This window comes from Pteropus medius, unplaced genomic scaffold (assembly GCF_902729225.1).
Source record: "Pteropus medius unplaced genomic scaffold, Ma_sr-lr_union100, whole genome shotgun sequence".
Lineage (NCBI taxonomy): Eukaryota > Metazoa > Chordata > Mammalia > Chiroptera > Pteropodidae > Pteropus > Pteropus medius.
The window spans coordinates 1,799,062-1,871,150 of record NW_024355523.1 but is presented as its reverse complement, the minus strand read 5'-3'; the positions used below and the strand labels follow the sequence as shown (position 1 = coordinate 1,871,150).

The following is a 72,089-nucleotide window of genomic DNA, read 5'->3' as shown; positions in this document are numbered from 1 at the left end:
TCTGGAGATGAACTGATGGGTGGAGGAAAAGAAACATCTTTGGTGAGAATGTTGGTGGATGCCCTAGAAAAAATGATGTGTTTGTTACATCCATCAAACTCCAACCCAGCATTTTAGTTTTCCCACTCTGAAGCCCAATGAACAGTTTGCTAAGCTGGAATTTAATTCTCTCAACGTCACCTGTCAGCCACCAAAGGTAACTCTCCATGAAAGAGCTGGGGAGGGGCTGAGGCAGGAAGGAATGCAGAGGTTTAACAAAACCAACATAGCTAAGGCATGGTGTTTGGCTGCCACCCCACCACTCCACCATTCACAGAGAAGACAGGGATAATTAAGATTTTTTATTCATTTCTGAGAAACAAACAAACAAACAAACAAAACCAATATAAATCATGGTGCTGTGAATCCTCAAACAGAAGACATAAATTGGCTTTAAGTCCGTAAATGGCAGATGCCAGAATCACTCCTGGAGCAGGTGGTACATATGGCTGCCTGCGATTGGGTCTGACACAGTTGAGCAGATTTCTACTAATCTCTTATTCCACACAAAAGGCCACTTGACTGAGCTTAGCTCTTAGAAGACAGTAGATTCATCTTGTCTCAAAAGCTTGTGAAGTTCTGGCCTGGGAATTGGGTCAGGAACATTAGAACATGAAAGTGGATAAGTAGCGTTTATCTCTCTAGAGAGAGCATGATATCAAGAGCCCTACCTGACAGCAAGGGCTGATGGCAGCAACAGCAACCTCAGACTAAAGAGACATTTGGTGATTTCTAGTGATGACTACAGGATAAATTTATAGTCTTCGAGTTCTCATGTATGAGTCCATTATTTGACACTGGCTCATTTATTTTTATACTAATTCCACTGAGAATAAAAGCTGGAGTCAGTCAGATCTTTGTTCAAATCTGCATCCAAATAGGTCTCCATTCACCAGATCTAGGTTAGAGTAAGCCACTTAATTTCTGTAAACGTCAAAACCAAAGTGGTAATAATGATAATAATCACATCCAATATTTGTGGTTAGATAGCATCTTTATGAGTACTCTGCAACTTTTAAGTGGTAAGCACTGTGCTTGGTGTGAGAGATACACAGCAAAGAGAGAAATACCAGCTAAGTTGCTGAATGGTTTTGAAAACATGAGCACTACTCCTGAGATGGTGAGTAACTGACTTTGGCTACAGTGAAGTGTATGTAACAGCTGCAGAATCACAAAATCTTAGCAGGATCCCCAAGATTATGTTACTCAATCACTTACTCAAAGATGAAATTACCTCTGTGATTTCCATGATTGAGGTTAGCATCTGTTTAAACCTTGAAATACAGGGATATTTCAAAAGCCAAAAGATTTAGATTTAATTTTTTGTCCTCGTTCTTACTAATTTTAAAATCTTAGTTCCAAGGTTTAGTCTCCGCCCCAGGTTTCTCACCTATGAAATGGTGGATATAAGAAAAATACCTTTCCTATTTAATTTGCAGGGTTATTATAAACCTCAAACAAGATAGTACACGTAAAACCCCTTTGTAAATTTTAAAACTGAATGCTTTTACTTTACTGTTAGCATCAGAAACAGACCACTGCTGCAGAGAGGGTGATTTATTCACTGTTCTCTTTAAAATAGCATATGCATTTTTATCTCTATAATTCTTTTCTCATCACTGGCTAGAATTATCCTTATTACTGCTGTCTGCTAGTTCAAATCCTTGTTTTCTTATTCTTCCCTAAGTTCTAATTTTTTTCATGAAGTCTGAAAAATCTTGTATAATAAAAAGAATCAGATACCTGGATCTCAATTTCAACTATGACTCGATTAAGTTATTTAACCTTTCTGAGCCTTGGTTTCCTTTCTTGTAAACTGTAGTATATTTCTATTATTATTAAGAGGGATTAAGTGCTGTTAAATGACAATCACTGGCATGTAAATATAACACAGGATGTGTTCTTTCTTTCCTCTTGTCCTTTATCCACATCAAGATTTTCTGTCTTGTGATTTCCTAGAAACTGATTTTAATTAACAGTGGGCCTTTGATATTGAGTTATTTTATGTATCTTTAATATGTCCTAAACTCCTTGAGGGCAGAGACTGTGTCTGATACATCCTTTAACTTTCAGCAGCTCTGAGCATAGTATTGGATCAGTACAAAAATGCCCAGTGAGTCACTGATTCAATGATTCACCACCCATGCTGGTTGTAGACCTACAGCTTGATTAGAGTTAACTGCACAGTGCCACCTTTATTTCTTTATTTCTACTTAGGCCCTCCCTGCACTCAATAAGACTGTAGATCAAATGAGATATCAGGAGCCCTGCAACTTCCACAGTGGTGAACCCCAAATAATGGAGGCGGCCTGACTATCATGATAAGACCATTGCATTTGTTGTCCTTGAGGGTATAGATGTTGTTGGATGAAATAAGAAAAGTGACTGATGCAAGTGGTGAGACCTCCCACCTGAAAAGAATATATCTGGCAGGAGTATACAGAGCACCCTTAGGCTTTCATCATTTTGGCTTGGCAATCATTAGGGTAATATAAATGCAATAATGACTTGTTCTTCTAAAACACAATTCAATCCGCTGAGTTTATCCCATTCCTCAAAAGGCACTTTAATCTTTGTATGAAGGAAGAACCTTTCTCATCAACAAATCACTATCTCAACGACTGTGTTCTTCTGCTCCACAGTAGTGATGTCCATCTTAAATATAAGAGCCTGAAGTACAGAGACCAGCTCTCAGATTCTCTTTGATTATTTATAACTCAAAGGCTTTGCATCATTAGAAGCTTTTTAGGTGCCAAGGGTGGAGTATCCAGTGAATGTTAATTTTAAACAAAATACTTTATTTAAACGGTGATTTTTTTTCCTTAGTACCATATTAGCACCAGTAAAAAAAAAAAAAAAAAAAATTCTGGAGGCGCATCCGTACAGATAATTTCCAGTGACAAGAAACAGATCAAAGACAGAATGAATGTCTTTCTGCCATCTCAGGAGAGATGCTGAAAGTGATTGTGTGGCACTTAGGCTACTGAAAACAGATTAGGAAGTTAAAGGCCTTGGCGCCAAACCTGATTTCATTAACAAGCCTGTGCTTTATTAATCTTGTTGTCTGTTATTCTTTAAGTCAGGAGCCCATGATGGAAGGGTGGGAAAGATAGAGCAGTTAAAAAGAAGGAGCTTTTAAACTTTCTGGAGTCACCATGGAAGCTTCCGCCTTGGCCAAACAGGTGAGACGTTAGTCCACACAGGTGAAGCTATTCCTATTGCACTTTGTCCCCGTATGTCCATCTGAAATATCCCTGAAATATATAACATACATACCAATTGATCGAAATAAAGGATAATTGTATAATACAAGAACAAATATAACACAATGTTAAGTTTGCTTCTAGTATAAATATCTTATCGTCTTGCATCCATCAACTTTATTGAATGCACAGTGGCAGACACTTGGATTCCATAATGATCAATAAGAAAAATGAGAAATCCCTCCCCTGGGCTACTTGGCCTACTGACTATGAATGCATTTCCAAGGACTTCGAATGGAAAAAAGACAAATAACAGAAAATAACACTGGCCCATGGTTTAGAATATGTGCAGGTGATGCAAAATCTCTTAACCAGATTATCCAAAAGATGTCTGGGAAACTTTTGCAAAACATATCAGCCTGGACTCTTCTTTGATTCCATTAGTTTGGCTAGAGTGAGCTAGGATTATATATTTTAAAGATATTCTCCCAAGTGACTTTAAAGTTTACAACAATTTAAGAAATATGAAAGTAATATAACATTTATGCAGTGTATTGCAGGCAGACATTTAACCTCTCTGAGAATTAGTGTCATAATCTATAGAGAATATCCTGTATTGCCATTACCTGACTTCAAGTCTTAGGTTCTCTAGTACACAAAAGTTCTCTTAGTGTACTGGAGAATTTTTCTGGCAATAAAACAGTCTTGTTTAATTTTGTGATTTTTGAATCTGATAAGCCTTGAAAATACCAAGAATGATAAAATCAGTTGTTTAAACTATCAAAAATGGAAGTGTTCTAATGGTTTAACATATTAAATTATCTTTCTCATAATTTAAATTTATAATTTAACAATATCAGATTAAGCTTTCCCATACAGAATAGACACACATCTTTGGCAAGTGACGTAAGGAGCTAGACTCTAACGTGTGCCTTGCCTAAAAATCTGCCATTGACCTCAATTTCTTATCATTAGAAATTCATTCTTTAAGTATATGTATGTAGATTTATTTATTTCACCCAGTTGTGAAGACTGGCAAGTCCTAGAGATATGTAGGGCAGACTGGCAGGTGAAAACTCTCAAGCCAAAGTTGATGTTGCAGTCTTGAGTCACAATTTCTCCTTCTCTGGACACCTGTATTTGCTCTTAAGTCCTTTCAACTGATTAGATAAAGCGTACCCACATTGCGAAGGGTATTCTTTATTTAAAGTCAATTAATTGTGGATGTTAACTATATCTGTTAAGTGTCTTCACAGCAACACCTAGATAAGTGTTGAATTGAATCCTGGGTAGTATAGCATAGCCAAGTTGACCCCAAAATAACCATCATACCAGTTGATAAAATGTAAATGAGGAAATTAAAATAAAGGGGGAAAACGCTGAGCACCAAGATGTCTTATTAACTTTTTGTTATGGGAGATTTCAAACATATACATGAATAAAATAGTGTAATATGATCAACAGTTATCAACTCAGACAATCTTATTTCTTTTATAATCCTAATTATAAGATGTTTTCCCTACCCAATAATTTATTTGAAGTAAATCCTAGATACCATGTTATTTCACTCATAAATATTTAGTATTTATGTTGCAAAGTTAAGGGCTCTACTAAATAATATAACAAATACAATTTTCAAAACTAAAAATAAAACTTTTAATAACTTTTCCACAAAATATCCAAAAACTGAAGGTGGAGACAATGCCTGGGAGAAGGCAGGTTGGAATGTGATGACTTAGTAGAAGCATATTGAATTTAAGGGGTGATTTGTGGGGAGGAAATAGAGACTAGGAACAAAAAAGGGGCTGGTAGGAGAATGCTCTAAACTGTTTATACTCTTTATTTCTATATAAGCTACCTCAGTTAGATATATAATATTCTAAGATACTCAGGAAAACATTATATAACAAATTTCACTTTCATTATCAATTTTTTAAAAGTAAGTAATAAAGATGTTGTTTCTTATCTTCTAGAAGGTCTGTCAAAAATTAATGAAGTTATTTGTTAAGAGCCCACTAGTTTTAAAACTGTATTAAGGAAAAGATAAAGGATTTGTTCATCTCTAAAAAACACATGTAACACAGTTCCTAAAATATAACATGAGATCAGTAAATACTTGCTTTTAAAATATCAAAAGATCAGTTAACATAGACCATAAAGAAGTGTCATTATTGAGAGTTATTTGGCTCCATCTTGAAGTGGAAAGAGAGCTTTGTTAGTTTTCTAGGACAGTGATTTGAAGGCCAGGTCTAGGAGAGAGGAATAAGAGGGAAAATGGGATTATCAGGATCAGCTGCGAGACTTTATCAAAATACACATGTTCTCTCTCCGAATCCATTAATGGATCAGAATTTCCAAGGTGGAGAGGAACAGTTGCATTTTGAAAACGAAGCTACCCAAGTAATTCTAGTAAACTCTTTCTTAGGAAGAAAAAAGTAGACTCTGGACTACTTCAAATTTTACCATGAAAACAGAAGCTTTCTGTTCAGTGTTTTTTTTTTTTCTCATTTTTCTTCTCTAAGACTTCTTTATGACATTAGTCCCTGATCACAATGATCTGAAGTCAGAGGAGAACACTATATTCGCTTCCTTTTTTTTGTTTTAAAGTGTTTCTTAGCCAGTTCCAAAAAAGCACTTATATTTGTTACCTCGTAGGCAGGAGTGGGGAAAGAGAAACAACTTGCATTGTCCTAGTTATCAAGGAATACTCTTATCTCATTTGTTTTTCATTTGGATATTGCAAATATTTGGAGCTGCTCCTAAATTCCTTAATCAAAAGATATGGGATTTGTTAGGTACAGCACTACAGGCTATGTTAATTGAATGGGGAGTAAGGAAAAGTACATTTATATCACTATATCTATATCATGATGTATATCTATACACCAGAAAAGAAAATCTATTATGCAGTTTGAAAATGAAAGTGATTTTACTATTTCTGTGACATGGTCCCATCTACACCTTTATATATGCACAAGGCAGAAGAAGTTACATTGTTAACATTTTAAAGATTATTTTTCTATCTTGATAACAGAGATCAAAATATGATCTTTGCTTAAGTGCAATTATATCATATCTTAGAAATGTAGGAGAAAGGTGATCATTTTAAAAGGGGACCATAAAACAGTAAAAAGAAAATGGTCTTTTATTTCTTAGTTGGGAAATAATTACTGGCTAGCTTTGACATAAAACTCTTTCTTCCCTGAATTATAGAAGCAGAACAAGTGGCTTGGCTACCGTGCAAAGCTAAAATAAGTAGAATAATTATGACCTGAAAATCAAGTGATGCCAAAGTTACCATTGAAACTCATGAAACAGAACCTCCTCTTAGAAGTTGTTGGAATGAAAGAAAGAGGTTAATAGTTGAGAAGTAGTTATCATGTGCTAGGAATTATAGGTATTACAAAAATCCCATTGCCTTTTGTGGAGTGGTACATTAAGGGATTATGCTGAGCAGAGAGAGACCAATAAAAACCTTCTTCTACAAGACAGAAGGGAGGAGTGGCATGGGAAAAGAAAGTGGCTCAAGTTTACACACATACACACACCTCAGGGTATTAGCATGAGGAAATGGATAAACATTCAAAATTCAAAATGGATAAAAAGCAAAGACTCAATATAAGAAACAAAATTATGCAGAAATAAATGCACAAATATTTGTAATTTAGACAACGACTTTGAATACTAATGATGTTTGAAGACACCCTGCATCTATCATTAAAAATAATTTGACCAAGAGAAACAGTTGAATATGTCAGTGCAAATACAAAGTAAGAAGAGTTAAGGAGTGTTGAATCCTGGAAATCTACTAAGCATTTTATATATGCTATCTTTTTCTCACACACAAAAAAAATCCATTGAAATTTTTTCCATTTTATAAAGCGGGAAATTGAAGACTATAATTGTAAAGAAGATCAAATCGAGAATGAGTCGAGTTCTATCAGACCATGGCTTGATTATGTCACATAAGTAATACATATTCATTAGATATCAGTTCCTACGTGAAAGTCACTCATAGGAGAATGAGAAGAGATCTCATTTAGGGAGAGAGTTATAAAGGCTTCAGTCACTTCAACAGGTGTTCTCAAAAATACTGACTGTTCAATAATGACTATTGGGAGAATGCATTCTATATGTTTATTTAACCCTTTAGAAAACATGCATACTGCTTTCCATTGTTTTGTTTAGCTTTTCTCAAACTTTTTGCATTTCTAAAGTCCTAATCATATCTCCTAATTTGTACCTAAATGGCATTTATACCTACTATAATTTTATTTTTTTAAAACATATTTCCTTCTACACACTTTCTTAGATCATCCTCCAAGGTGAAGCCAGGTGGACCACAAACATGGCAATACACTATACCTTTACTGCTATTTACCTCATTTACATATGATTAGAGTTTCTTTAACTTTTGAAAAAAATATTTTTCTTTTTAAAATTCCCTGTCCTATTATAATGTCATTATCCATTACTGATAAGGCAACAGTTCCTTTTCAGAGCAGGAGGATATAATGAATGTTTTACTTTATTTGGTTAATTTCCAATCATATTCTTGGCTGGCTCATCTTGTGGTTTAAACCTTTCACAGTTCTGCCTGTGTTCTCTATTTATTTTCTTTCTCTCCACTCTTGGTTTGATGGAACTGTTTAGCTATCCATAACTTGCTTAACATTTTATGTTTCTACCAGCTAACTTTGATGCTTTTCTTCTATACAATAGAATAATCTGCTTTCTGATCAATATTCGATAGTCAATATATTTTTACCACAGTTTTTAAAAAAAGTTTTACCAGGAATACAATCATTAATTCATCCTTGCCTTCATTTCTGACTCTCTCTAGCTAGCAAGAAATTGCTTCTAGAATATCTGAGTAGTGTGTTTGTTTTCTACATTGTAGAAAGATCTAAGAATTAAAAGAAAAAAATAGAGTACATATGTCTGCATTCATTTTTTATATTAGAAACTTTTTAAGAGAAATTTACCTCTATCTTTAATATTTAGGTGAAGTATCTGCCTACTTTTGTGCCTATAATCAGGCCAGTCTCCTGGAGATGGCAAGGCAGGCAGCCTGTAAAAGTGAGCTTTGGGTGCTGATTCTTGTTCATAGAAAATAGTTGCCTGTCTCCTCCCTCCTTTCTTGCTTTCTTTCTTTTCTCTGACCTGTTGCTTTGCTCTGACTTTGGCCCTTCACCTCCTATTTTGTTTCTAGACTTATCTGGTTCCTGGTATTTTGAATTTGTCTTTTGTTTTTTCTCTCTCAAAAACCTTCTCCCTTCTTATAACTGGGAAAAAAATGACTCCTTTGGCTTTTAACCTTGAACACTGTCTTAGGATAACTTACATCTTTTGCACTTACTGTTCCAGATAAGCACTACAGGTGACCAAAGATTTCTCACTGCGTCCATCCACTTGATCAATGCCTACTCCAGTTTCTTGAAAGAAAACTGAAATGATAGATGAAGAATATTTTATTTTCTCATGTTAGAGATGAGCAAATCAAGGCGGAAGAATATGAAATAATTTGCTTGAAGTCAAATAACATTAGAAACAGATAGCTCTAAGATTCAGTTCTTTCTGATTAACATAGCCATTCTGTATTTAGTTACAACACCTCTAAGAATGGAAGTTTAGGAAATAAATTTTACGTCTACAGTAATCAGATTTATAAGTATGTTAAGAAATGTCTTTTTCACTTAAAGCCTCAATTTAGTCATACTAGATCCAGATTTGATACAGCCCTTTCTAGACATGTTATGTGAGAACTATTGAAGGGCCTTCACTGTAAATCATTATTCAGAAAATCTTTATTAGGCTTCATCTATGTGACATACACTGAGATAGATGCTAGAGATACAACCGTGAACAAGATGTCATCCTTGATTTGAAGAACCTTATACTCTAATTTATAATAAAAACAAAATAAAATAAAATAAAAAGCAGAAGATAAAGAAAAGAAAGGAAAAAAAAAAAGGTTTCTAAATCTACTCCTGAGAGAATATGACAGGAATAATTTATACATAAATGCACAAATAACTTTTGTAAGTCTGGAAATGACCTAAAAATTCTATTGAGTAACTCAGGCATTCTCAAAGTGCCACAGTACAAAAAAGAGATGTCCATTGTGTCTGTGGAATTAAAATTTCATTCATTTGGGATAGGGGTGATTAGGAAAAATATATTTTTAAAGTTTCCTTAGAAGGGAGATAAAGCAAAGAAGGTTAAGAAACACTGGTTTAACTTCTTTGTGATATTTGTCATGAGCAATATCTTATTGGTTTATTGGAATTATAAGAAATCTACAACAAATAAAATGGGATATTTACAATTTAATTAGAAATGAACTATAATATTTTAATAAAAGGCCAATCAGAGATATCAAGTATTTTCTAGGAGGATGGGACTCCTTCTCTAGTTTTTTTTTATTTAGAGCTGTTAATGATTTTATTTTGTTCTCTATGAAAAAACAAAGCAAAAGATGCAGACATAAAACTTGTTTCTTTCTCATTATTTTTTCAGATTTAAAACAGAGTACATTGTATATCTTTGATATTAAAGTAGGAGTTATTCTCCCCATCAGATTCACCAAGTTCAATATGTCTTTATTTTCACTATATTTCCCACTCTCATGTTGTCAATTATCTATTAATACAGTAAGAAATCTAATTTTAATCCTAAATGTTTATTGCTGTTTTTCCATTGTTTCTTTAGAATTTATACTTCTGCTCTGCCATGTCTGATGTATAGTTTCTTCCATTGGAATAGTTTATCTTCAGGCCTTTCTTTGTTAATTTTGTTAATTTTTTTTATAGTTAACCCTGCACTAGATCTTTTTAATTCACTATCAACAATGATTAGTCTATAAAAGAGAAGATATTCCATACTAGAAATAATTTATTATAGTGAGACAGTATTTAAACTAATATTACAAAGTATCCTTTGTACTTTGAACGTAGTCAATAAATAAAGGATTAACTCAAAAAAATCATCAAATCATCAAACTCCTTCCATGTAAAGTGCCTAAGTTAAGCTATCTGAATCTTGGAACATTTTCTGTATTTTCTTTGTAGTAATATTACCAGGGTCTAACAGAGTGTCTGGAAAATCATAAGACATAAATGTGTTGAATGAAAGATTGAATACTTAAAAGTTCATATTTCTTTAATTTCTGGCCAGAATTCTTGAGAGAAAAAATTACAAATTTTTTTCAAATTAACTGAAACTCATTACCTTACATTTATTTTACTGGTTCTATCTGAAAGACTGAAGGATACGAATTTGAAACAGAAAATCACAAAAACTGAAAACTCTTTCTATTTATTTTAAAAACATACAGTTTACAAAGGTTTTGATTTTATAATGCTGTTATCAGAGATAGCAACTTAATTTTAAGAGCTCTTTACTTACATGATTTTTCATTTGAGATTTTGTATTCTGTTTCTTAAAGAAGACTCCTAACTTGTATGTGCTTCAGTCCCCACAAAACCTGGATCAGATCCATGCCTAACAATAGTGACTGCCTCTTAGGTCATTAGTACTTTTTGGCTCAGTCTTGGAGAGATTCTAGCCTACTTGACATAACTGCCAAACTGACCTTTCCTCTTGCTTTTTCCCTCAAAAATTCACCATACACATTTCTGCCAGATCATATTTCCTAATGTCACTTCTCAGAAATATTCAGTTCTTTCCCTAGCTCATAAAATTAAGTGCTCGACCTGACCTTTGATGCCACCCACAAAATGGCCATAACCTCCCCAGCTTCATCTTTCTGCTAATCTACTTTGTATAACCAACTTAACTGGGTCACTCTTCCTACATGTGTGGTTCATGTATCTACAAATCCTTTCTTTTCTCATCCTCTTTTCTGTTTTTGAAATGCCTTCTAAAATGGCTCTACATAGAATTGATGCTATATTCTGGACTGCCTAATAAGGACTGGTGGCAGGGCAGGGATGGGGAGAGCAGGGAGGGATGGAAGGATGTGTAGTCTAGATGTTTCAGGATTCAATGTCATTAATATACTCTAAAGTAACTCTTCAGTAGCTTAGATTGCATTTGCCTTGGAATGCTTCATTTCTCTCATGATTGGCATATTCTCCTCAGATTTATTGATGCTGATCATGCGACAGGGAGTTAAGCAGCACGATGTCTAATAAAGAATGCATCTGTGTTTACGGGCAAATGATCATAAGATGCAAATAACCCAAGAGAAAGACACAGATATTTCTAACTCAAAAATGCAATTGTGAATGCAAGAGATTTATTGATTTTATTTTATTACACTGTATGGATTATTATTGTGTTGTGTAGAAAAGGGAACACAATTGAGAAATTATTGTGAATTGTTGACTGGAGAGGGGAATTTCCTGCTGTTATATACATTTTGGCTAAATGTGAAATTAGAAGAATCACATTGTATGTTTCTCATATGGTGTTTTAAATTCCCAGGGATCACAATATATCAGTTTCCATCAGAGTTAATCTTCCTTTAGGTTACTCCAGAATCAATATACATTAACAAATTGAAAAACAAGTCCTTGTATAAGTAATAATGCCATCACCTTCCCAAATTAGCCTGTAAAAGTCCTTCCATTACCATTATTTTCATCTCAATGTCTTTGTCTTATAGAATTTCTCAAGTCCTCACTTAAATGTTGTCGGTTTCTCCCTTGGTGTCCACTTCTACTATCTCCCTTTTCCTTAAATTTTAATATTTCTATATTATTCCCCATTAGATTAGCTTATAAATTCTTTGAAGGCAGTACTCTAAAGACAGCATTTTTTTTTTTTTTACAATGTATACTCTGAAGATCTTTCATGTGTAGATTAAAAGCTTTTGCTCAGAAACAGAAACCATCAACAAGGTAAAGAGACAATCATTCAAATGGGAAAATATATTTGCCAGCAACGCCTCTGATAAGGGCCTAATATCCAAAATATACAAAGAACTCATATGACTTAACAACAACAAAAAACAAACGATCCTATTAAAATATGGGCAGAGGACTTGAACAGACATTTCTTCTAGAGGACATACAAATGGCCAAAAAAATATATGAAAAGATGCTCAACATCGCTAGCTATTATGGAAATGCAAATTAAAACCATGATGAGATACTATCTCACACCTGTTAGAATAGCTATAATCAACAGGACTAGTAATAACAAATGCTGGAGAGGATTCAGAAGTATAGGAACCCTCATACACTGCTGGTGGAACTGCAAATTTGTACAGCCACTAGAAAAACAGTATGGAGGTTCCTCAAAAAACTAAGAATTGATCTACCATGTGATCCAGCAATTCCTCTGCTGTTATTTACCCCAAAGACTTGAAAACTCATATCCAAAATTATATTTCCACACCAATGTTCATAGTAGCACTATTGACGGTGGCCAGGACAAGGAAGCAACTGAAGTGTCCTATGATAGATGATTGGCTAAAGAAGCTGTGGTACATATATACAATGGAATATTACTCAGCCACAAGAAGAGATGAAATACTGCCCTTTGTGACAACATGAATGGACCTCGAAATAATCATACTAAGCAAAATAAGCCAGACAGAAAAAGTTGAAAATCACGTGATATCACTTATATGTGGGATATAAACCTAAAAGCAACAAATGAACAGGACAAACAGAGACTCATGGACATGGACAATAAACTAGTGGTTATCAGAGAGGAGGGGGTGGAGGAGAGGGGAGGTAGATGGAGGAAAAATTTAAAAAATTTCTTCAGTTAAAAATAAATTAATTAATAATTTTTTTAAAAAGTGTAGAGAGAGATTTACCACCTTTTCTTTTAAAACATGCTTTTGTTATCCATTCATCATTCATTTTGTTGTATTAATTTTGAGCAGTTAAAAGAGTCTTTTACTTCCCAAGACTTCAGGGAAGTAGGTGTATTTTTTATCCTCCATGTCATATTGTTGATTCCTTTGATCATTTTCCATTTGTCAGTGTCCATAATTTCATAACTTCCTTTATGTACTTCTCCAGACTAAGGTATAAGTGTATATATATTTGTACATAATACATTATATATGTAATTTATTATATATAATATATTAAATATATAATGTTTGTATATATTGGGTATTGGGAGGAATTCAAAGATTTTTAATGACTTTTGCTTTTGCATATTACTAAAACGGCATTATTGCTTTCTGTGTTTATGCGCATCTTATTTCTTTTTCTTTAGAGTGTTCAATTTCTCTTTTTTTTATATGAAGCTAAATGTTTTCTCTCATTTCATTTGTCTACCAGTATTTCTAAGTTATTCTGTCTCCCTGTTGTTATTTCACAGTCAACAATGATGTCAGTGAGACAGTTTCCAATCTGTTATCATCTGTGAATATTATTAACGTGGTGTTATTTACACCCTCTTTTAGCTCACTAATGAAGATGCTGGATAGATCAGACCATACATGAACTATCTAGGGATAATATGGTGAAAGTTGCTAATTTTCATTTTCTTTTGTTTTTGGTCCTTGGACTACATTGCAGCCTGTATCTAAACTTCAGAAGTAAATGTCCTTGAGGTAGGTAGGCATGATTCCTTTGTTCTATATGTGTTTTTTCACTTCCATAAACAAATTGCCATATGTACTCAATAGCATTTTTCCTTCATGATCCAGTGATCTTTTTTTTTGACATGGTATTAGTTCGATTTCAGAAGTAACTTGCTTTGTTGCATTAGGTTTGTTTGCACAGCATGTGAATTTCTTTGTCATGGGAAACACAAAGGCTAAATTTTATTGTTTGTGCTTCTGCCCCAAAGATAAATGTTGTTCTCTCAAACCATTGCTCTTTTATACTTCTGTGTCTTTACCATTTTATTCCTTTTACTTCATCTGAACTTCTTTCCTTTTGCACTTACCAATTCCTTTCGACTTAGCTCTCATATCACTTTCCCATTTCCCCCAGATAATTAATTTTTCTCTTTGTATTTGAATTTCTCTGCATTCCAATGATAACTCTATTACCACACTTGTCATGTAATAAAGCACCTCTTTTATTTATATATCTATCATTGCTATGGGCTGAGAACACCTAGAAGGCAGAAATCATGTCATATTCATCTTTATTCCTTGGTGTTTAGCATAAAATTGATGCTCAGTAAATGTTTGCTGACTGAATGAGTGAATTAATGGCCTGTTTATAGGGGCATCAACAAAGGCCTTAATGTAAATAAATCAGCTTTTTATGAATATTTCTATCAGAATGAATTCCTTTTTTAAAAAATTTATTAACACTGTATTAGAAAATGCCAAGTTGCCTTTGTTTCTCTACATAGTTTCAGTGTTTTAATTGTTCGTAAAATGAACAAAAAAGCAAACAATGCATAGTCAATTACTATTATTATTTTAACTACAGAGACACTTAGATAACAGTAACTTTTTTCTTCTTTTAAGAATGAAAAACAAATGTTAAAAAAATGAGCCTTACAGCATATTTTTTTATGCTATCTTCCTTAATATGTCTAATTTCAATAAAATGTTAGACTGATATCCATTATGGTTTAGTTCTTATCATTCAAATCTATAGCTATTGGACTGATATTTAGTTGATGTCTTTAGGATAGTTTTCATCCTGACTTTTCTATAGAGAGTCAATTATGTGTAGTAGATAATATTTGTTAATATGTATTAATGGAGTTAAAGAATTATTTTAACTCAAAGGTAAAAGAAAGAATAATTTTCTTATTAAGTTAACTAAAATGAATGAGATTTTTCTAATGTTATATAATCCTTATGTTTGCTGATTTTTATTTACAGGTTGGCATTGTTTTAAATACCAGGTGCATTCCTATAGGAAAAAAAAATAGGAAATACAAGATTAACATTATTCCTTTAATCCAGATGTCATAAGGATTTACTTAGATTAGAAATTTAGATAATCTTGGCTTGAATCTTCCATTTTAAAGCTCATGAAAAAACATGAATATTTATCACTCATGACAACTTTACTGAGAGATTGAAGGACTGACTGACTATGAGGCACTAGTTAAAAGTTAAGATGTGGCTTGGAAGTAGGCTTTAACACATTCCTTAAATTATATCCTTAAATTATACTCACAACACCACTAAAACATCTGAAATGAACAATCTGTTCATTTCATTTCTACCACCCTCCCTTTCATGCCAGATTATCCTCAAAAAGCCAGGACAGAATCAACGATATTGCACAATATAAACATATTCTTTATAGTTGTGCTGGGTTTCACTATTCTCTTTAACTGATTCTGTCCTCTCCTTGCTATTTGAAACAACAGACTCCTAACTCCTTTGGTTTAAGGATAACCAGGATTTGTACTAATCAGGTATGGCAAAACACATAATCATGGAAATGGCATGAGGGAAGATTTTTATACTTACAGATTCCTAGAAACAGGGAACACAGCACACCATACAGAGCCATATGAAGAAATACCAGTATTAGTCAGGAGGCAGAGGGAGTAAGGCAAATCACTGATATGAGCCTTTATGGTGGTTTCCTTTGGAAGGAAGGAGCAAGGCAGAGTTAGCAGACTTAAAATTGGCTAGTTAGAATAAATTCAGTGGGTCTTGGCTATAGGGGCTGTCCCTAGTTGTCCTATATCTGACCTTGATGTGGTTAGGGCAGATAGATAGTGGTCCAGGGTGTAAAAGCTTTGGGAAAGCCTGATAAAAGAGGTGATTGGGGATATAGACTCTGGATTGATTGGCTTGCATGTGAAAGGTGTGCCTGATAGTGAATTCTTGGTTATTTTGAGAAAATACCACCCCACTACCAGATTACAATGAAAGTAAGTTTATGTTCTGGTAAATATGTATGTATATATAAACCCCCAGTTCATAGCAGAGTGCTCCGGAAACCCTTATGATTTCTTGGGTAATTGGTGTGTCTTTTGTCCTAACCAGGCAACTGTGGATGGGCTCCTGGATGCCTCCTGGATGAGGACTGGTCCCTAGAAAAACCAAGTCATGATTAGAAGCTTAGAATTTTCAGCTACACTTCCCCATTTGCTTGAGAAGGAAGAAGACTAGAAATGGAGTGAATGATCAATCATGCTTATATGATAAAGACTCCATGAAAGTCCCCAAAATTAAGGTTCAGAGAGCTTCCAGTTTGATAAACACATCCATGTACTGGGAGAGCAACACACCCCAATTCTACAAAGATAAAAACTCCTGTGCTTGGGACACTCCCAGACTTCACTCTCTGCTTCTCTTCATCTGGCTATTCATCTATACCCTTTATCATATTATTTAATAAACTGGTAAATGTAAGTAAGTGTTTCTCTGAGTTCTGTGAGATGCTCTATCAAATTAATTGAACCTAACGGAACCTCTGATTTTGTAGCCAAGTCAGACAGAGATTGTGCGTAACCTGGGGATCTACTATTTACAATTGGCATTTGAAGTGGGAGACAGTCTCACAGGACTGAGTCCTTAACCTGTAGCATCTGCAGCCATCTTCATGTAGATAGTTTCATAATTGAGTTAAACTGTGGGAAACCCAGCTAGTGTCAGAGAATTGATGGGTGGGGAAAAGCTCCCACACATCTGGTGTCAGAAGTGTTAGTGTGGTAGTAGTATGAGAATAAAGGGAAAACACAGGAGAATGGACTGGGTTTTTCCCAACTCATAGACACATAATACATGCATGTTATTTACACATATAAACAATTATTAGTTAGTAGTCATAGAGATAGTCAAGAGACTTGTTTTGCAATTTTAATGAAGCCCCAGTTCTCCATCCTTTTATTACTCCAATAACACCTTTGGTGAAAAGTTCACCAGAGGAAAATCAACAATACTCTAAAAATAAGATTTGTCAACAGTAATAGATATCAGACAAAGAATTAGTTGGGTTAACAGTCAGCCATGGAACCATTTGTGAATCAATTTTCAGGTGCCACCCTGAACGATGAGGAGTATTAAGGTCTCTGGTTCCATCTGACTTCTTTAACAAGTTATAGACTACTTAATAACTTCCCAGAAGACATTCTAGCATCAGATGCTAATTCTTTTACCATTTTGGTATATTCCTCCATGAGATCACAATTTACGTGTCTAATATTGGTCAATCTTAAATAAAAGGAAGACAGTCCTTTCCGATCTGGCAATGATATGTGGAACAGTCTTTGTAGAATAAAAAGAAATGGGATATATGTAATAATAGTAATGTGTAATCCACAAATGCAGACTTATTGTGAGATTGCTCTGAGTCTAAAAGAAAGAGAAAATGGTGTCATTAAACCAAAGAATATTTTATAATCAAGTGAAAAAAAATGAATTATCTGTTGCTTGGATGAAATATTCTTAACTCTTGTATCATAGCAAATAAGTAAAGCCTAGCTTTACCTCACCTATTAATTCTATCCTGAATTAACAGCTATCCTATTTGACAATTAAAAAATCATTAAGGTCATTGTTTAAAGCTTCTAATGAATAGAACATATAAGAGCTCCAAAATATTATTTTAAATTTACCTTAGCTGCACAATAACCATATAGCAGATTTTGGAGTAAAAGGCCTATGTTCGATTATAATTTTATTTCAGTTCAGTTCATTTTCCCTGATACCATGCATTTCAAAAAACATAAATACTACAGATCTACTTTTCTAGAGGATTCTAGACATGTGTATTTGATGACTACTCAACCATTTGCCTAATTCACTGTTTATCCTTACATATATATTGAATAGTCAGAAACCTAATCTAACAATCTGATTGTATTTACAGCAATGTGGCACTTAGAAACTTGGATTCACAAAAATCACACCCACATAAGGCAGATGTTTTCTCCTCTGTATTATGTTTCCTCCAGATGATTAGTGATTCACCAAGTGAAGCTTTTCTCATGTAAACCTAAAGGAGAAAAAAAAAGACAAATTATTCTCTTAACATAGTTTAAAAGTTAAATGTCTTTATTAAATCTAAACATAAATAGGTAAAATATTAATATTATTTTATTAAGCATGCATTATAAGGTTTCTGATGTTGTTCTAGATGCTAAAGAGACTGTGAAGAATAAGATAAAATGTGTTCTACCGTCAGAGGCGACACTCTAAAATGGATGGTGACAAATAAACGAAAACATGTAAACAAGTAGTACAACTATATCATGTCAGATTGTGGTAAAAGTTATGAAGGAAATAGGGTGACTTTATAAGTATACTGGAAATTGAGGCCCATGGTGTGGTACTTGACATATGCAGTTAAGGAAAGTGTCTCAGAGGAGGTGAACTTGGAGCAGAGAACAAAGGATGAGAAAGAGTCAGCTGTGTTAAAAGCTGGGGAAAAGCCTTCCAAGTCGATGGAACATTAAGTGTAAAGATCTTAAAGAGGGGAAAGGTTAAGATTTCAATGACAAGAAAGAAAATGAATTTGTCTAGAGTAGATTGAGCAAGAAAAGAGTGCTTCAAGAGGTAGACAAGGACCAGATTGCCAAACATGTCATTAAAAAAAATCAAACTCCTAAGTGCAAATTTAGTGCTCTTCCCAATAGAAATTGCAATGGGTATTAATCATGCATAAGATTGAGTGTATTTCATATTTTGCAATAAGTGGAAATCTTTACCTTGTTCTTTTAATGAACATTTGCTGAATATTTACTATGTGCTAGATACTGTTCTAGATTCCAGGAAAGGAGTAATGAACTAAAGAGAAAGAAGCCTGCCCATTTAGAACTTGCCTTAAATTTCTTTCTTTGCTTATGTGCTTTGATGCCAAAAAAATGATAGCGTGTAGGTGCCAGCTTGCAGCTCTATGTTGCTGTCTGCTCTACCTTTGCTAAAAAAGTCTTATGTAGGTTTCAATAATCTCAGGAATAATCAGTTAATATACTTCTCTCTCATAGGAAAAAATTTCTCTAATGAAGTCAGATCTTGACCTTGTGAGAATACAGTTTCTCACTTCCTGAGGAAAATGAAAAATAATTATAGAATATGAAGCTATTAACTGATCTTACATTTGAAATGGTGTTACTCATTATAGCTATTCCCTCAAACTGGGCTATATCTTTCCTGGAGGGGCAGCCATCCATTAATTCCTTTGTACTATTTACTACAAATATTTAATATATTGTAGGAGGTCTTGAGAAGTGTTCAAAATAAGACTTTTTAATTTTTTTTTTTTAATTTTTAAATTTAAATTTTTATTTTTCTAGTCAACAAAAGAAAAACTTTACTGAGTCTCCTGGGCTAAGGGGTTTGAGATGGTGGCCGCCCTGTGGGCTGAGAAGGTGGTGCAGAGGCCTTATTCGACCTTCTTGGGGAGCAGGTTGTTGGCGTGGCCCCCACTTCTTGCGGCAGTTGACAGCACGAGGGTGCAGGCGGGCCTGACACTTGCAGCAGATTGTCCTGTCGCAGCTGTACTTCTGGGCGAGCTGATGGAGGGAAGGCTCAGTGATGCTGCCCCAAAGATGAAGCACCAAGTACAGGATGGACTCTTTCTAGATATTACAGTCTGAGAGAATGCGTCCATCCTTCAGCTGTTTGCCCGCAAAAATCAGGCTCTTCTGGTCAGATGAAATGCCCTCCTTGTCTTGGATTTTAGCTTTGACATTTTCAGTGTCACTGGGATCGACCTCGAGTGCCATGGTCTTGCCCGTCAAGGTGTCCACAAAGACCTGTATCTCTGAGTCTGCAGGGGAGGCTGCTCCACTACCTTTGAGGAGAAAGAGCAAGACTGTCTTTTTAAATAAACCAGCATTTCTATCTTCTAAATAATTTGAAAAAAAAAATGGCAGAAAACAGCGTTAAAATATAGACACGATAGTTTCTTCATAATTTCCAAGACTTTTCTACAAAGACACATCTCACAGGACTGATGCTTTAAATGCTGACAATTTGACAATAATATTTCAATTGTAAGATCAGGTCGATCAGCAAATGTGTTAAGGAAAAAAACACATTGGGGGTGGGCTGTGAATTGAGTGGTTATTGTAAAAGCTCACAGAATTAAAACTTTGTGGGAGTGGAGGAAAAGTGACTTGAGAAATGATAATTACAGGATAATACTTGACGATTTAAATACTTATAAACAAATAGGTAAGTAAAAATAAAAGGATAATGGGTTTCATGGGCAAAACAGTACATACTGTGCTCTGATCTTTATGTAGGAAGTGCAAAACTTTACAGAGGTTTTCACTAAAGCATGTTACTACGACTGGTCTACAAGAGTTTGAACACGGTCTGTTTTCTTTTGTTCTTTGTTCTAGGTATAAAGTGAAAAAAAATTTAATTTATAGAAACAATAGTGGCAGAATTTTCATACATATGGAACTTAACTTGAGAAAATATCCAATATGATTCACCCAGTAACTCCAAGGGTCTGTTATGGAGGCATACTTAACAAGCAACCTTAAGTGTGATTTATAAGTATCATATACTGTTTCATAATAGTTTTTATTTTATTTTTTGTTTCTTCATTTGCTGTGGTTATATAGGCAGCATACGAGGTCATAGAAGGTTAAGAGTTTTATAGATGATTTAATTTTTAACTTGACAACTCTATAATACCAGGAAAATAAACAGAAGGTGATGTCGTTGTAAGTGCACTCATAATTAAAGGTATACTTTAGCAAGCTGACTTCAGAGAAACATCATAAAATTTTGTATTAGACTCTCTAAATTAGTGAATAATATGTCTTCTATGAAAGTATCCTTCCTTAATCTATCTGTTCTGGGAGTCTCACTACTATTCTCTTACAGTTCCTTGAGAATTATCTCTATGTCCATACTTATCATGCTAAATTATAATACAATATCGATGACAAGTAATATTTGAGGTCTTATAATGCTCCAGTACTCGGTTAAGTAGTATATCACACAATATTATTAAACCATGAAACAAACAGATCTGTGGGATAGATTTTATTATCTCAATTTTACATTAAAGGGAACTTTGGGAAGTTAAGAATCTTATGCAAGACCACATGGCTAGCAAATTCTAGAAATGGAATTAAATACCATGTCTATCTTATTCCAAAACCCATTACTTCTGTTTATTCATGCCTATTTTATTGGGAATTTTTATGAGGTCAAGGGGTTTAAACTTTCCAACAAGATCTTTAACAAAAGCCACTGTCCCTGCAACATGAAAAAAGGAAGTAAACAAACAAACAGAAAACAACAACAACAAAAAATTATAGGAGTTTAATAAGCCAATCACTCTTCCAATTCAGTGTTGAAAACTTGCTGTAAACATTGAAAATAATGTGTAAATAGTAACCGAAGCACTACCTATTGATGTTTGGTGGTGCTGACAAGGAGAGCTTTAGACTTCGGTACATTTGCAGCTTGTGCTTAAAATCGTGAAGCTTTACAATATGCAGTGAACCTTAACCCTGATTATGCTTTTGAATCAAATGGATGTTATTAAAACGTGAAGATGTGTGGACCCCTCCACCAAAATTAATTAAATCAGTATTTTTAAGTCTGAGGTATAGTTATCAATATTTTAAAAAGATACTTAGTCATTTTATAGTTGAGAACCACTCAGAAATAAGTGGAACCTCCTTCACAGTCTTATTTAAGGAAGTCGATTTCCCTTACTCATCTGAAAATTAAAGACAGTAATATACTACAATGGACACAAGATAAAAATGTCACAGGCTTTATAATTAGTGTTTATACTTCACAGGAGATAAGTAGAAATTAGAGTCCAGTTAACAAAACAATCATATTTCTTGAGTGCTTATCATTTAAATTGATGTAGTTAACTTGGGTTTATAAGAAGTGAGCAGCTAGTCGCTAGCTCTGCAATCACCTGGTAGAAGGTGAAGAAACTAGGTCTATATAATTACTGTTACCTGGGTGTTTTAATCAAGGATTTCACGTAACCCATCTCTAGGTTCCATCTTTTTACATAGATCAGAAAAGTGAGAATTACATATTTTGAAAAAATAGTTGCTATCTAAAATTAGACAATAGTGGAGGCTTGGACTGTATTCCTTCAGGCTGGGACCTTTATTTGTGTAAACTTGAGCAAGTTAATTAACTTTCTATGCTTTACTTTCTTCATCTACAAAGCAGGATAAGGTAATAAATATAGTTATTTTGTGTTTAGCAGTTTACCTTCATTACATATACCTTCAACAAATACTGGAAGGTAGCTACTAGTTATTATTTTCATCATACAAATAAAAAAAAAAAAAACAACTTAGGCACAGTGAGATTAGATAGTGTCCAATATCACAGAGCACAAAAATGATGGAGCCTGCAGTCAGTGCCAGACGGTTTAACGCCAGAGCAGGCACACTTAGCTGCCCAGGCAGCATCCATAGTTACATTATTTCAGAAGACTATCTAGAAGATGAAGTGAGATATAACAGCGTTTCCAACAAATACTGGGGCCTGGTTCCCATCTCTCAATATTCTGATTTCATCGTTATGGGGTACAACCTGGGCTTTGGGGTTTTTCAAAGCTCCCCAGGTGATTCTAATATATTACAAAGTTTGGAAATCAATGATGTAAGGACTTTAGCATAGAGTTTGACACATAATGGGAGGATAAACATTATCTCTATTAATACTTTTATTATTATTCAGGTTATCATTAGACATTAGTCTGAAAACAAAACAGAGATTTAAATAAATAAGAGTAAGGCAAAAGGGAAAAAAACAAAACACTGCCAAATTAATTGGTATATATCCAAAATATTTTTACTGTTAAAAAACAATTTTAAAATTGCTTTTATAAAGATGAACTAAAAGAAAACTGGAAGCTTAAAAAACAAACAAATCAAAGAATATAGACTTGAAATTTTGCTGTCAGTTGAGTTTTACTGATTTCTGTTATCCTATTTGAGTCAGAGACAATCTTCTTTGGTGCTTCCATTTGAGTGGCTATACAAGATCTTTCAGGAGTACAGTCTTTCTACTTATGGTTCATATTTCCATGAGCCTTTGAAGTTTTCTATAGTGATTACTGATTCATCTATGGCTTTACAAAGAAGAAAATTGGTATTCAAGGAATACCAATGCTGAGAAGTTTTTTAATCTTCCTATAATATTTGCAAACTGTTCTACCTGGAGACAGAGATAAGGATTTCTTAAACTCTCAAGGTTTATTTGAGTCTTGTGGTTTGTTGGTAATCTTATGTAGTAGTAAAAACTAATACTTGTAACAAATATACTACTAATCAACTATTGGGCACAATTTCAAGTTAGAGTAGGCCTCCCACATCCTTCAGCTGTGGCTTGCTTTAGGCAAAGGACATGTGGTTGCTAATTTTAGTTTGTCATTAGTTGAGTTTCCTAAGGTCAGATAGCTTTGGTGACTGGGAGGATGTACATTTGTGAGCAAGCATGTTAGGCAGAACAGAGGGCTTATTTTCACAGTAATTGTTAGGCTTTGTGTACTTGTCCTAGGGAGAGGATTTATAAATATTTTCATATAATCTATTAATTTTAACATATTTTATATGTGATATTTTCAAACTAGGTACATATAGTAAAATAGTAATAATTTTGACTGAAGAAAGAATGGAATTATTAATATATTTTGCCTTCTTTCCTGCCTCTATAAAACTCTATGACAGCTGAGGAGTGTTTTGTCTATAGCTAAATCTACTAAATTTATAATTTTCTAGATATCTTAATACTATTAGAATATATGCAGAACATAAATATAACTCTATTATCGTAATTACCGTGATTGACATTTCTGTCCATAAAGAAATATATTATGTTCCCTTTATATATTAGACAGAACTAATATGTAAACTCCATGTGCAATTTTGTCCTAAACAATACATGACCTAAAAACTAGGGTTTCTTCAGTTTAGTTACAGTAAATGGATACAAACAAGTCAGAATTTTCAGAGCATCACTATAATCAATTCAAGCCGAGCAATTCTGATTTAGAAAAGTCATCTCAATTATTTCCAGTCATTTACATATTTCTTAACAAAAAATTTGGTTGTTTGGTTGTTTAAACAACATCACAATAAATAATAAATGTGTATATTATATTACCTAAAAATTATGTTTCTCATATCTAATTCTGTACACAAACGTAGAGAGTCACGCATACAACCCAGGTAAATTTAATTTTCCATGCACAAAATAAGCACATCAGCAGAAAAGCTAAAGGTGTTTTACTCGTGTGTTATGTATATGTATAGAAAAGAACTTTCCCCTTTTGATTCACTGCTAAGATTTTCAACAGTTTTGCCAATTAGTGTAAAATTAAAGAGGGAATATTTTTCTAACAGGAATTCAATTGTAATTTAGCCTATATAATCCAGATTTACAAATGTCTTAATCTTTGGTGTTTCCACCCAGTTGAAGTTATTTTAAACCATTGATTGACTTAGTCAACAAGGTTTTTTGTGACTTATAAGATTAAAAATCAATCAATCAATCAATCAGCAGAATATGACCACTTTTTATTATAAAAATTATGTGTTTAACTAGAGAGCCTGTTCTTTAATTTGCAGAGTTTGATGTGTATTTAAATTAAAATGGTTTATCTTTCAACCAGAAAAAATTTAACAGAACATTCTTTGAGAAACCCTAAGAATTATGAAAGAATATTTTAGTCATTGTTCTAATAATGATTTGCTAGTTGACCTAGCAAGAGCACTAGTGATTCTGGTTAGTAAACCTGGTTCTGACAGTCTTGAAGAGGGCATACCTTGCCCCTTTGTTCTTATACTAATCCCTGGTTCAAAGCTTCTGGAGAGCCCATTTCTGAGGATTGTGTCAGTTTCTCTCTCTCTCTTTCTCTCTCTGTCTCTCTCTTTATCTCCCTCTCTCTCTGTCTCTCTTTCTCTTTCTCTCTCTGTCTGTCTCTGTCTCTGTCTCTGTCTCTCTCTCTCTCTGCTTTTACACACACACACACACACAAATACACACACACACACAATGAACTTAATCTTAACTCCATGCCGTGCAAGGATGGTCACTGCCATGTACGTAATTATAATCTATTTCATTTCTAAAAGGTTCTTTTTGTTTTCTAAGTTATTTTGGTATTATCATATCAATGAATTAACTCCTTTGGCAACATAGGCAGTTCACTAAGTACATGAAGGAGGGAGATACTAAAAGTGAAACAGCAATACTAGATCCAACACATGAACCTTTTCTTGTGGAAGTTATACAATTAGAATCTTTTGAAAGAACTGGGATAATCTTGAGAAGGCCAGGAAAGGAAACTGAGGGTCAAAGAGAAAACCAAGGCCAGGACATGTTTTATAGGAAAGCTAGTTTTGTCCAAGTGTAGCATAGGCTAGAAGTCATTTTGAGCCTTAATTACTTTAGCACAATGGTTGAACTTTGGGAGTAGTGGCTAAGCATGTAAATGTGAACCAAAAAAGATGCTAACCAAGCATATGGTGTTTTGTACCGACATCTAAGTAAACCAAATCATTTCTATATCAATGCACAAGCATCTACGGAAAGTGTTGAATCAGTTTTCAGCAGAGACATCAAACGGCAGTGACTGAAACAACTGCCTTATTGAGTCCTCCAATCAATTTTCACCCAGTGCAGCTCCCAGCTCCCTTCTCTTTCATCCCTACCTACACGGTGCAGATGTCACAGTCCATCATTACAATCACTTTCTTGTAAATATCCCCAACTGTCCCTTTCCTACCACCATTGCAGTTACAGGGAATAGCTTATAGGTACACAATATCACTTTGCTGATAGTGTCAGCTTGAATTCTTTATTGCACAATCAACAAGGCACTCAACACTTCCAGACCATTTACTTAGTGAGTTTACTTTCTCTACTTTGGAGACAACTATTTTACACCTACTTTTCTGTTGTCAAACCACCAGCACTGTCTCCCATTTTACTTTTATCTAATGGCCTCACCTCATACTTTATTGATATAATAGAAACCAATAGAAGACAAAAACACTCCCTCAGCTTCCATCACCCTGGCCTTCATGTCTAGGATGAATGAAGCAGTCCTGCTCCCCAATCCTCTCTTCTTCAACTCTTGAATTCATCACCTCCTGTTATCTCCTTGAGTCAGCTTCTGCAGACATTCTTTCCTTCTGCATTTCAGGAACTCCTCACCTACTTGACATTTTATAATAATGTATAGGCAAACTCAAAAATTATCCATCTTTTATCATCATAACCCCATTTTTCCTTTTTGCTACTGCCCAATTCCCCTTTTATACTCTGTACTCACTGTCTCTCTTTCTGTATATCCAGGTCTTACTACACCACTGAAACTTCTTTTTCAAAGTTACCAGTGGCCACAGGTGTTACTTTATCTGCTGTCCACCTTTCTGTTCTTATCTTTATTAAACCTCCAGTAGAATTTGAAATAGTTGAATACTTCCTCTTCTTAAAATATTCCGTCTCATCTCTTGGCTATCATGAAATCATGCCATTCTGAGGTTTCCTTTCTGCCTTTACCACTCCAGTCTGTTTATTGGCTCTGTGTAGTAAAATTAACCTTACCCAACTGGAGTTCTGGCCTTTGTCCTACACTACTGGGAGATGGTATCTAGGCCTTTGGAATGTCTTGTTTAAAAAATAGTGTCTTTGTTTACCAGAGGCCCTTGGCCACTGGACAATCTAACAATGTGATACATGATGGGGCTTCGGGGCCTGCAGTATCTGCTTTACTTCTAAAAAGCTTACAGACTAAAGGTCACCCAAGTATCCAGTCAACTGTGGAGCCACAATCTAAATATTGGACACTGGGTTTAAGGTGAGCTTATCTGGTTGACAGTATTCATGAAGTATTGTCACACATTGATTCCAGGAAATAACAACTTTTACTGAGTTCTGTGAGTCATTCTAGAGAATTATACCTAAGTGTGGTTTGGGGAACACCTTAGGCATGTAGGTGGTGTTAGACATGAGGGAGATCTATGGACAGTGTTCCTCAAACTGTGGGCTTCTTCTCTTTTTCCTTTTGAATACTGAAGTGTTTCACAGCTTGATCCTAGTCCCATTTTCTCTAGCTACGCACTCTCCCTAGGTGATCTCATAGAGTCCTAGTGTCTCAAATACCATCTAAAAGCTATATCTTCAGCCCCCAATTTTTCTAGAATTTAAGGATAAATGATCAGCCGCATATGTAACATGTATGCTTTTGTGACTATTGTTAAAATTCACATTCCCCGCAGAAAGCTCTTCATTACTCCTCCCCACTCTGCTTCCCTTTAATCAACATGATAATTAGTTAACAGCACCCATTTGCTCAAATCAAATGCTAGGAGTTATTCTCGATCCATCTCTTCCCTCACCACACTGTATAGAATCCATTAGCAAGGTATATTTTAATCAGTGCTAATATTCAGTTCATATGCAGTGGTATGGTCATTCTGATTGTAAACACAATGTACTATCTCTGGATTGGTAGATCAAAACCCATTGCTTTGAGCAAGACCCCTTTTGCCCTCTACCATCTGACCCAGTCTACTTGGCCCTTGATCTAATTACCTCCCCAACTTCCCACATTCCAGCAACTAAAGGATGAATGACAATAAGGGGACCTACCAGGACCTGACCTTGTTTTAGCTCTATGGACAGCTTCAGTTACAATTGGTTGGTGCTGTGCCAGCTACATTTCAAAATGTTTTTCTGGGTACCTCTTGGGGTAACTCAGGGATGATCGTGCCGCTCTGATACTGGCAAGTCTGCTGGATGTCCCATCAGCTCATTGTTGCTTCTCTGGGAAGGCTCTCTTTTCCAATATATCCTTGGCCAAAAGGGCCTTGAACTCCAGTACAGGAGACAGGAAATAGAGTGCCAGCTCGCCCTGATGGTGCCTCAGCATGTACATGCTTAATGACCACCTGGCACCCCGAGATTATAACCACATGCTTCTGTTTGTTCTCTTGGAACCACCCTTGCTTATGTAATTTATTATGTGAATTAAAGCCTTCTTGGGGCATTTTTCTGTGAAGTTCCTGGAAGAAACCTAGAGAGGAGATAGGTTGACCCTAATTAGCTTCATCAAAGGCAGTAGCAGGGCACTGCAGGCTTTGCGAGTGCAGTGGGTGCTCCGTAGAGAGTTGTGGGGCTTGGCAGATGGATGGAATTCATGTCTATTTGAAGCTGGGGGTGTAAGGACCATAAATGTGAGTTTCACCATTTCAATTGATTTTTTTTTTAACTGAGATATAATTCAATTGCCAAACATTCACTCTTTTAATGTGTACAACTCAGAGATTACTATATTTATAAGGTTGTGAAACTACCACTGCTAACTAATTCCAGAACATTTTCCTCATTCTCAAAAGAAACCTCATAACCATTAGTCGTCAGTCACTCCTCGTTTTCCCTGCTCCCCAGCCTCAGGCAACTATTAATCTACTTTATGTCTCTATGAATTTGTCTATACTGGACATTTTATATAACTAGAATTACACAATATGCGTCCCTTTGTGTTTATCTTCTTTTACTTGTATTTTTATGGTTTATTCATGTTTTAGCATGTATCAGTACTTCACTTTTTATGGCTAAATCATATTCCATTGTATGAGTATACTTATTTTGTTTATCCATTGAGCAGTAGATGGAAATTTGGGTTGTTTTACTTTTTTCGTTAATGTAAATAAATCTGTTATGACATTTGTGTACATGGTTTTTGGGGGAATTATGTTTTAAATTATTTTAGTTATATATCTAACTGTGGAATTGCTTGATCACATGGTGACTTTGTTTAGTTTTTATGGAATTACCAGAATATTTCCAAATTACTTGTATAGTTTTATTTTCCTATGAGCAAGGTATTATAATCTTTGGAGAAATAGCAATTCAAATCCTGTGCCCATTTTTAGTTGAGTTGTCTTTTATTATTAAGTCGTAAGTATTCTATATATATTCTGAGTACTAGATACTTATCAGAACTATGATTTGAAAGTATTTTCTCCTATTCTGTGAGCTATCTTTTTACCTTCTTGATAGTGTCCTTTGAAAAATGTGAGTTTCGTATTTTATTTTATTAATAATATATGTTATATTAATTGATTTTCACATGTCAAAATAATCTTGTGTTACTAAGATAGATCCAACTTGGTAATTGTATAATACTTTTTATAAGTTGGTGGATTTGTTTTGCTAGTATTTTGTACAAGATTTTTACATCTATGTAGTTTTCTTCGCCGGGTTTTGGTATTAGAATAATACTGGTCTCATAAAATGAGTTGTGAAATGATCCATTTTCCTCTGTTTTTGAAAGAATTGGTGAAAATTTAGTTCTTTAAACATTTGGTTGAATTCACCAATGACTCAATCTAGTCTAGGATTTTCTTTGTGGAAAGTTACAATATTTTGTGTTACTAATTCAATCTCTTTATTTGTTATAAATTTATGCACAGATATATTCTCTTTCTTCTTGTATCTGTTTTACTAGTTTGTGTCTTTCTAGGAATTTTTTCATTTTATTTAGGTTTTCTAACTTGTTGGCATAGTTCTATAAAATCAGTAGTTTTGTTCTTTCTTTAATTTCTGAGTATAATAATTTCTCTTCTTTATTTTATTCCTAATTGTTTTTTTTTTAAGTTGGCCAATTTTGTCAGTATTTTGATAGAATAACCTTTTTGTTTTGTTGATTTTTCTCTATTGTTCTAATTTCAATTTCATTTATTTCTGGTTTAATCTTTATTTTCTTCCTTCTGCTTGGAATGGATTTAATTTGCTGTTTTTTCCTAGTTTCTTAATGCAAAAAGCTATGTTATTGATTTCAGATATATATTTTTTAATATAGGCATTCACAGCTATACATTTCCTCTCAAATGCTGTTTTCACTGTATTCCATAGGTATTGTTATGTTGTGTTTTTTATTTAATTCATCTCAAATTATTTTCTAACGTACCATTTTATTTCTTCTTTGGCTCATTGGCTATGTAGAAGTGTGGTGTTAATTTTCACGTAGTTTGGAATTACCCAAATTTTCTTCTCTTATTGATTTCTAATTTTATTTCATTATGGTTAGAGAATGTACTTTGTGTGATTTCAATACTTTTAAATTCATTGAGATTTGTTTTGTAGCCTAACATGATTGATCTTGGAGAAGGTCCATGTGCACTTGAAAAGCATTTGTAGTCTGCTATTGGGGGATAATTAATTGGCCAGAACGAAATCTTTGGAAGAAAAACCTGCACGCTAACCCATAGTCTATGAAGTTCTACATTCTCTGGATTTTGCTCTTGTCTCTACCATATTATATAGCAATCTTTTTTTTTCCACTAGTGTCCATTGAGGTTAGCCTCATTTCTGCTGTCCCTTAAATACACCAAATTTCCACCTCATCATCTTTACACATGCTGTTCCCTCTGGCTAGAACATTAAAACATAAACTAATTGATAATATTCCATGTTTTATGGATTTTAATAATAGCTGCACCTATTTTATCTAAGCAATAATGACTTATAATTCCCATTTTACATATGAGAAAACTGAGACCTAAAAAGGTTAATTAATTCATCTGAAGTACATAGATAATAAAATTCTAGAAAACACTGGAAAATTAATTATCATTGTAAATTGCCTAATGTCTATTATCTTTCTGTCACGGAGCCAGGATTCTAACCATGTGTATCTGACTCCAGAGTCCATATATTTTATCACTGTCCCATTTAGCTATGTTAGTATAAATGTCAAATAAATGATACGTGCAATCCTTACTTGCACAATTTAAACTTTCTTTAGATATTCTAAACTGTGCGTTTTTATAAGCAGGACGATGGATTGGTAGGTTGTGAGAAATTAAGTAATATTCTTTTCCTACTTTTCAACTTCTGGTTTAAACATAATTTCCCCTTTAGATTTTATACTGAAGCTAAATTTTAGCCTTACATATTTTTCATAGCTATGAAAACAATGTGCTTCTTTCTGTAACATCTTTTGCACACACTATTCTCATTGCTTCAAATACCACTGTCAAAATGGAGCAAGTCATACTAATTCTTTTATTATTATTAATACTATTGTTATTATTATTACTGTTGTATTTTCTTATGGTAAGAACACTTAATATGAAATCTACCTCATTAAAAAAATTATGTGTTCAATACAGTACTGTTAAATCTGATGTTGTACAACAGATCTCTAGAATTTACTCATCTTGCATAATTCCAGCTTTATGCCCATTGATTAGCAACCCCCATTTTCCCCTTTCCCCAGCCCCTAGCCGCCACCTTTCTACTCTGATTCTATGAGGTTAACTATTTTAGATACTTCATATAAGTGGAATCTGTTATTGGCTTATTTCTCTTAGAATAATGTAGTCAAGGTTCATCAATGTTGTTACATATTGCAGGATTTTCTTCTCCTTTAACTCCTGCAGAGTTTATGCTCCATATATCATTTTATTTTATTTTTATTCTTTATCTTTTACTTTTATTAACATGTAATTGGCACACAGCACTGTATAAGTTTAAAGTACGCAGCATGAAGAAATGTCTTACATATATTGTGAAATTATTAGCACAATAAGTTTAGTTAACATCTATCATTTCATACAGATAAAAAAAAAGTTTTTTCCCTGTGATGAGAACTTTTAAAATCTATTCACTTAGTGACTTTCAAATATACCATAGAACAGTGTTAACTGTAATCATTATGTTGTATGTCACAATCCCAGGACTTATTTATCTTATAACTAAAAGTTTGTACCTTTTGACAACTTTATTCCCATTCCCCCACCCAGCATCCCTTGCCTCTGGTAACCACAAATCTGATCTTTTTTCCCATAAGTTTTATATTTTGTTTGTTTATTTTAGATTAGATTTCACATATAGAGGAGAGCATATAGTATTTGTCTTTCTCTAACTTATTTCACTTGGCATAATGCCTTCAAAGTTCATCAATGTTGTTGCAGTTCTTGACAATTGTAAAACACTACATAGTAGCTCTCTTTGATATATATTTATTATATATACATATGCATATAAATATATTTATAAATTTTTGTTAATATAAAATTTACATGTAAGTGTTCCTACTAGTCTACATATTTTACAAATTTCTTGAAAGCAAGAAAATAACTTTCTTTTCATTTTAAAATTCTGGTTCTTCTTTTATTTCATTCACACAATAAAAATAAAATGTCAAATAAAGAAAATGAATTACTGCTTCTGTTATCAGTTAGTTATATAAGATCTGGCAAATGATTGATTTCACATTTGTGAAAAGGGTTGTTTTAGAAAAAAAATGTTTTTAAATCTCTTTGTACCTCAAGTATCTCATATGACCAGATGAAAACACCGAAAAAAACTACCAAGGAAAAATGCATATTCATTTACTCATATATTTATTATATAATTTTAATTTTATGGTTTCACAAACACTCTTAAACTAATTTATGGACAACACTGAGATCCTTTTGACCATATGTTAGGATATCTCTAACCGAGCCACCATCTTTTCCTTTTCTGTGAGGAATCTTGCTGTCTCAACTTAATTAAGGCTCAGAATTACATTTTCCAAAATCCCCTTCACTGTATGCTTGTGAGATACAATAAAGTTAGTAAAATCTCGGAACATCATTGCGGTTGGATACAATGATTGACAGATACAGAGGGTCCCATCTCAGCTTATCTTCATTTTCCTTTGCTCTGCTTTCAGCTTGTCTTCCTTATTGCTAGCCCTACTGACCAATAGCGGCTTCAGGGCCACCATACAGGATACTCCACACAGAGCTATCTCAACTTACACTGAGACAATAGTTTCCTTTAGATCTTGCCACATCGTCCCTATCACTGTGCTACTTCTATGGATGGCTCAACATGATTGATTTCTCACGTTTACCTGCAAGCTCCAGTGTAACCATCTGCACTCATTCTTATAGCAGACTGGTTAGTAATTGCTGATCCTCCAACTCTCCCTTTTAGTCTTCTGTTTCCTATAATAAACCACTCATTCCCTTAACATTCATTATATTCTACATCGCCAAGTAAATCCTGACTGATACATTCACCTAATTTTTAGTATTTCATGATTGTATTGTGTCTGAAGTTTCCTTATTTATTTTTAATGGACTTGATTTGATTCCAAAAGACGCTTATGTCTTAGATAAAGTGATTCAATGAAGCTGAAAATGGAATATAGTAGGCAGAGTGGGAAGAAATAAAATAGACATTTTCATCCAAATAATATAATTTTTGTGGCAGCTTATAATTGAGGAAAACTGTGTAATATCTTTTTATTTTCTTCGTGGTGAATTTTACATGTATTTTAAAAGCTGTTTCAAATATTACTACTTTTAATTTTTGAAATGCTGATTTCAGTTTGCAAACAGAGGCACATTTCAGGCATTAGACAGTAATGAGCTCATCTTGATCTTAGCTAGAATATATATTTTAGTCATCATATTATTTAATCATATGTAATAGACAAAAAACCCCTAAAGTCAAATTTAGCTATATTTAATGTTAAAAAGGCAATGTACCTGACTGTCTTATGTAAACAGACTGCATTTAAAAACTGACCTCATAACAATCTCATGTTTAATAGTTGGTGATATCATGAGTCTATTTCTTAAAATAAGCAGCAGATTTTTTCTAAATGAACCATTTTGATTGCATTAGCAAGGATCGAATATTGCTATTTTTTTTTTTTTTTACATGAAATGAGGTCCATTTTTACTCTCTTCAATTTACCTGTTAAGGAAATTTTAAAGCATTTCCTTTTTAGCAATTTGCTTCTAAAATCCTGTTTTCCCCTCTTGACTTATGTTTTCTGTTACTCATCTTTGATCTCAGGTTTTCATATTTGTCATTACTTGTTTCAGGGGTCTCATCATAGATCTTGAACATAAGCTCTGAATAATGGTAATATATTGTCTATAATTAGTATGTTAAATGCTGGCTGAATAAAAGACTTGGATTTTTACTTATAATATGAAAAATTTTGTTATTTATGTTAATAATGCAGTTATAATACTTTTAATATAATCAAAAGTAAAATTTTAGTTGAATATAATAGTAAACCTAAAGAAAACTTTTCTAATGAAATGTAGAATATCATAATAAAATGGAATTGTAGACATGGAGTTTTTCAAACTGTCTCTTTCAAATAATTTCTAAAAATTTAAAAATGAAGTTCTCATCTCATAAACATGATTTTCCTTTAGCTATCTTAACTTCTTTTCCAAGTTATATAACTCAACACTACATTTTTGACATTAATTGACTATTTTAGAAGAAAATCATTCTGATTTATATAGTTTCTACCCCATTTTAATTATTTCATGTAAAGCATGACTAGAGTATATTTCAAATATAAAACGACTCAAGGGAATTTGTTATGTTTCATCTAGTTAATGCATAAAATACTGCCTTTCTGTGTTTATCAGTCTTGGAAATGTCACAATTAAATTTTGCTCCTGAATTTAAAAAAAAAAATAGAAATGTATATACATCTAAGAAATTAATGAGAATTTATTTAACAACTTACTAAGTTCTATGAGATGTTCAAATACTCAAAAGATTTTTATAAATACGTTTTCTGTGTAGTTTTGGAGGATGGTGGTACATGACATTTTGATTTATCTGCATAAATTACAATCAATGCTTTAGCAGTAGGAATTTTATATCATGACGAAGAAGAGAGAGATAATGGTGCTTGGATTCTGAAAGCAAAACAAACTAAGTATGAATCCAAGCTTTAATACTAATACCTAGATGTGCAATCTTAGGAAATTACTGAAAATTTCTGACTTTCCACTACTTCCAATATAAAATAAGGACCCCAAAAATCCCAGTAAAAATTAATAAATGGTAACTGTATTGATTTGCTAGGACACCTAAAACAAAATACAAGAGACTGGATGGTTTCAACCAGGGATCCCCAACCCCCAGGCCGCAGATCAGTACTGGTCTGTGGCCTGTTAGGAACCAGGCCTCACAGCAGGAGGTGAGAGGCAGGCAAGCTAGCAAAGCATCAAAGCTTCATCAGCTCCACCTCAGATCACCAGGCATTAGATTATCATAGGATCACAGGTGTCTGGTGCCAAAAAGGTTGGGAACTCTTGGTTTAAACAATATAACTTTTATTTTCTCTCAGCTTTGGATGCTTGAAGTCCAAGATCAAGTATTCACAGTTTGTTTCTTCTGAGGCCTCTCTCCTTGGCTTGCCTCTTGCCCTGGTCTTTTCTTTGTGCATGTGCATCCCTGGGGGTTTTCTATGTGTCCAAATTTCCTCTTCTTATAAGGACATTATCATATTGAATGACGGCCTACCCCAATGACCTAACTGAAATTTAATTACCTCTTTAAATGTCCCGTCTCCAGATACAGTCACATTTTGTGGTGCTGCAGGTTAGGGCTTCAACATATGAATTTTGCTGGGGCACGATTCAACCTATAATAGTACAAAACTCATTTGTTTCTTAATCTTGATGATTATCTTAGGAATTGTCTAAACATGCAGATTTCTACTTCTGTTCAGACTTATTAAATCATAATGTTTATAATTGGGGCTTGTCTAGCTCCTGACACATGGTAAGCTTACATATGAAATTATTATTATTGTTTTTAGTAGTAGTAGCAGTCTTCATTGTAGTAGTCATAGTCGTAGATAGCAGTATTTGAATTAGCAATGATAGTAGGTATAATTTTCGAAGTTTAATTTGAAAACTAAGGGACAGATTTTGGGGGGTTACATGTATAAGGGGACAGCATCACATGGTAGTTGCAGACACAGACTCTATATTTTATTTTTACTATAACAAGTTTCCACAAACTTAGCAGCTTAAAACAATAGTTATTAATGTCTTATAGTTCTATAAATTACAAGTCCATGTAGACTTGACTGCATTCTTTGTTTATGTCCCACATCATGGGACAGCCAGGCTGGGCTCCTATCTGGAGATTTGAGGAAAAAATTTGTTTTTAAATTCACAATCTATTTCTTTGTGGGTTCAGATCTAAGGTCCTTGCTCCTTTGGGCTATCATCTGGGGGTTACTTTCTGCTCTTAGAGGTCACCCTCCTCATTCCTTCTCATGTGGCCCCCTCTACCTTCGAACTAGTGACAACACATTAAGTTCTCTTCAGTCTTCTAATCTCTCTCCCTGCCACCAGCTGAGGAAAACTTTCTGTTTTTATAGAGACTCATGTGATTAGGTTAGGTCCGTCCAGATACTCTCCCCATGTTAAAGTCTGTTGTGCCATATAATACAACATAATCACAGCAGTGATAGTCATCAAATGCACAGGTTCTCAAGATTAAGGTGTAACATTTCAGGGGCAATTTTTAGAATTTCTGTCATTTACACTGAAATTTAAAGCAAGTTCATTTGGTCCAATTTTCAAATTCTTACAGAATCACTAGTTTTGTGACACTGAACTATTTGATTTTTCTCATTCTGGAATTTATTATCTATAAAATTTCATATATAATAATAACATTTATCTCACTATTAGAATAAATAGTATGATGCATGGAAAATATTTGAGATTTGTTAAATAGTAAATGTTAATAAATAGTCATAGCCATTGCTATTGTTGTTATTGCTATGATTTTTGCTAGAATATAAGCTCCTCTGAGCTTGTTCTTTATTACATTACAGGCACAGTGTGAATGTAACTCAGGGTTAAATAAGACAGATCTCATAAATATTTGTTTCACCATTTAAATAAGAATTTATTATAGAAAAATTCAGAGAATATAATAAACATCTGTTATCCACTATCTAGAATTAGAAAATGTTATTATATTGTCATGTTTTCTTTAATTAATAATTTTTATGAAATCAATGAAATAATGTCACATTACTCTTTGTGCCATCTTCTCTCTACTGCTTGAGAATCAACCACGATCATGGTTTTGATTGTACCTTCTTGACTATATTTTAATATTTTTACTGAGTATCTGCCTAAAGCCTTTTAAACATTTTTAGAAATGTTATCCTACAGTTACCCCTTGCAACTTATATTCATCAAACATTAGAGTTACAATATCTCTCCAGATTTGGAGAAATGAAGGTCTAGTAGAAAACATAAAACTTTTTTAATGACTTGAGTATCAAAAAGTATTTTTTAAACATGATATTAAAATCACAAATAAAATAAAATCTAAATCAAAAGATTTTATACAACAGAATAAAGTTCAAAAATAAGGGTCAGATTAGAAGATATTTGAAACATCTGTAGCAAACTGTGGTTTGTATACAGAATGTCCACACAAATCAATTAAAAAATAACACAATAGAAAAATGGGTGACTGTGAGCAGGATATTCTATTGGATTTTGGTGATAAAGAGTTTAAGCTTCAGTTTGGAATTGCTGGTCTAACAAATGAGAAAACCCTGTAATTAGGTCTCTCCTGAGACCTGCTACTTTCAGACCCTCTATGGAAGCCAGTTCTCGGGGGTAAAGCCAAGTGTCCTTAATATGCATACATAGGTGGCTCTCCGAGGACGCTAGCACCAGCTCACATACCAGAGTTCAGTGAACTTTTACTTTAGTCATAATTACTGAAAGTGTATTATTAGATACATTATTTTAGAGCAACATTCTCAGAGGTTTGGGTCCAAGAAGATAAGATGGTTTCATTTTTGTTTTCCCACACGGAAAATGAAATCAGGAGAGATCTCAGGCTTTTCAGAGATTGTAACTGGAATCAATGTCTTAGTGCATATTGGTGATGGAGCCCTTAGGATGGTTGCAAGTAGGCAGTAAAGAGAAGAAAGAGGTCATGTTAGAAAAAGATATAGGGATGCTACAGAGAGAGGCTCTTACCATTTAGCTTAAGGAGGGCTCTCTGTAGAAAAAAAACATTTATTTGTTATCCCTTGTTTCTATTTTGAAATAATTATGGTGTTCAATATAAAACCATTCTGGTCACAAATGGTGGGTTGGCAAATCATAGTGGTGGAGGTCGGATAATATAGATGGCTTAGTTTTTAAAAAGTCAAATTTTTAGGCAGAGAGAATGTCATGGCCCAATCATTTCCTGTATTTTAGGAATTAATGGGAATAATGAATATTTTGTTGTAAACTTATAAAATCGAAAAAGGCATGAAGTGACCATCTAATTTATATTTCCAACTTTAAATAGTACACAGGTCGTTATAGGAGTGGGTCTCAGGCTGCTTTCGTTCTTGTCCTAGTTTCTACTAATCAACCCACATAATCAGAGAAGACCTTTTTTTGTGTTTAATTTACCTCTTTCAAGCCCAAATCATTTGATTTCTTTCTTATTTTAGTAAAGTAGAAAAAGAACTGGCTGTGATATTATCTTTTTAGTAATTAGTTTATAGTCTTTAATATTATTGTGCACTGAGGTTTTGTTGTTTTATTAAGAAAATACATGAAATATGGAGTATTATAACAGATCCCTAAGATTTAATGCGACCAATATATATGGCCAGGCAATTAAGCCATATAGAATGCAGTGAGGCTACAGAGTGAGATACCAGGAGAGCCTCTACTCACTGTCAAGATACCTTCAATATTTCGGTAACATTTCTTATTATCAGATTTTCAAAATAACAACATCACATCTCTGTTTAAAAAGACTAAATGCTAAAACCTCATAATATACCCATCAAAAGATTATCACGTAAAGAGAAATGTTGGAAGCATTTAACTACAAGTGACCTTTGAATATGATGTCAGTCCTGTCGCCTTGTGTTAGTTGTTAGAACAGAAATGAGATCCAATCTATTTTGTTAAACTAAATTTCTCGGAATGGGCTACAGGAGAATAAATTTTTCTTTTATTGAGGTGAATTCAGACTAGGCTTGTTGCATCAAGAAATCTGAGGAATATTTTATTTCTAAGGCTGAGACAATGGATGTTTATTTGCTGCTTAGATTCCTAAGAGTGAATACTAAGCTTATGTTTAAAGCATCCCTAAAAAGTTTGTCACAACAAATTGGTTGTGTTTCAAATATATTGCTGGGTTTCTTTTACTAATATTTACTAATTTATGTCAAACTTGATTTTAAATGTTTTCTAATCAGCTATAGGAGAAATTTATTTCCTTACTTCCTGAGGAAAAGCAAATACCTACCCAACATCAAACGATTTTATCTGCTCTTCTGGTGGTAAAGAAAACATCCATATAATGATGTTAGAAGAACCTTCTGCTAAAAAGAATAACCTTTTGCTAAAGGGCAATAACTTATTTTAGCTCAATTTTCATTGGAAATAAAATTTGGAAATAACTCAGCCTCTCGGTGGTTGGTTAGACATAAAAATCAAGGGAGATGAATTCTGTAGGCAACTACATACAAATTGCATGCTACCAGGACTACTCAAGAACTGAGTTTCTGCCTTCTTGGAGGCAAAAAGCTAGTGGAAGTCATATCTACACATTCCAGATAATTAGCTCATGTGCCCTCTGTGTTCCAGAACTGGTGAATGATGAGAAGTCCTATTATGATAAAACACAACATTGTGGGGATATAAAATAAAGCAGTTGGTGAAGGGGCATAAGCAAATTCCTTCATACCCCCCGTAAAAGTTATGACATCTAGTCTCTGAATATGTTTGGGCTGTGTCGACAGTTTCCCACTCTGGAGCTGAGAACTTGAGCAATCAGAGATGTTTAAATGCAGAGACTTTTCAATTTACTTCTAGTTAAACATCTCTCAGAAGGATTTGGACTATATATGCTTCAGCACTGATGAGTTTGATTCAGCAGAGAGGCTGTACTAGGACCTGAGGTTTATTGCCAGACCACACTAGGGATGCCTATATCCATTAAAAAGAGAGTGACAGAATGCCACTTAAAAATTACAGTTCCAGGAACTTTACATAGTTTTTATATCTATATTCCAATCAACCTTTGCCATAAATCTATGATGTAGGGATTATTCTTCCAAATTCACAGAAGACAAATCAGAGATAGATAAAGTAACTTTTCAACTTTCCATAGCTAGTGAGTGGCAATATATAAGTTTGAACTCAGGTTGTGAGATTCCAAATTTTAAAGCTCTATATTTTCTATAAATTCAAATTGCCATGAAAGTTCAGAAGAAGGATAGGAATCAAAGTCTTCGTGGTCAGGGATACATTATCAGAGGAGGCAATATCTACATTAAGACATGATAAACCATAGCAGTTAAGGAAACAGAGAGAATGAAAGAGGAGAAAACAATTTACATGATAAATTGCAGAGGTGAGCAAAACCATTGGGACTTATCAGAATTGGAAGCATTTCATTGTAACTAGATGGCACTAGAAAGCTAAGCAGTAGCAGGATCACGCTTTCATGATTCATATTAAAAGGAAGGTAATTTGTTGTAAGAACAGACTTATTAATAGATATTAGGTTGGCAATATTAGAACCATTGCCCAACCATCATGCCCAAAGTAGGAAAAAACTAGCAGCCCTATAAAAGAGTTTGGTATTGTGAAAGTTCAAGGAACAGGAAGGAATGTGAGAGACAGGTATGTATCAGTGATAGTGGCAAAGGCCAGATGGGTTTTATATCAATGACTACAGTAGTCAACATTGGTTCAGACCAAAGTGTTGGCCTTTCCAGATACCAACATAGAGATAGAAGGAAAACATCTGGAAGCAAGTGAAGAAGATGACCCTTGGCAGATATCCCATTCCTGGGCTTGGCTAGGAGGCAATAGTACATAGAGACGATAGCCCCAGGCTGTAGAAGGAATTGATGTGTCCTGAGTGAGGTCAGCATACATTCAGGTTTACTGAACACAGACATGAACTAACTCTGACTGATCCTTTAGGAAAAACGCCCCCTCAAGAACTAAATTAATGTGCTTTACTATATTCTTCAGATACATACGAAGGTATCCTTCACATTGTTTTTCTCACGGCTTTATAAAAAATATTATACACCTAGAGAAGAGGGATAAAGGTCTTTCAGAGATTTACACATGACATTTTTCATCACTCTTGGCTTAACTCTTTTAGAATGATTTAACCACAGATCTGAGAGGAGTTCTTAGGGAGGTTAGCACAGCTAGTGGATAGAGCAGACTTCAAATCAGGAATTGATTAAGGTGAGAAGAGTGAGTGACCTCACCTGGATTTTCACAGCTGTATTCCAAAAGTTGTGTTACAAATAGCACCATTAATTACTTGACCTTTAAATAATGTGAGAATCGGGTATAGTTTATGAGTCATTGATTTGTAGAAATAATCAAGTTTCCTTTGTGAAAGCTCACACAACTGTTACCTCTTTTCCGTTTCTCTCCTAACAACTGCAATTTAGACTCTCATTACTTAATCTCTGATTTATATTGACAACCATCAAACTAGTTCTTCTCACCTTCAATTTCCCTCAGAAATTTTCTCAACAGAGATTTATCTTCTGATCCAAATTGCATCTACCACTGTATAGAATCTGTATTTAATTATTTATCATGATGTACAAGATAAATTTCAAACACTTCAGCATGACATAAACATGTCTAGACTATGACCTCTACCTATTTCTTGAAATGTATCTCCTATCACTCTTCCAAGGGAAAACTCTGCTTTAGCAAATTGTTCATGTATTGTTTCTCCACGTGTATAATAGAGCAGAGGTCAGTGACCCCTGTAACCATTACTGCCATAGCCTCCCTGAGAGTTGTGCCCTCTTGTGAACAGCATCCAAAAGTTATTGGCCCATTGCTTTGCCATGGTTTGCACCATTTTTGAGGCAGTATATTGTATGCTTAAGAGAAAGAACACACAGTGGGTGCAAATTCTGCTTTTTTCTCTGCCTAGCAATGTGAACTTGACCAACTTTTACAAGTTCTTTGACCACTTTTTTCAAATGGAATATAAGAATTATCATGATATTCACTTCACTCTATTGTCATGAGACTTAAATCATTTTAATATGTAAAGAGCTTGATACATAGTAAGTGAACCATAAATGTTAGTTATTATTATCATTACATATATTAGAACAAGTCTGAAGTCTTGCATGCTTCCAAAAGTGCCAGTGATCTGAGGGACAATTTCTGTGTAGGTTGAAGTAGTACAGTTTTGTTTAAAGATGAAGTCAGCCTCAAAATTCTTTTGAGAATTGAACGAATTGAGCCTGGCACTTTGAGAGGCATTATGGAGGGTCCACAGGAAAAAGAGATTGATTCTATGTAGTTTTTTTTAACAGGTTTGGTTATCTTTCAGGAGATTATGAGGCATAAATGTCCACCCTCCTTCCTCAAGCCAAACACAATACTTTTAAGGTCATAGTGTAACGGAAAGACCCTTGGGCTCATCTTTGGTGACATCCAGACCTCTCGGTACTTTATTTATGTGAATCAGAAAGAGCTAAAGGGGGACTTCAATTATGGTCTGATACTTATTCAAAGATTTTATTTTACCTATATCTCATAATGTTTAAGATACTGATTAAACTTATGACAGTTCATTCCCCCAGGTATTTTTTCTACCTTCTGTGTATAGGAGCTTGCTCTTTCTGTCTCTCTATTACTCTATAAAGAAAAACATTTGTATTCAGTAGAACACCATAGACTGTCTTAGAACTTCATACACATGACTACTTTTTAAGGACAAAGATATGGTGGGAAAGTGTACATTTAAGCTACTATAATTTGCTTCAATTGTTTACAAGATTTTTATAAAGAAATAACTGGATGGTTGTAAAAAATTTTCAATAAAATCACATTTCATTTTTATGCAATGTTATTTTCTATAGAAAGGAAGACCAGTGCTGCTCTTATTTCATTTAAAAGGAGAGGTCCAGAGCAAAGGACTTCACAGCACTGCTTGGAGTTCTCTCATCCATTGATCAAATATCAGAATTTTTGACGTGGTCTCAGTTTCTAGAAGTAGAGCTTTACCAAAAAGAACATACATACATAAGGCTGTGTTGAAAAACAAAAGCTCTACCACTAGCATTTTCTTCTCCTCCAACTTGCTACTGGATCATGACGAGCCTGTCCTCACTATAAAAGGTGTGAGATTCAAAATTTGGGTGCAATCCTAGGGAAGAATGACCTTTCAATGCAGTTTTATTACTGGCTCTAACTATTTCCAGTTTATGCAAAAGGAGTTCTCCAAATAGTTTATCCCAGTTCATTAGAGACCTTCTTGGTGAGTAAAACCAATAGGTTAGCATGAGAAGCTACAGCCCCCATCAACTGTGGCTGGTCTCCATGTCCTGATTTATTACCTCTCTCTTCCACCATCAATTGTACCCAGTGGATGGATATTACTATATTTAGGAAATGGGTGAAACGTAGAAGATAGAAGCTAGAAATCAGTCTCTTGCTCCTGTCAAATACTATATTATTAACCTCATTCCATCCATAATATCTTACTTAGAGTTTATGTGAGTTTATTCCAGATAATCTCTTCTAATTAACAATTCCAGTGTCACTATTTAGGAAAAAAAAAAGAAAAGAAAAAAAATCTTTTGAAGGTTATCTAACAGTCTCTAAGTCCTTAGTAAAGCCTCTTGAGTCAAATGAGTCAAAGTGCACAAAATTGACCCTTCACTGTTTTTATAACTGTCAGTCTTAGAGTTCCTCACTTAACAGGTCACTCTAAGTGACTTTTGCTTCACTTTTCTTGGAAGCTTTTATCACATAGATGCTGGTGCTATCAGCTGGGTTATTATGGGGATAACACATTGAAGTTGTAATGATTTCAAATTTCCATTTTCAAAAGAAATACATTGTCAAGTATGTGTTAGCCGTTTTCTCTCGCAAGTAACTTTTCAATCTAAAAACTCTTTTACTTTAACTTAATATTCTCCCTCTAGCCCCCACACAAATCTGGAGGCAATATTTCACAACTATTATAAATGAAGGGAGAGTGTGCCTTTTATCTTATATTAAAAACCCAAACAGAGGTTGTCAGTCTGAGATGAATTAAGTTGTGATAGGCTTTAGTGGGCTTCATTGGCTTGAAATATTTTGGCTATTATAGAGAAAAGCTTATTTTCCAAATGTTGCAATTAGCAAATGTCTGCGAACAGTAAAAGACTTCATGATTCAATGCAAAGTGAAGCTGGCCAAGTAGCAACATTAAAGAGACATTCATGTGATCCATTGTACACTGTGGACTCTTCATTCTGTTGCAGTTCTGCTTTCTGCTTAGCTAGACACTGCATCCTACATTCTCGACTTCTGAGACCCTCTGCTTATATTTCTGATTCTTGCATCTTTCCAGACCCTCCTCCCACCAATCCTTTTCAATTCGGTAAACTCCACTCACAAATAGCACATTACATTCTGCTGAGTGCTAGAGAGAACATAAATAAATTATGAAACTGCTTTTGAAATGTACATAGTGTTCTAGGGGAGGCAAGAATTAACCAAGTGAATCAATTAGAAAAATATTAAATGTAATACAATCAAGAGGCAAGATTCATTGACTATAAATAAAATGATCAAAGAATAAAGTCCATGTCATTGCTGGCTGCAATTTTCAAAAGTTTTTTCAAAGTTACTGATCCCAGCAATATAAAGAGGAGAAAGCCTATCTGAGTCTTTGGTGTATCACAAACTTTACATCACCTCCTGTATCAAGGTCAATCTTATATCAAAAAATAAAATAAAATACTTGAATTGGGATGAGGGAAGCACCTAGCAAAGATATAGACACAATAATGAACCCGAGTGTGCAGAGGAGGTATATTTGAAGGCATTAGTGCCTTCAAATGGCAGAAAATAAAATCAGGTGAATTTTCACAGAAATGTTTTTTGCAGACCACCAGTCTTGAAACATGTCATATTGTATATCCCTCCTAAAAATTCACTTACACTTTAGCATATTACAGGGCTGAAGCTTTAAGTAAACTAGTCTGTTAGCTTTTGTTCCAACCATTATTTCTCAAATTTATTTTACCAAAGATCATAGTAATCATTATTATATAGTTTTTTTAGAAGACCCACATTAGGAAATGTAGAACTATATATGCTAAGTACAATACAAGGGACTAAATGACAGTGTAGAGTTAGTTTAACCGGCAAAGATATTGAGTAGGAGATTTCAGTAATACAGTTTGGATATTAAAAAAGCTCTTCTGTGAGATGAACTAGAGGGAACAAAAATCTTGAAAATTGGAAGACCACTAATGGAATAATTGCAAGAATCTTTTTTTTGGGGGGGGGGTAAACAATTGGATTAGAAGGCGGCTTTGAAAATAGAAGAGAGAAACACAAGATGTGGGCAAAATAAATGGTATCAAAACAATAAAAATAGCGAAAGCATAATCACTGAAAAGAAAGAAGCCATTTAAAAATGAAACTAACTCACCGGGAGCACTGTCCTTGTACACGCAATGAAAACTAGGTTAGAATAAATGTGATGAGACACAGATGGAAAACACACTCAGGCAGTAAGGATACAATGACTCCAAATAATGAGCCAGGTTTTATTGTTGTTTTGTTTCCCTGTATTAATCCCAACAATCAGTCTTATTATTTTGCAGGTATATACAGTATACTCCCAAAAGGGTAAGGTGATTAATATTACCTTATAATTTTAAGGGAAAAAAAATCCTCTACAAATGTGGTTTTACATTATTCCACTATAGCAGAATTACTTGAGGTGCATTTTAAAAATACATTCATGGTCAGGGACCCAAGAATATGTATTTTAATTGTTGGTTAATCTACTATTGTTGATTTTTAAGCACACTAAAGTCGAGAACAAACGCAGGATCATCAAAGCTAACATAAATGAAATGTAGTTACTTCTGCGGCAGTTGGAAGAATGTGCCTGGCCGACCTCCAACAGCAGGGGGAGTCTGTGAGCAAAGGTCCCACAGCTGCTGAGCTTGGAAATTGGTCCTGCATTGATTTTGAGACCATTCCTCCGTGGGCTGCTCCCGGCCAATGACCACCGCTGCCGGGACACTAAGGCCAACCCACCTAGGGAGAAGCAGGGCTTTGCCTTGAGGATCCCTCAGTGGTTTTGCCAAACCTTTCTTGCAAGATCTGGCAGTCTAGCTGGCTTCCATTCATTTTCTTCTCTCTTTCTCCTTCACTCAGGTCCACTTGCATCACAGTCTGATGGCTCTCCAAGTCTTCTTGTTCGTTTTCTTCAATAGATCTTTCCCCTAAGAGAGTCCTTGACTATTTAATTTCTCCTGGTGTCTCATTCTTGGAAGACCTAAAGCAATGCCCTTCTTTGCAGTTTGAATAAACTACTATGAACATGGTTTCCCTATTTGCTAATGACACTTGGTATATGTTTTAGTAATATAAACTGTTAGATGGTTTTAGGCTCATTGATGTAGAATACACGGTATAATTTTCTAATAATAATAAAAACATTTTATTGCTTGCTTTTGATGAGCCAGACAGTATGCTAAGCACTTTACAACCATTATTATAATTAGTGGTGTGCTGGTAAATGGCCTAAAAAAAAAAAAAAGGCAGCTTTTAAAATAACATGTGCCAATTTTTGTGGTGTAAATACTCTAGCGTGGCTAATTTCAAGCTATTAACAGGATTAACAACCATGTGGTATAATTTTTGAATATTTAACATTTGGCTCTTAAAAATTGGTAGGAGCCTATTTGAGTACACGAAATTAGTCTACAACCCTCTTCATAATTTTTAAGATAGGTTTTAAATCCAAGCTCTATTGTTGAAGACACTCAATGATTAGAGAAGTTAGGCAATTTGCCCGAAACATAGGTTTGAGATTTGTACCCGGGTCTGAAACACTATTAATGTAGCCACTATCTGGGTTTACCTGGAGATCTTTTGATTGCAAATCATAGCTAGTTTAAGCCAAACGAAAGAGGAGGGGGGCTTAGTGAAAACACTCAGGTATGTCTCATTGAGCACAAGATCAGTTTAGCTAAGCCTCAAAAAGTTATTGAGATTGGGACTTCGAAAGCTACCTTAGTTCTCCTCACTGCTTCCCAAGTCCCTTCTGTTCTTGCCTGACTTCTCTCTATGAGTAAATCAGCATGCACTACTCGTTACTTCACATGACAGGTATAAAGAGGTTTCCAAGCTTGTGAGATCATGTTTTTCACATAAAATCACCCAGAGAGACTGGTTTTCTCTCCATTTTAAACTCAGAATCCCTAGGAAGGAATACTGACTGGGCCAGCATGAGCCATGGGTCCACCATGGTCCAACTGACTGTATTCTGTTTTTGAATGGAAGAAAAGAAAAAGGAAAGATTGTTGAGTCCCTCTAATATACTCTTCATCTCAGATAATATGTTCTAAATTTCTAACTGGTTCCCTTTTATAATTTCCATTTCCATTTTTATGTTTTTATCTCTTTGTTAAACTTCTCACTGAATTCATCTACACTTCCCATAAGTTCATTGAGCATCTTTATAACCAGTGTTTTGAACTCTGCATCCGTAGATTTCTTGACTCCATTATTCCTGAATTTCTGTTCTGTTCTCTCTTATGGTTTCTGCTTCTTTGTTTTCCCATTTTGGCTGCCTTTCCATGTCTGTTTCTATGTACTAAGCAAAGATCCTAAGTCTCCCAGTCTTATTAGTGTGTCTTTATGTAGTAGGTGTCCAGTGGCACAGCCCTGAGAAGGATTCAGCTGCAGGCCAAGTCTAGCCCCAACCTGTTCCCCTCTAAGGCCACCTATTAAGATTCAGCAAGCAATCCATAGATGCTGTGCTTATAGTTGCCACACCAGTCCACTTCAGAAACCGAGGCCAGCTGCCAACAGTGTGGGTCTTGGAATTGGCTCAGCAAGGAGCACTGGACTCAACTGAGGATACCACTGGATGTGGTTTGGGTAGGGCTGCAGTTGGGAGAGGTAGAGTTTCAGGGAATCCTCCGGGCAGAGCGACCTCTGTTATACAGTTTGATGACATCTCAGCTGATGGCAATGCTAAGTCCACATACTGGGAGTGGGGAGGGCTCAAAAGAGGAACAATGGATACTGCTGGCACTTCTGCCCAGGAGAAAGCCTTGCCTCTGGACCTTGCTCAGTGTGCCCCTGTAAGTCCCTGGTGCTCCGCTAGCAGCCGACCCAGAGCTGGTGCTCAAAGCGAGCAGGTCCATCACTATGAAAGACATGGGACCTTTAAGAGGCATATGCAGCAACTGGTTGCCACTGCTGCAGTCTCCGTCCCATTCAGCTGTTTGGGACTGTACAGCCTCACGTCTTCATCCACTCCTATCTTCAACTGTTGCAGGGTAATTTCTTATTTCTCTTCATAGTTGTTCATCTAGAGTTCAGGCAACTCTGCTTGTTGTTTTCCCTGTGTTTCCATCACAACTGTGATGTGGTCACAAGAGAGAATGAACGAAGTCTCTATCATCTGCACCATTTTTTTCCCTGAGCCTTGAGTTCTTTCTTAACTGGAGTTTTTCATGTCTCTCTATATGCCTGGTCTCCTTAGCCAGCCTTCATGTATTTAATCCCAGGTAAAAGAAACTGTCTTTTCCATAGAGGAGGGAATATTTTAGTGTGTATTTAAATAGAGAATAAGAAAACCTTAAAACAAAGATGTAATGTGATTTCTGCACAAGAAGGATGTATATAAACAAAAACCTAAGCTGATGAGCTTCTTAAGTTTTAATGTAACGAACACCATCATTTAACAAAATGTCTCAGGATTTTCAAGAATCAGAGAAAGTTGCTTATGGAGTTCAAAGGCAAAAAGCAATCTTGTAAAATAACTTTTCTTCTTCAGAATATTTCTGACTAAAGATTAGGGACTAGCTTTACCAGATATTTAAATAAATAATAAAGCTATAATAATAAAAGCAGCATGTACCAGCCTGGAATAGATTATCACCAATGTATCAGAATCGACTGCCCAGAAATAGATCCAGAATCATACAAATATTAAGCATATGATAAAATTGGCACTTAAAATCTGTGAGGAAACACAGGTTATTTAATAAGTCATTTTGTGACATTTCAGAAGATAACTAATGATGAATGCCTATTCCTCTGTCCTAAAATCAAAATAAATTCCAGAAGAAAAAAATACTGAAATTAAAAAAAATTAGGCCAAAAAAAGAATAATTTACATTTTTTGGATAATTTTGCAAAATGCTTTTTTTAAACAGGAAACAAACCCCAGAAGATATAAAGCTTAGAAATGTGGCTTATTTAAAGTTTTTTTTTTCAAACAAATATCTATCTGACAAGAAATCAACAATAAAACAAAGAGGTAGAGAGAGAGAGGGTTATATTTCTTTTGAGGTCTACTTTGGCTGACGATCGTTCCTACATACGATGCTATGGCAAGTGCATACAGTTTGCCCTGATCAAGGGGAGAGGTCTGACAAATGAACTGAGCTTGCAACCTGGAATAAGGGCAATCTTACCATTGTCTGCATTTGTAGGGTTTCCCACTGGCCCTTTGTCCTCAGGGCTCCCTCTCTTAAGTATTTTATTTTTGCTATAAACTTGATATTTTAGGTAAGTTTCTTTTCTAGAACTCTCTCATAGCCTTCCCTGTACCCTTCATAGCATATGTTTTAAATGTTAGCTTATTCTTTTTATCTCAATATCTTAGCAATTTATAGAACTGATCTGTTAAAGAATTCTTAAACAAATAAAGTTCCAGTGGAGAGGAGAATCGACAATTTGTTGCCAAAAGGCCGATTTGGGCGATCTCTCTTATCTTCAGTCTCTTATACAAATGTTATATAATAATAGTATGTAAAAACCTAATTAGTTTTATGAGTATTAAATACTATTATACATGTTAGACATTTAGCATGTGTTTAGCATATAAGAAACTCTTAGTAAATGCTAACTATTGTTTTTTTATGTTTCATTATCAACATCTTTCAATCAAAATTACTCAATCACCAAAAATATATTAATACAGAGTATTTATATCTGTGATAGGGTTCTATGGTGAGACCCACTATATAGAAAAATACTTTTCAAATTCTTTACCCATTACACAATTGGGTAGTGATGATCTTTTGTTTTACTTCTCAGAGGAGAGTTTTAATTTAATCATCGATATTTTTATCAGGTTAAAATGTATTGCCTTTTCTTGGAAGAATATGAAAACAATAGCACTTCTGAATTGATGATTAACATCTCAATATATGACAGACCATTGTAATTTATCTTAAAAATGCACTAATGCCTTTTTGTCTTGACATCATTAAATTGTTTTATTTAATTAAAAATGGTTTGATTTATAATCCTCAAGGTTGAATAATCATTAACTTGCTATGGCTGTTGACTGATTTCTACATGCATGATTTCCCATTTCAATGTGCACCATTGTATAGATGACTGGAGATAACTTCTGTCATATACAAATTCAAGTTTGCTGGTTTGGTTTTAGAAAAGGAGTTTAAAGCACATGTATTGTGCTTTAAACTCTTCCCAGACTCTTCATTTTTCTCATGTGCCTCTTGTCATGCACTTCTTTACTTTCTCAATCCTCGTGAATCAGCTCAATCACTTTTTTTAATATTCTTAAAACAGTGGTGCTTAAGGAATTCCATGACAATATGGCCAAATTTCTTATATTTCCTCCCAAAAGAATTGTTGGAATCTTGAAAGATTTCTCAAGTTGAGTGTCATAAACTTTTACTGTTACCTGTATTGAGTTTAATTCTTAGATAGCTTGGAGAGTCCTGAGCAAAAATGGCATCTGAGGTAAATTTTAGGGCAATTTCAGCCTGCTCTCATCTACCTGTTTAGTTTCTTCCTGAGAGCATTTTACATATCCCATGTCCACTTCTCTTCACAACTTGTTTTGTAAAATTACTCAATATATTTCCTCATCAGGGTTGGATACATAAATTTTTGGCCCAGTGAAAAATAGGAGGCCAATTGTTCAAAATGCAGGAAAAATACTTATAAGACATTAAAATATAAAACTTTTTCCTTTCTTCTGTAGTCTCTCTCTCTAGACATTTTGTTTTTTGTTTTTTTTTGCTATTTGATGTCTTAAGTAAAGAACCGATATTTTAAATTATTAGCATGAATTTAATACTTTATCTTTACACTGTTCATTGACAGTTTAATTGCAAATATGTCATGTTTTAAAATCCCAGTTTAAAAACACTTAACTTATTTGTAGAATCACTGAATTGCCCAATTTGTATTTGTAGCTTGTACATGCATATGTATTTCTCTTTTGAAAGAACAATGAAATCACCGTTTTCAACTATCTCATCTGTTTTTTTTTCTAGTTTTATTGAGGCATAATTGATATACGGTGCCATAATGTGTACAGCACAATAACTTAACTTATATTTTCTGTACTGTGACATGAATACCACACTGTTTAGTTAAGATCCATTACTTCACATAGATACAAAAAACAAAGAAAACATATTTTTTTCCTTGTGATGAGAACTTTTAGGATTTACTTTGTCAGCAAGTTTCAAATAAACCACACAGCAGTGTTAACTATAGTTAGTATGTTATGCATTATAATTACATCCCCAGGACTTATTTATAACTGGAAGTTTGTACATTTTGACCACCTTCATCCAATTCAACCCCCTTCCTCTGGTAACTACAAGCTTTATTTCTTTGTCTATTAGTTTGGCTGGTTTTTTGGGGGGAGGGGGGAGGCAGTTAGACTCCACATATAAATGAGATTATATAGTCTATCCTTCTCTGATCTATTTCATTTTGGCATAAAACCTTCAAGGTTCATCCATGTTGTCACAAATGGCAAGATTACTTTCTTTTTCTGACCGAGTAATGTTCCATAATAGTCCACATCTTTTTTATCCATGTCTCTTGACAGACATTTAGGTTGTTTCCATGTCTTGGCTTTTGTAAATAATGCAGCTATAAACACGGAGATGCAGATGTCTCTTCGACATAGTGTTTTCATTTCCATCGGGTATATTCCCAGAGTGGAATAGTTGGATCATGTGGTAGTTCTATTTTTAACTTTTTGGGAGAAACCGCATACTGTTTTCTACAGTGGCTGCACCAATATACATTCCCATTAATGGTGCACAAAGGTTCCATTTTCTCTACATCCACACCAATGCTTGTTATCTCTTGTCTTCTTAATGTTAGCCATTCTAACAGATGTGAGGTGATATCTCATTATAGTTGTGATTTGCATTTCTCTAATGATTTTTCATGCTGAGCACTTTTTCGTGTACCTGTTGGCCATTTGTATATCTTCTTAGAAAAAAATGTCTGTTTATGCCCTTTGCCCATTTAAAAAAATGATTTATTTATTTTGCTATTGAGTTGCATAATTTCTTTATATATTTTAGATATTAACCCCTTATCAAATACATGATTTGCAATTTTTTTTCCATTTTGTAGGTTGTCTTTTCATTTTGTTTATTGCTGCTTTTGCTCTAATTCATTTGTTTTTATTTCACACACATTCTACCAATACTCTACCTTCAACTTGCTGATGACTAAGGACAAACAAAAAGGAAGAGAAACTCTCTTTTCCTTATTTTCATTTTAAGCATAAGTGATTAATTATGTAAGGAAGTAACATGATTAAGAAAGGATATGATAGGATACCTTAGTCATTCAAATTATTCCACTGCCTTCTTTCCAAATTGGAAGCAAGTCTTAGTTACAATGAAAAATATTGTCTCTAGGGGCTGTAAGTGCCTCCACTTACTCAGTCATAGATATTACATGTTTAATTTGTGCTCCCTTTGAGTCTCCTTAAACTCCTTAAACCATGGATCCACAGGAATTTTGTGTTCTTGTGCTATTTCCAATGTTATATGTGAATGAGGTGTCGAGAAACAGTGAACATGTATATTATACATGTCTTCTCTGCTCACACACATTCTCCATTGTCCTATTAGACTTCACTTACAAAACACAAGTTAAAAAATAAAAATTTCAAAACATCGAAGGCACAACATTAAATCATGCATAGAGTCCTTCTGAATACAAGGTCCTATATAACTACACAGGTTACTCAGCCATGAAGCCAGAGCTTGTCTCTTGCTCATTTTTCATGACTTAGTTCAAATGAAAACCCTAAGAACTCTTAGAATTACTCTTTTTTTTCTTTATTTCCGTATTAATGCATACATACTGCTACAAGGCATTAGCATCTTGCATACTAGCTAGTGTTTGAATTATTTGCTGTTTCATCCTTGACTTAGATTGTTAGCTATTTTGTCTTTGCATCTTAGTGTGGCATTATAGAAATTATTTAGCATATTGTAGATACTTAAGAATATTGAGAGAATGGGTAACTATAGGAAGTTTTAAAGTAAATAAAACATGACCTTACTTAGAGTATATTATTTCTAATTGTAAAATAAAAGTTTTTAAGGTGACTTTAAGTCTTATGTAGGTGGTATCAAATGCATTTATGTACTATGGAGTGCTTCTAATATGCAAAGTATGAAAGTGGTGTTTTGTTAAATCATCAGAACATCTCTATAAGGTACCATAAAAGCTATCATTTACCAGTTGTGCACTAGGAACTGGTTGTGTGCTATGAAACTATGTTTTTTTCCTAAGTACTTGAAAGCATTATCTTGATAAATTTCCATAGTAATCACTTAAAATATGTGTAATGAACCCATTTTCCAGATGAAGCTAAGGGTGACCCATAGGAAAAGGACTTGTCCAAAATCACACAAATTCTAAGAGATAACATTTGGTCTAAAACTGATTCCAGAACTAATAGGCATTTCACAAACTCCAGTGGTCTCGCAATGTCTCATTATTATCTGAAACAAAACAAAACAAAACAAAACAAAACAAAAAACACTTAATATATACTCAGAATGTGCTCTGCTCTTTCCTTTTCTTTTTTTTTCCTCTTCTATTTCTTTCTTAAATAATTAGAGATGTAAACCCTTTTGTTACATAACGTACTACTGTTTTGACCCAACTGAACAAAGGCAGTCCAGGAGTTGCCCTGGCCTGGTTTTGAATGCCTCCTCTTCACATTTTCCCTAAATATTACTCCTTCTTTATAGCCCGGCTCAAGTTCTCCTCTCCATAAGGATTCTCTTAAGAATTACCCTAATGATCCAATTTTTTTCCCCTCTGGTTCATGTTGTAGTTTAGCCTGAAATTAAGCAGGCACATGGTCCTTGATTAATTTATTAATTCCTATATATACTTTTTTTGTGTATCTTTTAAATGTTTGATACTGTTCCTTGTGCTTGGAAGATATCTGAACAAATAGGCAAAAAATCCTTACCTTTATGGAGCTTATATTTCAGAGAGCCTGAAGAGTTTTTCTTTTTATCTTTTTCTTATTCTCTAATTGCTTTGTGTGGTGTTTGACACAAAGAGTTTTACTTCTCTAGATTTCGAGTTTCTTTGAAGAACTAAAACTACTTTTTTATGATATGATGTTTTGAATTTTAACAGTGCTAACCATTTAATAAATATTTCGTTGAATAACTGGACTTTTGTTAACAGAAAGTTACCCAGATCTTAATAGGGAAGGCTAATTTTAGATATTGCATTTATTCACATAATAATCATTAGTAGTAACTATGTTTTATAGTCAAATTAAAATTTTGAGACTCATACTGGATATGTTTTATGTAATTCTTACAACAGTACAATGAAATGAATCTTATTCCCAATTTACAGATTAGTCTTTTGGACGCTACTTTAGTTGTCTTAGGTTACACATTTTTTAAATGGCAGAACTAGAATTAAATCTAAATCCAGGAGGAATACTGTTTACCAAAATGCTAGAAAGTAATCAATTTGACAAGACAGGAGGTGAAGTCAATTGTATACATCTCAAACATTTATGCATTAGATAGCTGAATACCACACAATGGCATGTGGAAGATACAAAGGCTTTAACAACCCTTACTCTGGATGCTAGATGAATACTAAATCAACGAGAGAAATAGATGCTCATATGCACATAACCATAAAGACATTCAGTGAAAAGACTCTTCATATAAGCTTTTGTGTGTCTATTTAAAATGCAGTCAACAGCCTAAACCTCCAGGCTCCCAGTGTGATGCAATATAAATGAAGGATTGCAATACCGAAAGAGTATAGTGTTCGACAATAATCACAGTAATCCAAGCCTGTGCATTGTGACTTTTGTGATGTTTCTGCATGTTGAAAATTTAAAAGGTTAGTCTTCAGCTGCAAGGAAACTTGACACTGGGTAGAGAGAGAGGCATTGGGGTTTTTGGAAATATGTAAGCTAGGAGCCAGTCAGATGTACCTAGGTACAAATCTAATCTTACCTACTTTTGGTTATAAGACTTTGGCTGAGTGGCATGCCTTCTCTGAAACGCATGATACTGGTCAATAAAATGGAAATAATAATCATGATCATAATAAAAGAAAAAAAACATTTGTGAAAAGTGCTCGGCACATAATAAGTATTCAACAAAAGCAGCCACTATTATATGTCCCAACTCACTCATTCTGTCTGGAAACCCACCCACTTTTCTGAATGGTAACAAGTTTTCATTTTTTACAACACAATGGCAATATCTTCTCTTTGAATTCCCAATCTAGTCACTCAGAGAAAATTAGATGCTTGTTCTGCCTCTCTTTGCTAGTATCACTTTTCACCTGCCTTGTAATAGCATGTATCATGCAGTTATTCATGTGTGCCTACCCTTCCCAGCATCCTCACTAGACTGTCAGTTTTTGAGGACAAAAACTGTCTGATTCATATTTCTATCTACAACTCAGGAGGCCATAATAAGATTTCTCTGGAATGTATGAATAAATGAGAAACCTGATACCTAAAGGCAGAGAATAAGTTTAGGAGTTACTCAGAAGTGGCAGTAGAAAATCCTCTTGTCTTTCAATCTTCTGCTATATACACTATCAGGAAATATCACCTCTGGTAAATACCTAAAGAATGAATTATATTTAGGAAAGAAAATTCAAATAAAGAAAATTGTGTGTGTGTGTGTGGTGTTTTTGTTTTGTGTAATTACTCATGAATTTTAGTTACATATTTTTGGAAGATAATATTTTTAAGCAGTTGTTGGCCAAATATCAGGTTATTGCTCCAAGGTTGCCACTAGAAGTCTTGAGTTCCCATTTTGTCAATTAATGCCATGAGCTATATACTGTTGTCACACTATGACGGTGATGTTTTGTCTTAAATCAGAAAACAGCCTAAACCCTGGAAATCTGGTGACTCTGGCTTATGTGGCAAAGGGATTACTCTAAGTTGATTCCTGAATTTTAACTGGAATAATGATAGGTTATTTTAATGAAATTCAAAAGCTCTGGGAAGTCACAGGATCATGGAGCTAGAAGCAATTGTAAGATCATTTAGACAAATATTGTCATTTTATATATATGAGGACACTGAGATGAACTATGACTGAGATATTCAATAACTTACTTAAGGGCAAATAATGTTAGATACTGTGTTAGATCTAGTTTCCCCTGAGAGACATTTACTGTGCCAATTGTTTCTCAATCATTATGCACTTCATTAACTAAAAACCATTGTTTTCCCTAAAGCTAATCCTTATTACCCATAGCATTTGACTTGACCTTTATAATGACCCTTAAGTGTGAGATAGCATTTCGATTAAAAGATAGATAAAGAAAAGAAATCTAAGAGAGTCTGTATTTTTAACTCTGGATCAGAGAAAGTTACTGGTAGAGGACATGCATTAAGCTCATGCTTGATTTTTTGAACAGCATTCTTTCACTATTCCTCACTTCCATACTCAAACTAACCAAAGCTAATAGTTTTTTTTTTTTTACTTGTTGCTGTTGTTTAGTTTCTTTATTAATGAACTTTGTTATTTTGGGAAAATTTTAGGTTCACAGAAAAATTAAATAGAGATTCTTATACAACCCCAGTCTTTGCACATGTATAACCTCCCCCATATCAACATCCTGCACCGGGGTCATACGTTTGTTATAATTGATGAGCCTGCTCATTATAACCACTCAAGTCTATAGTTTACATTAGAGTTCATTCTTGTGTTTTATGTTCTGTGGTTTTTGACAAATATATAATGACACGCATCCACCACCACAGTATTGTACAGAGTAGTTTCATTGCCAGGGTTGTGCCTGTTCATCCTTCCTTCCTCCTGAAACTCTGACAATCCTTCCTTGTTTTGCTGTCTTCCTTTGCTAGAATCTCATATAATTGAAATTGTACAGGGTATAGACTTTTCAGAGTGTCATCTTTCACTTATTAATATGCATTTAGATTTCCTCCATGTCTTTTTAATGACTTGAGAGTTCATTTCTTTTTAGTGCTGGGTAATATTCCATTGTCTGAATGTACCACAATTTATCCATTTTCTGACTGAAGAACATAATGGTAAGAGTATGCACAGTTTTGTAAGAAACTGTCAAACTGTCTTACAAAGTGGCTACACCATTTTGCATTTCCACCAGAGAGTTCTTGTTGCTCCACAATTATCACCAGCATTTGGTGTTGTCCATATTTTTCATCGGCCATTCTAACAGGTGCGTAGTGGTATAACATTTTAATTTGCAATTCCCTAACGACATATAATGTTGAACATCTTTTCATATGCACACTTTCTATTTGTACATCTTTAGTGAGATGTCTATTCAGGTATTTGACCTACATTTTAATTACCTTGTTTGTTTTCTTATTGCTGAATTTTAAGTGTTCTTTTTATATTTCAGATAGCAATCTTTTATCAGATTTTTTTTTTGCAAATATTTTCTCTCAGTTTATGACATTGTCTTTCACAAACCAGAAGTTTGTATTTTAATTAAATCCAGTTTATCATATGTATCTTTCATGGAGCAAGTTCTTGATGTTATATTTAAAAAGTCATTGCCTTGGCCAAGGTCCTCTAGGTTTTCTCCTATGTTATTTCTAGGAGTTTTATAATTTTGCATTTTACAGTTATGCCTTTTGATCTACTTTGAGTTAATTTTTATGAAAACTGTAAAGTCTGTGTCTAGATTCATTTTTTGTTTTTGCATCTGAATATCTTATTATTCTAAGACCATTTGTTGTATAGATTATCTTTGCTCCATTGTAAGAGCATACCTTGTCTTATTGCGCTTTGCCTTATTGAGTTTCACAGGTCTTTTTTTCTTTTTTTACAAGGTGTAGGTAAGACCCTCCACTAGCATAAGATTACGACTTGCCTTATTGCGATATTTGCGATATTGCAGTGGTCTGGAACTGAACCTACAATATCTCTGAGGTATATCTGTATTACCTTTGTTTCTTTGTCAAAGATCAGCTGGCTATATTTATGAGGTCTATTTCTTGGTTCTCTAGTCTGTTTCTTTGATCTATTTGTCTATTGTTTCACCAATACCGACTTTCTTGATTACTCTAGATTTATAGTTAGGTAGTGTCAGTCTTTCCATTTTGTTCTTCAATATTGTATTGGCTATTCTGGGTCTTTTGGCCTCTCCATATAAACTTTAGAATCAGTTTATCAGTACTTACAAAATAACTTACTTCAATTTTTGTTGGGAAGTCCTTGAATCTATAGATCAAGTTAGAATAATAAGGTTTTAAAAAGAAATTTCTATTGAAAAACTATCATTTTTTAAATGAGATGCACTGATACATGAATAACCTTTAGCAATTAGATAAGAGAGAGATAAAATGCCCTTAACAAGGGGATTCTCTTCAGTAAAAAATATTTGAAAATAAAATTGCATACTAGAAAGCTTCACATTATAAATTGATTCTAGTTTAACAGGCTGGGGAAAAATTAAGGCTACAGGCATTCCATGTAAAAGAAATAAACTTATGAGGTTTTGTGCTGTTAATAATTGCCTATTCCCCTGTGGCTTGATGGCTTCTGACAAGTCTCATTCATAACACTAACTCACACTGCCTAGAGTTTGTGAAGACTAGATTAAAGATTAAAAAAGAGGCTTTGGGTGAGAATTAGTAATGATGCTCATTTGGCTTAAAGACAAGTGCATTTGCTAGAAATTTGATTTTGAACCCTGGTGTCTATTTTACATTTATACTGTTTTAGTTCAATTAAAGATGTTCACAAGATAAGTGATGAAATACTGTAAGAGATCTTGATACCAGTTTTCCAAGATCCTTTATGCTGTAAAGGCAAAGGGGAAATGTGGTTTTTTTATAGAGCATATTTTTAAAAAGTAAGTGTTTTTTCAGCTCCTGCCAGGTTCCTGGATAAAAATATATCTGATAGTTGTGATTAGGCAAGATTCACGTTTCTAGTCTAGACCACAATTTTAGAGGTGCGTTCAATATGCATATATTTATAAATTGTATACACATGCCCTATCATATTATAATTTTATGTAAATTTTTAAATGCACAAGCATAGAATTTAAAAGGGTGAGCTACAAAGCAAATACAAACAGAAATATGGAGTTGAATGCTGAGAAAAATAACCTAAAATATAGAATAACTAAAAATATAGAATGCTTGCTTTGGGCAGCAGATTCGGATCATGGAAAGGAGGTGAGGATTACTGATATTTTCATTAAAGGTCTTTTGAACTATAAAACGTCTAATACATTTTTCCGCACCATAATAGTATATCTTGACCACTTCCTGATATACAAGCAACTGACTTTAGAGATCACTGATCTACTTTACTACTTCTCCTTTTACTGGAAGAATATTAAGTTACATTCTATGTTGGAAGTAAGCTTTGTAATATAAAAGCAAAATAAAACGTAGTTAAACAATTGACTGGAATCTGAGACTTGTTTTATTCAATAACATAATATATACTTTATTGAATATCTACTTGCCAGACATTGAGCAAGCTGCTGGAGACTTAGAAATCACTCATTAGTGGGGCTAAAAGTGGAAAGGTCTGATACCTTATCTGGATGGTGCTGTTAAAATATTTTGTAACATTAGATAAATTGCTTAATCTTAAGCTTTTATTTCCAAATACGTATAAAGAAAAGGCATGACTGAGCTGCCATATTCACAGAACTGCTTTGAAGATCATACAAGGTAATGTTTGGGTTATGGAGGCACCTTCGGGGTTGTTACACGATTTCCTTGACATGTGAGAAAAAGAGGATATCACAGAGGATGATTATAGATGAACAGATGAATAGCAAATACACATAAAAAACAGTGAGTTCTGTGAGAGTGGTAACATAGACTAAAATTAGAACACTCCTTAAAAAGAAAAGTGGGTAAGTGAAAATGAAACTTAATACTGAAGACAAGTGGTACAGAAGGCTTCGGCTAAATGCTCTGGTGTAACACATTACGTCCAAGGCAAATAATTATGGGCTAGTATGATTCAGGGATAGTATCAATTATCATATTTTCACCAAAATACCTCATATTTTATAATTATTTGATGATTTTACATGTAATTAGTTTTCAGCATCCAGTTAGCAGGTAATGCTATCAGAGTTGATATTATAGATACTCATCTTTGTTTCTAGTCATAAGGAAGAATCCTGATTATATTGTTGCTATGGCTTGAGAGTTTTATGCTTGCTTCGGGACTTGGTTTCCACAGAAGAAAGCCAAATAAGTCAATAACCCCTCTACATATGCAACATCCTAAAGAAATACCTCTGCTTCATGGAAAGAAGGTTGAAATGAGGCTGGAGAAGGACAGTTCAGAATAAGAAGAGCATGTGCTTAAAAATTCAAGATTCTGAAAATTTCTGAATATTCTTTGAAAAAATTGTTTTAAACCAACATAATTTAAATGTACTATTAGTATTTGACTTGTGTGTCATGAAGGTAAAGAATAGTAATATTTTCATGATAGAATTGGGGTAGATAACCTCCTCCATTCTGAATTTCTTGCTGAGTCCTAAACATTCCATATTCCTGGTGTTTATCCAATTGTACAACCAATCAATAGCACAAGAAGCTTTCCCCTACTTAAATATTTCTTATATCAACCTTTATTGAACTTTGGTAAAACTTCAAAATAAACAATTTTTGGACTTGTTTTATGTGAATATGAGATTTTAAGAAAGAACTGAAAGTTAACTGAAAGTCTGTAAAGAGAAGAAAAATATAGCTCAGGATTGTTAATGCAAGTCACGTCAACAGATAATTTTGAGTACTTACTCTGTACTTGACATTGTCATTATACTTGAAGGAATGAAAATATAGGGTCATTCAATTCAATGGAAATTCCACAAATATTTACTTAATAAGTACCTACTTTGTACCAGATACTCTTAGAAATGTGAGATGCAGAGATGAGTAAGAAATAATTCTTGTGTTCAAAAAATGTATAGTTTATTTGCAATAAATGCATATATGTGGTGACTATTATGATATAGTTTAAAATGCCTTTAACCAGATTAAATACATTAAGTGGCATTAGAAAAGGAAAACCAGTCTATGGCCATGCTACCCTGAACAAGTCCAATCCTGTCTGATCTCGGAAGCTAAGCAGAGTCGGGCCTGGTTAGTACTTGGATGGGAGACCACTAGGAAGACCAAGCAGGTAAAAAAATTTAAAAAAATAAAGGAATTAAAGCTGACGATCTTTAAATCTGTGAGATCAACCAAGGGTTTCCCACCTAAAAAAAAAAAAAAAAAAAGAAAAGGAAAACCACATTTTCATCATTTTTAAAGAAGGAAAATTAAATAGGTTATGAATATAGAGATTATCAGTGGGTGGGAGCTAGAAATCTCACTTGCAATACATAGCATAGAGGAAGAAATAGGAGAGAAATTAGAGGAAGGCAGGTCAGCAGAAAGGCTGACCTTTCCACAAAGACGAGGGAACTCCTCCTGCTTGACTTCTTGAGCTGGTCTTTTCCTGCCTTTGGACTCGAACTGAAGCATTTACACTTCCAAGATCATGAGCCTGCTGGCTTTCAGACTGGAACTGATACCATCAGCTCTCCTGGTTCTTGGGCCTTGAAACTGGGACTGGAACTACACCACTCTCTATCCTTGGTCTCCAGCTTGCTGACTGCAAAGAACTCTGACTAATACATCCTGATTATTAGCATGATGCACATGGCAGAATGTCACTGGGTCTCAAGGATTTACGGGAGTCTGTCTTGATCCTTCTATGGCCAGTGTTAAACTTGATTGAAAGCAACCTAAAACAAAATAAATTCTGACTCAGGTATTGGGAATCTTCTTTATTTTAAAACTTTTGTTTTTGTTTTATTTAGAAATCATGACTGGCCAGTCTATCTTTAAAAATCAGTTGCAGGACAGAGTGGAAATAACATGCAGTACCAGTGGGTCTTTCAAGGAGTAACTTGTAGCAAATGTTATTTGTGCTCTGCCCACATCCCTTCAAAACATACTTTTATATGCCTAATGCTGTTTACTGTAACTCTTTGCCTGTGAAATTTTTTTTTTCTGGCCAAGAAAGCTGGCTTCTCTCAATTTCTTGTGGTTTTATAGTAAAACAGTGTATCCTGATACCTCTCAAAGGACATCTCCAACCAAAAGTTGAGTTTATTACACAGGAGATGTTTTATTCCTCTAACTAACAGACTGATCTAGGGAGGGGGCCAACATAAACACTAAGCCTGATTCTTCTCAAATATGTGATACATAGGCACAATTCAGTCTTATAGCCACTTTGATAATTTAAAATTAGTTTTACGTGGAAAATAATAATGTATATATCCTAATTTATTTTCATTTTGTTTCTGTCAGTTATAATAGGAAAAAATGATTAATACAAAAAGCCAGGCATTGTAGATTAATGACTCAGAGTGGACAACCTTCAGGAGGAGTCTATACTTTAACTATTTTTAACTGAAGAAAGGAAAAATATAAAAGGTTCAAATGACTTGAAGTTTTGTTTTTTATTTTTATCTCTTCTCTCAAATTTTCTTATCTTTTACTGTTATGTAGGTGTTCAGAGTTGCATCCATCATACACTGTCATCATTCTTTCCAGTTTTTCTTTATTTTATTCTGATTCATTTGTCCTTCATCTCTAATTGCTCTCCCCACCACAGACACTCATTTTAATGTATTGATATATTTTCTTATACAAACAAAAAAAGAATAATTTATTCTTAAATACATGTGAAAATACAATTTATCTACATATGCATAGTTTACTTAAATAATGAGGTATTTTGTGTTATAAATCTCACTTTGTTTTCTTTTCTAATCCACCCAATGTTTTAAAGATACTCTTGTGTTGCCATATGAAAATCTAGTTCAATATTCTCAATATTAAAACGCATTCCATTATCCATTCTCTTATTGATGTTTCCAACAACTTACCACCAGAACAAATACCAGAAAGCACAATCTTGCACATGTAGTCTTATGAACCTGAGAGTGTTTCTCATATATAACCCGAAACATAATTGCTGAATTATAAATTATACACATGTTTATTTCACTTAAATTCTATATGATCGACTTACAAAATGGCTCAACTACTTTCCATTCCTATCAGCAGTACATAAAGGTTCCTGTGATTATATTCTGGTCAGCATTTGATATTACCTAATTTTCTAAATTTGATATTCTAGAAGATATTTGACACTTTGTTATAATTTGTATTTCTCTTACAGCTAGTAAGATAAAAATTTCTGCATGTACTACCTAGCCATTTCTGAAGTTCTTGTGAATTTCTCGAACATTGAATTTGATTATTTTTCTATTAAGTTTTTTGTCTAACTCTAACTGAAGAAGTAGAGTTCTTTATATATTCTAGATCATAAAGGTTTAGGCAAGTTTAAGTATTGCAAATACTTTCATTGACTGTAACTGTGATGTCCTTTGTTGAAAATAATTTCTTAATTCTAATTTTAAAAATTTATCAATTTTATTCTTATTATTTGCACTTTTTAGGTCTTATTTAAGGTGTGATTTCCTACCAAGGGCACAAGAATATTGTCCTGGATTTTCTTCATTAACTTCACAGATTTATCTTTTACAATTAGGGCTTACTCCATCTAGAGTTTAGTATTGGATATATTGTGACTTGGATCCTGCTTAAAGTTTTCCCAGTATCATCCAATAAATAAATATTTTTTCTCAGTGATGTGTGAAGCAAACACTATTATTAAAAGTGGTCCAAGTATAAAATTTTGTTCTCATTTAAATTTCAGAATAACATCTTAAAGTTTCCCCGATAAAAGCCCACTAGAATTTTGTTGTCTATTGCATTGATTTATATTATTTACTTTGCAAAAATTGGAGGGGAGGAAACAAAATATTGTTTAAGAAGTACCTACAATAAGTTGGGAGTTATAATTTAACTGAAATGAGATAGAAATGGGCTATTAAAACAAAAAAAATAATGTCCAACCTTACTAGAAATAAATGACATACAGTTTAAAGTGACAAATCATTTTCACTTTTTAAATTAAAAATGATAATAATGCTAATAATTAGTATGTGAATAAATGTGGCAAAACAATTTCATACACTGGTGGGAGTATCATTTTTACAGGCATCTTAGAGAAATCTGTCAATACTATTAAAATCTTAAATGTGGATAAACTTTAAGACAGATATCTACTTCCAGAAATATATGTGTATTAAAATGTTCCCTGGTGACTTGTTTATAATTGTAAAAACAAAGTAAATATTATTAACATCCAGTTGTAATACATTTTAAAGTAAATTATGCTTCCTCCTTATAATGAATTATATTCAGTCACTAAAATTTATGTTATAGATTGTCATGTAAGTGTCTGACATTAAGCTTTTAATTTCTGAGACATCCATTTCAAATACATCCATCTGGAATAAGCATATTGCCAGCTATACAACATAGCTACTAGCAAAATAACTAGATAAGAAAACATGCCACTCCTACCCATGAAGGTCCTCTTTAAGAAAGTCCTGGTAACCTAGATTACTGGCCGTATGTATGAATGTCCCTCCCCTTCTCTTCCTGCACCTAATTCTTTTAAATTAGCCAATAAAGAATGAATTTGTGAATCTTTAAACACCCAACTCTGGACCCTAATAAAGGCAGAGCCCCGGGCTCCCTCTCTCTCTCTCTCTGTTAGCGGCCTGACTGTGTGGCCTTCGTGATTGTTTCATGTTGTATATTTTGCTTTCCCATTTAAATTATAAACATCCGAGAAAACTCTAATTCTTGAATATCATTCATGTTACTAGAAAGGAATACTAAAACTATCCACTAGATCTTCTCAACATAACTGTAAATGAACAAATAAATATTCTGATTTATATATCAGCCTCTTGTGAAGTTGGTGCCAATGAGCTTCCAAGGTCTGATGATCCTGTTTATAAACTCATTTTTGTGGACTGGCACACACAAGACAAGATCCCATGTGCTACCAAGTAATGCCATCCTTTGAGGCTCAATCTGATTATTATCATTTTTTATAACATTTTTCAGTTTGATGTTTAAAAAATCATAGTTTTAAAACTTGCATTTCTTTCTCATTATTGAACTTGGGCTGTAGAGGCAGCATATTCTAGCAGTGATCAGTATATGCACAGACCATGCACAGAAGTAGAAAACATCCTGTGAACATTAGAGAAAATGATTATGATTTACCTATATATTTTTCAATATTTAGTAGAATTGGAAACAGAAATAGATTCAAAACAAAAATCACATTTATGATTATTGCTATGCAGGCTTATGTTCTTTATAGAGAAACTTATCTCACATAGACAGCAAACCAGAAAAAATATATATAAATGGTTTAGGGAATAAGATTTTTCTTTTTTAAAGAAAAAAACCATTTTTTAATTAAAAAATGTATGTAGTCGGTATCTTATATTTTTATTGCTAAAATATTCTAATCAATTAAACTAAATCTAGAAGAATCTTTTTCCAGTTACTAAGCAAGAAACCCAAATGAAATGACATCAAACCTATATAAGCACTATATAGATTTTTTAATCATTTAATCATTTTTGTTTTATAAAAACACCATTTGTTTTGTTTATTGTATTAATTAAACGGTATTCCAAAATGAATAAGAGTAGTAGACTACAACGATAATGAAAAAAAATAGGTCTCTTTGTTTGACATTTTTTTATATTTGAAATGCTTTAAAAATAAAGTCATAGACCTATTTTTATAAAATTGTCTGAATGTTTCTGCATACTTTAAATCTTCAGTATTATTATTTTCAATTTCTCATCTAAACAGATCTAAACAGGAACTCCAGAAAAGAAGTTGAAAACATTTTTGATTTATGTTCCTATTTTCCCAAGACGGTGTTAATGTAATCATCATAAACACAATATACCCAACACTATACAATAGATAAGTTTCAGATATAGGTTTTATTAAAAACATATATTTTTATCTATCACAAGTTTTGCACAAAGTGATTCTCTCTGGTGGCAAAATTTACCAGCTTTGCTTCTTAGCTTGAAAAATAACATTAAATAAGTGACGTAACGTTGAATTCTAAACTATTAAATGTATTTTTCAGACTTAATGACGATGTACTGTCGATAATCATCTGAGAGGTTGGCCAATTTGATTATAAACTCCTAAGACAGAATACACAATAAATAGCATATCAAATGTATTTAAAAGTATGATATACAGGAGATAAACTATTTGTCATTAAAATCAGGAATATAAATTTTAACTTCTTATTCAGCACTTGCATTTGTACACTTATTAATTGATCATAATATTACCAATCTTCACCATTCTCTTCTTAGAAATTCATAATGACAATTTCTTATTTAAGGGAGAAAAATTACAAACAACCCGAAAGCATGTCAGAAATTGTTGGCAGATATTGATTTTGTATGTTTTAGAATGTAAGGCTAAAAAAAATGCTACTATCTATGGATTTCTGATTTCCACTTAGCTATTCTCAATCACCACTTTATTATGTAATCAAGATTTATCAAGCTGTTCTATATTCAGTTCTCCTCTCCCACCAGATATAAAAGAGTTATAGTTCCGAGTCTCCTTGCTGCTAGACCGACATATGCTGAACTGGCCCCATGGGTTGTGAGTGGAAGTGGAACGCGCTTGAAGCATTTAAAGGATGGTACACAACCCTCCAACTATCTCTTCTGTTATAACAATGATAAATGGGTTGTTACAATGAAGATAGCAGGAGATCAAAGCCTCATGATTGTTGAGCCACTGCACAGAGGACAGACCCCTTAGTCTCTCACAACCATGATGTCTACAGCTTGAGCAATAAAAGAAATCTTTCACTGGGATAAGTAATAAAAAACTTATTGTGCTTGTTTCTGCAACTTAGCCTCATAATTGTGGCTTATGCAACAATCTTGTCTTTTTTAAGATTGAGAATGACTTGAGAACTTAGAGAATTATTCATTAAGAGAAAAGAGGTCCCAAATACGCTGAAGGTAAACACAAAAAGATAAAGAAAAACAAGAAACTGGACGCAGAGTTCACATAATTGAAGAAAACTTAAGTACAGTTCTTTGGAAGGAAAAATTTTTCAAACTTGTTCTGTATTGACACATAAATTGCCTTTATCATTTTGGAATCATTCATAAAAGGTATAATCAGAGATTCTTGTTAAAAGTGCTTGGTGTTATTTATGACAACTAAAAATTAAAAGAATTTCTGTGAGATAAAGCGTGATAATCCTGCTGGGAATTGTAACCTGTGTCTGTTGTTGGAGCAAATGCATACTGGATTTTCTTCATACATGAGATATACCTTTTATGAAATATTGGAATAGTTTCAGGATGTGTGTATAATGGAGGGCAGATATTGGTTTAGTACAGAACATGGGCCAGAGCGTTCTTTTTATCATCGTTGGGACTTGTATTGATTTTATTTGGAATAAAGTAGGTTGGAAGACTGGACAAAGTTCAGAATGATATAGAGTAACATAAACATAACTCCTCTTTGTGTCAAACTCAGGCAAGGCAAGTAATGCAGATCAGAGAACTGCTTTAATGATTCACTGAAGCTAAAGTTCAAATAAAAGCACAGTAGCAGCCAAATACCTGAAAATATAACAGTTGCTAGTGAGGCATATACCTTTCTAAGAAAAGGTTTTAGGAAGAATGTGAATCTAAGAGAAAAAGATTATCCGATAGCACATGTCAGCAAATAGTGATTCTGAAAGAGACCAAAGCAAGGTCAGGGTTTAAGCAAATGCTTTGGTCTTACACAACCACAGTAAACCTTTGTTCCAAATCATATCTCTGCTGTGATCTTGGGCTAAATCTTGATTTTGGGGAGGCATTAGTCTTCTCAGCTGTAGAATGGAGAATTGGTCTTCAAGGTCTCTTCCATAGCAAATATTTCATGCCACTGCATAAATGTAGCAGTCTCTAGTACCAACTTCAGCTATGGATTCTGTTCGGCTTAACATAATTCATCTATTCCCAAATGTGCTGAAAAAGCATAGGTCTGACACTGCTCTGGGTAAGAGAAAGTCCCTCAAGTAGATCCCATGTCCAAAACTGTCCAGAGCTCAGCACTCATCATCATACTGAAGATGAAAGTCCTCTTCTAGTTACTCAAAACTTAAAGAACAAATGGACTCTTGCAGAATTTAATGCACACATAAACATTGAATCACAAATGAAAAATTACAACTAATTAAGCACATAACCCTTACAAAGCTCTTGCACTGCCAAGTTTTCTCAGAGAAAGAAGCAGAATCTAAACAGTGTAATAAAGTAATTGGAGACAGAAGTCCTTGTTTCTAAACTCTAGTTAATACTGATGATTTAATTTAATGACTAGCTATGTGACCTTGGGCAACTCAAGATTTTGGGACCTCAGGTCTCTCCTCAAGTGTAAAACAAAGAGCTGTGGTGACTGGAAGACATGACCAAGAGGTCCTACTAGTTTAAAGATGTCATGGTTTCCAACGTAGCATTATACACTAAACAAGAAATGACATGGCAGCTTATTAAAACTGAGAAAAATTTAAGTAAAGGATCTGTATTTTAACAAGGATTATCTACCTGAATGTTTTAGGTAAAATCTTTCAAGAACATCAAATGCAAAATGGCAATAAAATTCAAGTTTTTCTTAAATGAAGTATGAAGAGCAAAAAAAAATGAAAAGAGTGGCATATACCCATAGGAACATACATTTATAATAAAGATAAAATTGTGTTTAATGCCAATAATGATGAAAGTCAGTGTAGCTTTGATATCAACATAACTTTTCTATTTCCCTTCTAGTTGATATGTATTTAGCACTGCATATGTCCTAGGAAAATCACAGTAAATTATATTCTTTTTAAAAAAGTTTTTACTCAGGCATTAAATAAATTCGAAGAAACATTTTCTTCTTTGGGGGCAAGAATTATTGAATACAATTAATTTATCTCTTTTTACGAAGGAGGAACAAAAAAACTGAAGTACAAATCTTTCTTGTTAGGTATGAATCAAAAGGCAGAGATGTACAGAGAGGCCTTCTCTAATAGATGGATTCCTTCATTGCCTGATTCACTTACAGACATGAAACAATTTAATGTTTTTCTTAGAAATAGAATAACTTAGGAAAATTATGTTAATATAAAATATCAAAATATAGTATGGGCATACTTTCTTTTTAAAATACATCTCACACCATAGAGAATGATGTAGAAGATGCAAGTCATCTTTTCTGCCCTACATTGTACTCACCAAAGGTAACTACCATAAATTTGGTGTTATAGCAATAAATTTGAAAATAAAAGTCATTTACTTTTCGATAAAATACTTAATTCATCTAGAGATGACATAAAATTCTTTCTATTTAAGCTTGGGGCAATATCATGGTTTCTCAAAAAGATCTGACATTATTATTGACAAGCATCTTGTATATTGCCTAATTGTATCTCTATAATCAGGAAGAACTGGCTTGCAAATGACTATACAGCCCGATAAGACCATGACTGGCTTCCAGATAGTCTCTTACATTTATGTTTGCTGAATTGCACACCATTTCTGGGAACTACTCCACCTCCCGGTTATGGTTATAATGAATGTTATCTGCAAATATAATAATTTTTCAGGGATCAATGATTGGCCTTATTTTGTAGGTTTTACTGTTTAGACACCATTTTGGGGTTAGGGATTATGAGAATTTCTGTGGCCATATTTATATATATTTTTAAGGCCCTTAGAAACAAAGTGGACTAAAAATATTAGAAGTCCTCTATCTTCACTCTAGGAGGAGTTAGAAGGAGACACCACTCATCTTTTCCCTGGGGAAAATATTGGCATCCTCTAGGACACTTTGAACAGGTGAATGTATTGTAGATTTTAGTCCACTAGCTACTGTCAGCATGTTGTCACATCAGGGCTTTCAATTAGGCTCTATCCAAAGACTTAGAAAAGAGGAAATAACTACCTTTGAAAGACAAACTGAAAAAGAAGAGCTTAGTGGATCAAAACAGATACATGCAAAATAACTTGAAGAAGGCAGAATGAGTTCAAGAACTGCAAATTAACTATTCATTATTAAATTTATTATTGTAATAACAAATGCTTTTTATTGAAAACTGTATTCTGCTATATACTAAACCTGAACACATATAATGTGAATGTGTGCATATAAATCTATCCATATATATTATTTTCTCTCTTTTTCTATACAGGAATTTGGGATTCAAAGAGCTAAGGTGCCTTATACAAGACTTCACAGTTACTAAGTGACAGAACTAGGTCCCAAACTCAAGTCAAATTCTATTAGCTGTGCCGCTTATCTAAATAAAGGATATGTCATTGAGGAGGAAAATTTGTTGATCGTTGAAGCATAAATGTCACAGGTTTTGAAAACAGATCAAATCTTGGCCCAGTCATATAGTGGCTACATTATGTTATGGGAGGAGATAATGTGCAAAATAGTGCATTGCCTGGCATTGAAGAATGGAGAGTAAAATAAGGTTACTCAAGCCCCTTCAAATGCTCTCATAGGGAAAAAATAACATCAGCCTATGGAATATGATTTTTACCCTTATTGGCAAGACTATCTCATTATAAAATTAATGGATCAATTCTATTATTAATTCTATTATTATCCTAACTCCCCACCTCCCAATATGTGAATTAAGTCAAAATCTCTTGATTCTGATTTCTGCTATCACCAAACAAGTTTCTAAACTCGACTGGCTGCCTTTATAGATTTACCTGTAGAAAGAGTTTATTTTGTTTGTATTTACATAAGCATACAGGCCCACATAAAAGCTATTTTTAAATTATAAACTAGTCAATTAACTTGGTGTTTACAAATCAGTTTTGTGAGTTTGGTTAATGACGGGGGAGGGGCATTGTTTCTGAGAAACTGAGGTCTCCTTAGTGTGCGGTCCCAAGTAGGATTCTCAGCTTTACTATGGCAATGTGTGCCACCCAGGCAGGGTCCCCTGATAAGGAGCTGACCAACCTTCTTTTATGCAACATCCCCTCTTCAGTCTCACCTTCACCCTCACGTACCAGCTAGGTTGAGGGACTTGTCATGTGGCAAACAGCCATGCTCTGCCTCAGCTCTGGCCCTCACAAGCATTATACCTACTTATATGGCCTTCCATCCATTCTTTTTTTTTTTTTTTTTTTAGATGAGGCAACCCTTGGTCGACCTCACAGATTGCAAGGACCTTGTCAGCTTACGACCTCTTATTTTTTATTTTTTATGCCTATAGCATCTGGTCTTCCTAGGTGGTCTCCCATCCAAGTACTAATCAGGCCAGACCCTGCTTAGCTTCCGAGATCAGATGGGATTGGACTTGTTCAGGGTGGCATGGCCGTAGACTCCATCCATTCTTAAATTTGATATTTCTCATTCAGCTTCTGAATACATCAATGTCTTTGACCTCTTATTGGATTAAAGTTTCCTCCTGTGTGTTTTTAGTCAGTTTTTGCATAGTGTTATCATTGCAGCTACCAGTTGCCATTCTAAGTGTCCGTTAGCACTATTAGCTCCTTGAATACAGGAACTTCTTACTCATATCTGCATTCCAGAACTGTACTTCATCATTTAGTGGGTAACCAAAAAATTCTTACTGAAAATACTAATATTTGGGGACCTCTAGATCCTAGCATTAAATTAGAGATAGTATCTGGCTCAGAGCAGAATTCTTAGGGCCTAGCAATGTATTTAATTCTTAATAAATACTTATTAAGTAAATAATCAGAGATAACTTATTGATGGTTGATGGTTGTATCAAAAGAAAACATTAAAGGACTTTTTTTTTTTTAATCTATAAGCCTTTAGTCAGTGTGGTCAGCATTCTTAGTCTCTAGTTATTATAAGAACAAAATGCTGTTTAAATGTGCTACTTCTTATAGTCC

General features: G+C 34.0%; 2 pseudogenes; both read right to left on the bottom strand.

The window, feature by feature from the left end:
* Positions 1-19,486: 19,486 nt before the first annotated feature.
* Positions 19,487-46,106, bottom strand: LOC120599680 (ubiquitin-60S ribosomal protein L40-like; annotated as a pseudogene).
* A 25,325-nt stretch (positions 46,107-71,431) lies between these two features.
* Positions 71,432-71,550, bottom strand: LOC120599699 (uncharacterized; annotated as a pseudogene).
* Positions 71,551-72,089: the final 539 nt, after the last annotated feature.